The sequence below is a fragment of the Gymnodraco acuticeps genome, unplaced genomic scaffold (assembly GCF_902827175.1).
Source record: "Gymnodraco acuticeps unplaced genomic scaffold, fGymAcu1.1, whole genome shotgun sequence".
Lineage (NCBI taxonomy): Eukaryota > Metazoa > Chordata > Actinopteri > Perciformes > Bathydraconidae > Gymnodraco > Gymnodraco acuticeps.
This window is the reverse complement of record NW_022989985.1, coordinates 4,245,473-4,317,561: the sequence shown is the minus strand read 5'-3', so window position 1 is coordinate 4,317,561 and position 72,089 is coordinate 4,245,473. Positions and strand designations below refer to the sequence as shown.

At 42.2% G+C, this 72,089-nt stretch overlaps 2 protein-coding genes across 4 annotated transcripts in view; one reads left to right on the top strand and one right to left on the bottom strand.

The window, feature by feature from the left end:
* ggt1a (gamma-glutamyltransferase 1a) overlaps window positions 1-2,057 on the top strand; it is a 5,653-nt gene extending 3,596 nt beyond the window's left edge. Inside the window, exons 10-12 of the mRNA XM_034212684.1 lie at window positions 907-1,019; window positions 1,100-1,213; window positions 1,911-2,057. Of these exons, the coding sequence (XP_034068575.1) occupies window positions 907-1,019; window positions 1,100-1,213; window positions 1,911-2,057 (374 nt within the window). The remainder of the gene's footprint in view (window positions 1-906; window positions 1,020-1,099; window positions 1,214-1,910) is intronic.
* A 31,941-nt stretch (window positions 2,058-33,998) lies between these two features.
* On the bottom strand, window positions 33,999-54,809 carry anapc5 (anaphase promoting complex subunit 5). Of its 3 annotated transcripts, none has more exons than XM_034212741.1 (18): window positions 54,320-54,809; window positions 53,910-53,989; window positions 53,527-53,636; window positions 52,992-53,235; window positions 52,763-52,829; window positions 52,486-52,587; window positions 52,198-52,388; window positions 51,921-52,002; window positions 51,597-51,689; window positions 50,950-51,131; window positions 50,589-50,724; window positions 50,358-50,432; window positions 49,620-49,741; window positions 49,426-49,533; window positions 49,071-49,218; window positions 48,255-48,417; window positions 40,343-40,381; window positions 33,999-36,537 (listed from the first exon to the last, which is right to left on the bottom strand). In XM_034212741.1, exons 1-18 carry the CDS (start codon window positions 54,515-54,517, stop codon window positions 36,317-36,319), a joined length of 2,361 nt encoding a protein of 786 aa, XP_034068632.1. In that variant the 5' UTR covers window positions 54,518-54,809; the 3' UTR covers window positions 33,999-36,316. The 3 variants fall into 3 exon arrangements, with proteins under 3 accessions (XP_034068632.1, XP_034068633.1, XP_034068634.1); XM_034212742.1 differs by having other exon boundaries at window positions 40,343-40,378; XM_034212743.1 differs by lacking the exon at window positions 40,343-40,381.
* Between the last annotated feature and the right edge of the window lie 17,280 nt (window positions 54,810-72,089).

Here is a 72,089-nt window from a genome sequence, read left to right as displayed (position 1 = left end):
TGTTTTACACCAATCAATGGTTTAGGCTAAAAATTCTACACCATCTTCGTTGGTGGATAGCAGTGTTAAAAACAAAAACATGTTTTCACAACCACAAAAGGTTGACTCTTTCTCTGTTGGGGATGATGCAGAGTTGATGCTTTCACCAGCCTTTTTATTGTTCCTGGATTTGTCAGTGTCACGAACACTGATATCTTAAGCTCACTATCAGCCTCCTCTTCTTACACTTTAAAGCATAAGCCGATTCCAACTGTGTAACCCTGCTGATAGAACATTTGTCTTTTTTTGTCAAATTCTTGTGGCTGTTTTAAGCTTTCAAAATTGACTTTATTAATTATTAAATATATTAATAATTCAATCAATGGTAAATCCAAGGTAAAAGTTCAAATGTAATGGTGTAAAATGGTCTAATTGGGCGAAAACTATATAATAACCTTTTAGCATTGAGAGGTTTGAAAGAAAAGTAGCCTGCTGCATCTCCTTTTGGATCTGTTTTCAGGCTTAGAAAATCTCGCCTTTGAGGGTAACTTTTACCAATCACAGGTCACTTTTGAAATACAATAAACTCAATAAAACTTGTGTCAACATCGGCAAAGCATGTTATAGATTGAGAGAAAATGTTAGTTATAGTTTTTACTTCTGTTAATTGTTAACCAAATGCTCCAGGCTGCGGCTATGTGGCTAGCTTGAGCCTCAAATTACAACATGTCATTGTAAAAGGCTTCAGACCCATTTGTTTGCAATGAAACAAATAACTAGTACTTTCACATTTGACAGTGCTTGTCTGGGAGGGGCTTAGGACAGAGAAGAAAGGGCTGTATTTTGTGTGTGTTTGTTTTGCATTTCCCCCAAAACTTCCAACCCCAGCTTTAAGCAGTTGTAGCCCTATTTTTCTATCTGTTGCAGGCAAAAGGCCGCTGTCTTCCATGTGTCCTACTATCATCTTCGACAAAGAAAACAAAGTCAAAATGGTTGTAGGAGCGTCTGGTGGTACAAAAATCACCACAGCCACTGCATTAGTAAGTCTGATTCATTCACACGCCATCCAGCAGACACAGTCAGTTATTTAACATTTTAAAATGTTTTCTGACTGAAACAGGTCATCCTGAATTCCTTGTTCTTCAACTATGACCTAAAGAAAGCTGTGAACGAACCGCGTGTTCACAATCAGCTCAACCCAAATATGACAGTCGTGGAGCAGGGCTTTGAAAAGGTGGGTTATGCGTGGAGACATTTAATGCAAAATAACATCTGGAAAACTGCTAAAAGGGCCAGGAGCCCTTGGAGCCCCAGGAGCCCCAGGAGCTCAGTTGAAATGTGCAGTATTTTATTTAGCATACCACTGTTTTTTTGGAGTGATTTATTAACGTTCAGGCAAACTTGAAAGCTACATAAAACATGACTTATTAAGTAGTGATTTAGCTTTAGTTTCTGAAATTGTATTCAAACATTGCAATGCAAAAACAATCCGTTCACCCATCAGTATTTGCTAACAATTGCTAATAAACACTAGAAAACAAAGCAGGGGAAGTTAGCAATGTATTGCTTCTGCAGGTATTTGACCTATTGATGGTGCTGGATGAATTAAATATATCCTCTGATAACCATGTCTGTCAATTCTAAGCCATGTTGCTAACATCCTTCTGGGGGTAAGACGTTTGTCAGTTGTAGTTTGATAAAAACAAAATAATAAAACAAGGACTGTGGGTAATCTCAGGTAGCCAGGTCGAGATTTCTTGAAAGAGACCATACGGCCAATATCTTAAACACTCTGCAACTCACACCAAAACAATCTGGATTGATAAATAGCATAACAAGAAAGAGTTGGTATCTTTGATTTTGGCATGAGCCATCTCTTTAACCCTCTGCATTGTACTCTATATGTTTGTGTGATGATGATACCATGGCAGAGTGTTCTGGAAGGTCTGGTCCAGAAGAACCACATCACGCAGCTGCTGCCGACTCCAGACTCTGTGGTCCAGGCGGTGGTGCGGCAGGGGGAGCGTCTCTGTGCGGAGTCCGACCCCAGGAAAGGAGGCTATCCAGCGGGATACTGAGCGTGACTTCAGGACCTTCTGTTCTCCTCAAAGACACTCGGACAGAGCTTCAACACAAACAGGTGCCTGCACTGGAGACTCAAGCAGTATTTAAGCCATGGAGACACAGCCACCACTTACTCAAACATGGAAAATGACTCCAATTCAAAACCTTTTTTACTCGAACTCAGTAATTCAGCATTTATATTCTTCCTTTTTGGCATCATTCTTTGAGGTTTTAAGTAAAATAACTGGTAGTTTGACTCTTGGATCACCACTACTGGGAACTGGTGATTTTTTCAACACATTCTACTTTATAAAGTGAACCTTTTTTAAGTATGTCACAGTATTGGACATATTGAAAAAACAACCGAATAAGTATGAATAATTACAAAAATAAAATAAATGTTTTTTAGGTAAGAATCTGAGTGGATGTAGGTTGTCAATGTAGTACCTTCATTTTATTGTCTTGGGAAAAAAGCTGTTGTCAATAATTGGACAATTTGTCTGAGAAAGAGGGGAGTTTGGTATCAACCATCAATTACAAGCTAGAGCTTTACCAAATAAATAAAAACACCTCAGGTTGTTTGCCTGTTTTATCAAAATGTCTACCTAAACTTTTCTTCTGGTGTACAGTAAGTTGATCCTGAAAACAAAGAGTATAGAAGAAACTGAACGTGTTGTTTTCTACCGTGACTCTCTAATGAAACTATTACTTTTTGAATTGTAAATGTTTAATATCGAGTAGAGGTTAAGTGAACGTATAGTATATTCTGAAAAATACATTTGCAGATATATTTTTCTAAACATGCATTGTTCTTATGCCATGTGTGTTGCCATGCTTGTTATTAAACATTTTGAACAAAGATGTTTTATTTTACCACACGGACCCTCTGGGTATTTCTGTGCTCACTGCTACATTTTCTTTTAGTCAGATTTTGTTCTTCTGTATTTTTAATGAATCTCATACGAGGATGATTAGAGACACATGTGAAAAATGTATTTGAAGTATACGTTTAGTGGCAATCCAGAATAGTTTTGCTTAGATAAATGTCAATTGAGTTGCTCTCAATCCTCAAAGGAGGTAACACATATGTTTAAGCATGTGAGGCACTGATGAAAGTATTACAATTTCTATATATTTGCACTTTTAAAACAGGGTGCTTGTGATTTCAATTATATATATTTACAGCAAGACTGGTAAATCATTGTCTTCACTCAAATAGAAATTCTAAGCAACCAGGACTGAAATCTTAAGGGTTGGCAAAATGTAGTGCGGTAAATACATTTAGTCCAGGGCACAAGCAGTAAAAACATAAAAGCAGCAGGCTTAATAAATGTTTCGCTTGATGAATTAAAGGTCACATGTCATGGCCGTTTCCACTGATCATAATTCCATTGTTGAGGTCTACTAGAATGGATTTATACTGTGCAATTTTCCAAACTCACATTGTTTCACATACAGCATCTCTGTAAACTACGTGTATTCACTCTCTCCACTAAACGGCTTGTTGCAGCTCTTGCCCCCCCCTCCCTGTGAGCCCAGTGTGCTCCGATTGGTCGGGACCAGTCGGGACCTTGTGAATCGCGCTGAGCTCCGTGGAGGTGTGATTTCCTTGTTTAGCGATACACAGCAAAACACAGCCAAACTCACCCTGAGCACACACAAAGTCACAGCCGAAGTAAAAACAATAAGTGTGGCTTGATATTGAGTAAGAAAAAGGTTGATAAACGCTGTGAGAATGGGTCTGCAGAGAGAATTTCGCCGCGATCCCAACTGTCTGTTATCTACGGAGCCCCTAAAGGGACATGGTAAAAAAACAAAAAAACAGAGAGAAAACAAATAAAGTCAGGAAAACGGATTTGTTTCTTGTGCGCACGAGAAACAAATCCGTTTTCCTGACTTTATTATTTTTTTTAGAAACTTACCGATGCACCAAGGAGGAAGTGGAACACGAGACAACCCATTTCATTGCAGACTGTTATGTTTACGTGGGGAAATGACAGTGCATACATTATTTGAGATATATTTTGAAGTCAGACTTAATTTTTTTTCACACACACACACACACACACACACACACACACACACACACACACACACACACACACACACACACACACACACACACACACACACACACAGAGCCAGTGGCGGACTGGCCATCGGGACGTTCGGGACGAATCCCATTGGGCCGATACCAAAGTGGGCCGCCCGTCACTAGCCGTCTAAGTACGATATATATCTCAAATAATGTATGCACTGTCATTTCCCCACGTAAACAACAGTCTGCAATGAAATGGTTGTCTCCTGTGCGCTTCACTTCCTCCTTGGTGCACCGGTAACTTTCTCAACAAAAAAAAGTGCGCACGAGTTAGTAAAAAAAAAGTCAGGATAACGAGTTAGTATCTCGTGCGCACGAGATACTAACTCGTTATCCTGACTTTTTTTTTCTCTCTGCTTTTTTTTTTTTTTTACATGACGCAGGGGTGGCCAACCCGCGGCTCTCGAGCCGCATGCGGCTCTTTGCCTAGTTTCATGCGGCTCTTCAGTTCATATCGAATTTTATATGTGTGAGTTTGGGGGAGAGACACTGACTCCTTACTAGTGTTGCACGGTGTACCGATACTTGAAAGGTACCGCGATACCCTGCCGTTAAAAACGTTACGATTCCTCCGTTTCATTAGTATCGGTACTTTAAGAATGACGGAGAAAAGTACTCCGGTGAGAAAGCGCCGTTTTAATAAGAGCCGTGTGTGTTCAGCGCTCTGCTTCCACTCCCTGCACTGCAGCCGTGCCTGCAGTCCCTCCCCTCTCAAGCACGCTCTAACTCCCTCCCCTCTCAAGCACGCTCTAAGTCCCTCCCCTCTCAAGCACGCTCTAAGTGCCTCCCCTCTCTCGTGCACGCGCTAGCTGCCAGAGCATCTGAGAAAACGAGAAGTATGGCTGCAAGTGGGAGTGCAACTGCCGCTGCGCCTCGGCTTGTTGACAAAAAAGACGCCAGGAGCGAAATTTGGAAGTATTTGAGCCATATCTCTGACAGTGAGGGCAAGCCTACGGACACCACGAGGCCTGTCTGTAAGACATTTATTAATTGTATTTAATACGAATTCTTGTCATTTATTTTATTTATTGTTCTCATTGTTTAAACGTTTGTGTTATGGTTATGGTTCTGGTGTGAAATAAAGCACAATAATTACATTTAAGACCGTTTCCCTTTTTTTAAAAAAATATCGAAAAAGAATCGGAATCGCAATTCTTGACTTGGTATCAAAACCAAAATGTTGGTATCGTGACAACACTAGCTACTCCTGACAGTTAAACCTGATATTTAGTAGGTCTGTTAAGTATTGAATGCTGATAATTCTGACGTAATTTGGCCGGTCAAAGTTGTTTGGGCTCGGATAAAATCGCTCCGTTACTTTCGTCCCGTGTTATGTATGTTGTGTATGTGTGGTGTCAGTGTGAGAGGATGACAGCGCGTATAATTTTGATGTGGCCCAAGAGCCAATCACAATAATACCTGCGATGCAGTGAACCAATCACCTTTGAGGGGGGGGGAAACCTATCGTTGATGAAACATTATCCAGTATTTCCCCTGCCATTGTCTTGGAGGGGCGCTGCGCCCCGCCAACGGAGCCCTGCGCCCTCCTGAAATTCAAGGTGTTTAAAAAAAATATATATATACTTTTTAAAAAATATATATATATAGCACCAAATTGCAAATAATCTATAACTACTGTCACTTTTCACATTGAACATGTGCTCTTTTATTAAATAAACTAAACGCTTTCATTTTAAGTTGTGAGTTTAGTGTTTTTGACCCTAAGAAACACTGATGCATTAATCAATAACAATAATCCACAGCTCCTCTCTCTGCTCCAGAGGATTTAAAAAAAAAAATATCCCAATGCCACAAAAATGCATCAGTGACGTGGTTGAAATCTTGTCTCCAGAAAACAAAAAACTGAAACAAGCGGTATCAGTGACTGTGTGTTTGATGTGGCTCTTTGCAGTAACATAGAAAAAATGTGGCTCTTAACCTCTGACTGGTTGGCCACCCCTGCTTTAGGGGCTCCGTAGTTATCAGCCTGCAGCCAGGGAGGAGAAATCAGCTGAGCTGCCTGCAGCACTGAGTGTGTGAGGAAGTCCGTGGATTGGTCAATTTGGACCAATCAGCGGGGGCTTAACGTAGCGGCTCCGCGGACGCATCGTAACGGCTCCACGGATTGGTCCATTTCGTTCCGGGGACGACATGACATCATGATGTACCCGGAAGAATCAAATGGACAGTGACGTATCTCCAACGAGGCGTTTTGGGGAGGTATTTTCTGTGTTAGAGTTTACTCGCTACATGGTGTACTTTGAGGTTGTATGGAGTCAAATTTGGGTCAATATTCTAGCATGTAAAACAAGCATAAAATGACCCTCGCGCGCAGATTAAACCCCCGCGAGCGGCTCTGCGCCCGCGAGTATGGAAAGCCATTTGCGTCACAATTCGCGCGTTTATTCGCGCGGATTAACGGGGAGGTCCGTTTTATAAACGGGGAGGTCCGTTTAAATTCAAAGTCTCAGTAACCAATCAGTGAAGAGCAAAACCAGACCAAAGCAATCTGTAGATGAAAAGTTCCTGACAGTGTAAGGCTGTAAATTGTACGTTATTCCAGATTCAGGGGACTATGTATTAATTTGGCTTTCAATATAATAAATATATCAATCAATATAACCTGCCTTCATTGTCTTTTAAAATAAAATCGCCTTGGGTAAAATGTGGGTACCCTGTGACCTTCGACAAGGTCAAAACTGAGGTCAGAGGTCAAATTTTCATGCCGCACGGTGCCCTTTACGGCACAAAGGAAGGTCCGACAGCTTTGAGCTTGGTCTTGTTGGAACCGTCTCGGAGAGCAGATGCAGATTGATGCCTCTGGTTCAACGAAATGTCAAAGGTTACGCCTTAAAATGTAACAAAACCTTCCCTTAAGGCCTTTTGAGATGCAACTGCTGCATGAGTTTTTAAAGGACTTTGGAAAGGGCTAAAGAGATACTTTTTCACAGGGCATTGTTTTTGCCTTAATGATGGACAAAACACAACAATAGACGTGAATAGGGGGACACAATCATGTTTGGACCTCATACTTGTGACGGATAGTTTAGTTAAATCGTGTGAATGGTATGTAAAAAGTGACTGTACCATAGGAAGTGATCATTACCCAGTAACATCACACTTGTGTAAATGGATGGAGAAGATGATAGTGTATAGACTATAACATGTCTTAGAACAAAGAGGGTTACTGAGTGGAACGAGTGGTGTCATAAATGTTGCATTTAATATGTTAATATATTGTTTAATGTTACACTTCACACAAGTCACGACTGTTTGCAGTTAATGTCGTTGCCGTGTGTAACGTTAGTTTATATAATGTGCAGCGCTTCAAACAGTGTGCTGCCTTAACCCTCTGGAGTCTAAGGGTATTTTCTCGATTTTTAGATGTTTTCTTAAATCACCTTTTAAATATATTTCTTCTAAAATGGCACCCATGTGTTACATATCAAAATGTTCAGGACAATCTCTAGTATTGCTATATATGCAAATTACTCACCTTAGAGCACTATTTGATGAGATAAGTAGCTCAAAAGCTTAAAATTTGACATCCGATTTTCGGAAAATCTTCAAAACTCTTGTGAAAACACAAATTTACTCATGTGATCAAATTGTTTTGGTGTTTTAGATTTGGTTACCAAAGTCTTAGGATTACAAAAGTAGTGAAATATTTGAATTACACTGTATATAAATGTGTTATTCATGTCTAAAATGAAATTTTATAAATTCGCATTCTGAGTAAAACAGCTGTCAATCACTCTACTTTCACCACAGCAGGGACTGAGATATATCAGGACTGAATAATGACTTCATCTTACATAACAAGGTTCATGTGATGTATAAAAAAAAAAAAAGAATTGAGCATTAGAACTTTTTTTTTCAACCAACAATTTATTATAATACCAACAATGTATATAAATATAACTGCAAAATCTCACTATTTACAATATTGAACATCAGAACTTTTTTTCCTTCAACCAACTATTCATTATACACTGACAAAATGATCCTTCCTCCAGTAGTCCAATACATTGTCCAGTTTCAGCAGCCCCATGTATTTATAGAAATCCTCTACAGTCAAGTCAGTCCATTTGTAGGTTTTACCCTTTCCCCATCTCCTGTGCAGCCCGCTTGTTTGTGTTGGTACAGAGTGTCTGTACTGTTAGTGCACTGAAGAACAGCTTGAACAGGTCAAGGGGTTTGTTTGATACTGTTGAGCTGAGCTGTGGCCCGGATGTGCGAGCAGGTTGAAACCTGGAGACAGGGGGAGCAGTGTCAGGGTCTTCGCCTGTCTTCCAAGACAGTGGAGCTGGCTGCTGTGCAGGTGGGGGTGATGGTGCATGGGCAGCTGGTGGCTGTGTGGGAGGTACGTGTGCTCTACGAGACCTCTTTGCTGTCCGGGTTGATGGTGATGGCTGTGGTGGAGCTGAGGTGTATCTTGACCTCGTCGCAGGCAGAGATGGAGGCAGCTGTCGTGATGCTGGTCCGCTAGTGCTTGGTGGGGATGGCAGTGGTGAAGGCCCTTGATCCACGGTAGATCTCAACATGGTGGCAGGCACAGCTGGAGGCTCCTGGATAAATGTCATCTGTGGGCAGCTAGGCCCAGGCAGCTGTGAAACCTCTCTGTAAAACAAATAAAAATTGACACACACACACACACACACCTCCGTTGTGGGACAAATAAAGGAATATCTCATGCATCTACACATGTAACCTTACTTATACACACCAAAATAACGTTTACACATAAAGTTTATCACAGACACACATGTAAATAAGTCTATGACAAAGTCTCATCTGTACAGAACAGTATGATCAAATAAAATACATGTCTATAAATGTCTCCGTTGTGGGACGAATAAAGGATTCTTTTTATTCATCTACACATGTAACCTTACTTATACATGCCAAAATAACGTTTACACATAAATAACATTTACACAGAGTAAACGTTTACTAATCAAGAGTCTATTTTGTCCCGAGAAAAAGTTCATGAGGGGAAAATAAAAATGTTGATAAATCCATTGTTCATTTTCACGGTACTCCTCACAAAATGGCAAATTACATTACATTGCATTTAGCTGACGCTTTTATCCAAAGCGACTTACAATAAGTACATTCGACCAGGAAGACACAACCTTGAAGAAAACAGAATCATATAAGTACATCAGGTTTCATAGAGCCAAACATTTCAAGTGCTACTCAACTGGCTTTAGGTAAGCCAGTCCTTTATTAGTATAAAAGTGCTTCGTTAATAGTTCTAACGCTCGAAGTGGAGTCGAAAGAGATGAGTTTTCAGTTTGCGCCGGAAGATGTGCAAGCTTTCTGCTGTCCTGATGTCAATGAGGAGCTCATTCCACCATCTTGGAGCCAGGACAGCAAACCCACGTGTTTTCGCCGATGGGAACTTGGGTCCCCCTCGCAGCGAGGGCGCAACGAGTCGTTTGGCTGATGCAGAGCGTAGTGCACGCGCTGGGGTGTACGGTTTAACCATGTCCTGGATGTAGGAAGGGCCAGATCCATTCGCAGCATGGTAAGCAAGTACCAGTGTCTTGAAGTGGATTCTAGCAGTTACCGGAAGCCAGTGAAGGGAGCGGAGGAGCGGAGTAGTGTGGGAGAATTTAGGAAGGTTGAAGACCAGACGAGCCGCTGCATTCTGGATGAGCTGCAGAGGTCGGATGGCACATGCAGGTAGACCAGCCAGGAGGGAGTTGCAGTAGTCTAGGCGTGAGATGACGAGAGCCTGGACCAGAACCTGAGTCGCTTTCTGAGTCAGCTGGGGACGTATCTTCCTGATGTTGTAAAGCGTGTATCTGCAGCAACGGGTTGTAGCAGCGATGTTTGCAGTGAAGGACAGGTTGTTATCTAGGGTCACACCCAGATTCCTTGCAGTCTGAGTCGGGGAAACAACTGAGGTGCCGATGTTGATTGTTAGGTCAAGAGTGGGACAATCTTTTCCCGGGAGGAAGAGCAGCTCAGTCTTGTCAAGGTTGAGCTTGAGGTGGTGAGCAGACATCCACTGAGAGATGTCAGCTAGACAAGCAGAGATGCGTGCAACGACCTGGGTCTCTGAGCGGGGAAAGGACAGAATTAATTGGGTGTCATCAGCGTAGCAGTGGTAAGAAAAACCATGCGGGCTAATGACTGATCCAAGCGAGTTTGTGTACAGGGAGTAGAGGAGGGGACCAAGAACAGAGCCCTGAGGGACCCCCGTAGTTAATTGACAAGGGTCGGACTCAGACCCTCTCCAAGTCACCCTGTAGGTACGGTCTTTCAGGTATGAGGTGAGGAGGGAAAGTGCAGAGCCTGAAACTCCAAGTTTTTGGAGAGTGCGAAGGAGGATCTGATGATTCACCGTGTTGAATGCAGCAGACGGGTCCAATAGGATGATGACAGAGGAGAGGGAGGCTGCTTTAGCAGTGTGCAGTTCCTCAGAGACAGCAATGAGAGCAGTTTCTGTGGAGTGACCTGCCTTGAAACCAGACTGGTGCGGATCCAGAAGGTTGTTCTGATTGAGATAACATGAGTTGTTTAAAGACAGCGCGTTTAAGTGATTTAGACAGGAACGGGAGGAGAGAGACAGGCCTGTAGTTTATAACATCAGACGGGTTGAGAGTGGGTTTCTTTAGGAGAGGGCTTACTCTTGCCTCCTTGAGACTGTTTGGAAAGTGACCAGAAGTTAGAGAAGTGTTGATGAAATGGGTGAGAAACGGTAGAATATCAGGAGCGATAGTCTGAAGGAGGTTTGAAGGGATAGGGTCCAGAGGACAGGTGGTAGGGCGGGCAGAGGTAATGAGGGTAAGAACCTCACTTGGAGAGAGAGGGGAAAAGGAGGTAAGTGTGATGGTGGAAGGAGGGTCTGGTGACCCAGCGGTGAGTAAAGGTGAGTCAGAAAAAGAAGAGCGAATATCATCAACCTTTTTTTCAAAGTGGGTAACAAAGTCGCTTGACAGAAGTGAGGAGGGGGGAGGAGCTTTTGGAGGGTCCAAGAGGGTGGAGAAGATGGAAAATAGTTTTTTAGGATTGGAATAGGAAGATTGGATCTTATCTTGAAAGAAAGTGCTTTTTGCCTGAGAGATCGAAGCAGAGAAAGAGGAGAGGAGAGCCTGATAGGTTAGGAGGTCGTCACGGTGTTTAGATTTCCACCATTTCCGCTCTGCTGCCCTAAGGACGGTTCTATTAGCACGCAGTGCATCATTTAGCCAGGGAGAAGGAGGGGACTGACGAGCCTGCCGAGATGTGAGAGGACAGAGCGAGTCCAGAGTGGATGAGAGAGTAGAGAGGAGAGTTTCTGCAGCAGAGTTTGGAGGCAGGAGATGGAACGAATCAGAGGAAGGGAGGGCTGAGAGCACCGACGAGGCAAAGGTAGAGGGAGCGAAGGTTACGGCGGACAGGTGCAGGATGAGAAGAGATTAGTTTGTTATGTTTGGAAAGGGATAGAGAGAATGAAATGAAGAAGTGATCGGATGTGTGGAGCGGGTTTACAGAGAGGTTAGAAGTAGCGCAGTTCCTTGAGAATATGAGATCAAGGACATTGCCAGCTTTATGAGTCGGTGGGGACGGAGACAGTGAGAAAGCAAATGCGGTTAACAGAGATGTTAGTTCGTCTATCTTCCCCGTCTGGAGGTTGAAGTCTCCGAGAAGTACAGCGGGAGGGCCAGTTTCAGGGATGAGTGAGAGAAGATTATCTAATTCCTCCAAGAAGTCCCCCAAGGCGCCTGGTGGACGGTAGAGAACAACAATGGTTAACTGTATAGGATGGGTTACTGTGACGGCATGGAATTCAAAGGTGGAAGGAGTGAAGTTAGGTAGCTTGAAGAGGGAAAAGCTCCATTTGGGAGAGAGCAGGAGACCAGTGCCACCTCCTCTGCCAGTGGGTCTGGGTGTATGGGAGAAGGAATATGCAGTGGAGAGAGCTGCTGGGGTGGATGTGTTGGATGGAGTAATCCAGGTCTCAGTGAGAGCAAGGAAATCCAGAGACTGCAGGGAGGCGTAGCCAGAGATGAAGTCAGCTGACTGACAATTCCACAGGCCACCAGAAACTAGATGTTGGATCTCAGTGGAGCACGTGGGATAGACGAGAGCAGGCCGGTTATAGCGATTAGGAGATACACGGGGCCAGTGATAATTGCGAGAAGACACATGAACAGGAATAGAGAAAATACACATGATTATAGCATGCGGGGCTAGAAAACTAAAGAAAAGAGAAATAAGACACCAGCTCGATCAGAGTAGGATTTGCCTCCTCTTTGCCTCCCTCGTGACTCCAATGTCTTTGTCAGTCTTACTCCCGCAGGACTCCAATGTCTTTGTCAGTCTTCGGCTGTCTGACGCTGAAGCTGAGGCTCCAGGAAAGAGCTACCCGAAATGGACGCCTGATTGCTCAGTTCTCACAGCTGTAGGGCCACGGCCCTCTAATTAGTTAACTATCTACAGCTGATGGGCGACAATGCAGGCTTGAGTGCTGAGACCTGTAAAGCAGGTTTCGCCTGAGCAGATCTGAGATTTAAAATCTCTCAAACGCGATTTACACTACAATAACAATTTATACAGAGTCGAATAAATGAAACAGAGAAGTCTAATTGAACAAGAATATAACTTACAGTGGTTGCTGCGTCAATAGGTAATGTCGTCACCGGGTCAAGATGCACACTGAGTTCATCAGATTTTAAATGCGGTATTTAAATGCTTTTTAAGGTACAAAATGACTGAGTCACGCGGTTGTACTTCACGCTATCAATAGACTGGCCGTGCCTATATTAATGCAGGCTTGAGTGCTGAGACCTGTAAAGCAGGTTTCGCCTGAGCAGATCTGAGATTTAAAATCTCTCAAACGCGATTTAGCCGTTTACGCTACAATAACAATTTATACAGAGTCGAATAAATGAAACAGAGAAGTCTAATTAAACAAGAATATAACTTACAGTGGTTGCTGCGTCAATAGGTAATGTCGTCACCGGGTCCAGATGCACACAAGATGAAATGCACTACAAGTTATATTTACACTTACCCATCCTCAAATGGATCCCTGCTGTCCCTGTATTCTTCTTCTTCAGAAGAGTCGAAGCCTTCAGTGTTACGGTGTGCAGGAAGCAGGACCCAAATGCAGATTTAAGTGACAAAATAATTCCTTTATTTCAAGGCTACAAATCTCCAGACAGAACAGAACAGAACACTCACCGCAGTTTACTCACAACACAAGACAACCCGACAAAGAGAGACAGAAAACCCAGAACTTAAATACACCCAGGACTAATCACATAAACACGAGACAGGTGAGGAGGGAGGAGAAAACACAGAGGTACCAGGTGAACACAATCGGGGAGGGAAACAGACAGAAAGCAAACAGGCAGGAAACGGGGGTGAACACTTTACAAAATAAAACAGGAAACCCAAAGATAGAAAAAGACAAGAAAAACACCAACACAGACAGATCCTAACATTCAGGTTCTGATGAACCATCTTCTTCACTGCCGCTTGCGAAAATAAAATCCAGCGCGTCCGCAACGGAAGTTCCTTCGAGCCATTTTCTCTATCTTCTTCACAGACTAATGCCCCGGCCACACGAGGACGAAAACGGCCGTTTGCGTTACTGTTTAGTGTCATATAGACCATTCGGCCATACGAGGACGACCGAATACGGCACTAAACGACTGAGGAAACAATAACGGGTCCCAAGGTGGATAGAACGCCATACGCAACGCTCTGGGGGGTCAAACGGCTCCGTGTGTGTGCCCTATACGAACATTTTCTGATAGTGATTGCGCAATAGCAATAGCCCCGCCTCTCCCCACCTCTTCTGCTCACCTCCGCTTACCCCGCGCCATTGCTGATGTGTTTCGCCACCAACAACAACAACAACAATGGCGGATCGCAGAGTTGCTATCGTGCTCCGGACGCTACTGACCATGCTACAGTTCTTTGTGCAACATCTACAGCAGACTTACACATCCGGGGGAGATCTTACTCGCTGCTTTTGTGGATATGTACTGCAGCTTCAGCGATCATTTTCTGATAATGATTGCGCAATAGCCCCGCCTCTCCCCACCTCTGCTGCTCACCCCTGCGTCAAAGTAAACTGCACACTGAATTCAGATTATTTATCTTTCTCTCGATATGGACATAAACGCGAGTGAAGTCTAATCTGACAGGACGGAGACACCTCTCAAACTACCTAAACTAGTTATAAATATGTTTATTTTGACTGTCGGCCGGGTCACTCATTACTGGATCAGCTGCTGCATGAGACAGACACTGACGCTGTCCAAAGAGAAGGTGGAAAAAGAAAGGCTCCGTGTATTTTTATTATTATATTATATAGAGTCGTTATTCATTTGTTTTAAAGCTCAATAAATAACAAAGACCTTTGACCGGCACTTTTATAATTTTGTCGGAAGGTTTAAACTTTAATACACGTTGACTGGCGAAAAACTCTGCCCGGTTCCCTCGGCCCCCACCGCGGAGAATAAACAGAAGGGCAACCATGACAACCATGCTTCTTCGCTGCTTTTGTGGAGGAAGTTACAGCGCCACGTACAGGCTCCTGCATATGTACTGCAGCTTCTCCAGCGGTTGGAGCTAAACGGAGCGGTCTCGTGTGGGCAGACACTATCCGGATAACTATTGCGTGTGGACGGAAGCTTGTTTGCGATTGCGTTTGCGTTAATCCTATGCGTTTAGCCGTTTTCGTCCTCGTGTGGCCGGGGTCTAAAAGACTGAAACTGATGGGAGACACCTGTTATATGTTTTTTTATTGGTGGGTAGGTCCTTAGATTTCTAGAGTGTCCATTGGTCATTTCAGACCCATGCTGCCGGCCGGCCGAGATGTCCTTGACTGACACACAAATCCACCAATCACACACAGTGTAACGCCGAATCAAGCTGCTTTGAGCGGCAATATTGGCTGCTGTGCCCTGGGTACAGTCTCACAGGAGATACTCTTGAAAAGCTACGATTCTTGCGATTCCGCAGATATCTGAATCATATTTATACTCCTTACAAGCGAAAATCTATGATTAAATACGTAAATAAGCATTTTATGTTATAATTTGTTTGCAGTTCATAAAGTCACAACTAGGAGTGCTAATGGTATTGTTATCTTTAAGTTCGCCGTTCTTAGCCTCACTTCCGGTTTAGCGTTAGAGAAACCATATAGGCCTGTGACAAACAGCCAAAAAGGGCTTTAGTTTTTGAGATACCCCTCCCGGAGTTAGGACAAAACACAACTTACTTTTTACTCATCTCTAAGGCCTCCCATAAATGAAATGGATTGTTGTATAAAAATATTTTACTGCAAAAGTGGTGAAATTGATATATAAAGTTATACACCCCAAACTAAAAATAAAGCCTGGCCGTCTGGGGGTTGAGGCATATAAACTCATGTAGATTCACAATGGAAGGTCTGATAGGTTTAAAACTTGGCATACCTGAGGTTAGAACATCCTTCTGCATTATAGAAAAGACTGAATGTCAATATCTTACTGTAAATTGGAGATACAGTCATTTGAACACATACCTACAATAGATGGAAATGTAAATCTATGTAGAATGTTCTCTTTACTTTGTAGTGACTCTAACATAGATTGCCATAGCAACACATATGAGGGCTTGTTGGAAAGGTATGGTTCTACTGAATCCAGCAATAATACATGTGTAAAGGTAGCTTACATACTCATGGAGTTATGTCACTAAACGTATAAGGTGTCCCAAATGGGGAAAATATGAAATAGTCCTAATTAAATCTATAGTATCACCAATTAGTTTTATTTTGACTTCACTCATCAGGGGTGGAAAATATTAACAAATTATTTTGAGTAGAAGTCCCTAAAAGGTATGACAACTTGAGAATTGTTATTTTTTTAAGTAAAATATTGCAATTTCAACATTAGTGCAGAGAAAATGCAGGCCTAAAATGCAATAGAACTACTAACGAAGTAGTAGTTGGACATCAGCTCGTCGCGGGCGATGTTGTTGGTCAGAAACTGATCCACTAAGAACTGCAACACCTTGATTTTACTCTCAAGAGGACCATAAGGATACTCATTCACTTCCTGATAGGGCAGAACGTGATGGTACTCCCGGTCGCTCTCGCAGTACGCGCGCAAAACCTCCGGCCACGTCATGCCGTCGATAAAATACAGAGTGGAGTTGACGCTGTCTTTGAGGTCGGTGGGGGCAAACGTGGTGTTGGAGGTGTCTTCTTCACGTAGGATGACCTTCAAGAGGGCAATATGTGTCTCTGCTCACATTGTTTATCGACGGCCCAGCAACTCAAGCTTATGCTCCTCATAACAGCAAGTCATTCAGCTCTGTAGAGAATCAAGAAGCTACAGTATTTGACTCCACCTGCTTTATCTGCATCTCATTGCCCAGGTGGGTTTCTTCACAAACTGACAGGTAAATCATTGCAAATATTTTTGGACTGTGAAAAGATGGGACCTTGTCAAATAAAATGGCTAATTAGCTAACTGGAAAGTGACCTAGCTTAATGTTTCATTAATGTAACAGAGCCTGTCCAGTAGCCTATATTCACAATAGACTCTGTTTCTGCTGGCTTAATTAGTATCACTGGTAACAATACTGTAAATAGAGCCTAACAAAAACAGTTTAAGTACAACATAGATACTGTACAAATTCTGAAGTGTATCTTTTTTCTTTTTTTTCAATTTTACCAGAATGGAGAGTGATGTACAAACAGTGGATCCAAATCGTTGTATCATCTGTGGTAAACATTTTGAAAAAGGGAAGAAACAAGATCCATATGTCAAAAATCCAACAGCAGAAGGCCTCCAACGTATACTAAATGTTGCTCAACAGAGAGATGATGATCTTCATACAACTCTCTCTCCATATACAGATGATATACTTTCGTTTAAAATAAAGGTATCATATCATCGATCATGTAGAGCAGTGTTTCCCAACCGGGGGTACGCGTACCCCTAGTGGTACGTGGGTGGTCCCCAGGGGGTACGTGAAAAGATTTTGAAAAGTAAAAAATTTGATTTTAGATTTTTTTTTATTAAATATTTTACAGGAAAACTGTACACAAATAATGAATAATGCATAATCTGTAATAATGTAACCAAAATTGGGAGCATTCAAATTAAGTAATAATTTGCTGGCTATATATTATTATTGGCGCGGCGTTCAGCTTCCCGCCGGACTGTCAGGTGTTACATCATCATCATCATTGTAGTGGCGCGCTGGTTTTCTTGCTAGCTAGCAAAATATCAACATCCTATCAAGTGAATGCGCTGGTGTTTATTGAGATCAAAATTTCTGTTAACATAATCATTATGGATCAATGGCTGAGTCGAGCTGGTTCATCCAGAAACAACAGCACAGGTGATACTGCTGAATCAGGAGAACCCGTTCTCAAGAAAATGAAAACAGAGAAGGTGAAGAATCGTCAGTTTGGTGAACATTATGTGCTCTCCGGGTTTACGGTCACAACTACAGAGCCACCGCAGCCAATGTGTTTCATCTGTGGCGACGTGCTTTCTAATAATAGCATGAAACCATTCCATTTACATCGGCACCTTAGTACTAGACATCCCGCCTGTGTGGGTAAGTCTGCAGAGTTTTTCCACCAAAAGCTGGCTGAATTTAAGGGAAGCCAAGAAAAACTAAAGAAAGCGACATCGGTCTCAACCAAGGCCTTGGAGGCATCTTATGCCGTGTTGCTACTCGTTGCTAAATCGAAAAAGCCATTTACCATAGCCGAAGAGCTAATCTTGCCTGCTGCTATATTTCTCGCAGAAACTATGCTCGATAAGAAAGCAGCTGATGTCCTGAAGAAAGTGTCGTTGTCAAATAATACTGTGTGCCATCGGATCGACGACATGGGAATTGACATCATTGACCAAGTGGTGGAAAAATGTAAAGTGTCTGGTACGTTCGCTTTGCAGTTGGACGAATCAACGGATGTCAGTGGGGAAGCACAACTGATTGCGTTTGTGCGTTACAAAGACACTTTGGAGATAAACGAGCACATTCTGTTTTGCAAGAAACTCACGGGGAGAACTACCGGACAGGACGTTTTTAACGTTATTGACAATTTTTTCTCTCAACACAAGCTGGATTGGAAATCCTGCTCTCATGTGTACACAGACGGCGCTGCGGCGATGACCGGCAGAGTAAATGGATTAATGGCCCACATAAAAAAGGTAAATCCTGACGTTACATGGACGCACTGCATGGTTCACCGAGAAGCATTAGCTAGCAAGAGAATGAGTCCAGAGTTAAACGATGTTTTGAATGATGCCGTAAAAGTGATCAACTTCATACAGTCCAGGCCTTTGAATCATAGACTGTTTCAGTCACTTTGTGAAGACGGTGGGTCAGAACATAAACAGCTCCTGCTTCACACTGACGTCCGCATGGTTATCCCGAGGGAAGACGTTACAGCGGCTGTTCGAGCTACGCAATGAAGTGAGGGCATTTCTGTCGGAGCACACACACCCACGTGGCTATGTTCGACGACGCTGACTGGGTAGCTCGGCTGGGATACCTCTCTGATATTTTCAGCAAACTCAACCAGCTGAATCTCTCTCTTCAAGGTAAAGACACACATGTTCTTAGCTTGTATGACAAAGTGTGTGGATTCATGGAGAAGATCAAGCTCTGGCAGAGCAAATGTGAAAAAAGGGATACAAGTTGTTTCCTGCAGCTGAACGCATACATTGCTACTGGTGAATGTGACAGAGCTCCAATTGTGAAAATAGTACACACACATTTGTCCAAGCTCAAGAATGAGTTCAACTCCTACTTCCCTGATATTGACAACAAGTCATCCACACTGGACTGGGTGCGTAATCCATTTGTGACGTGCATTAAAGCAGCATTCCCGCCAGACTGCAAGAAGACCTCATAGATGTGTCCTCAGATAGGAGCCTGAAGATGAGGTACTCAAGCACACCACTGACACAGTTCTGGTGTGGTGTGGAGAAGGAGTATCCTGAATTGGGGAAACATGCCCTGAATGAACTGTTGCCTTTTGGGTCCACATACCTGTGTGAGGTGACATTCTCCGCCATGACCCACATCAAGACTAAACACAGGAACAGACTCAACTTGGAGAATAACCTGGTCACAGCTGTTGCAACAATCTCCCCCAGACTCACAAAACTGATGAGGGAGAAACAGGCTCAAGTGTCACATTAATTGGTGAGTTACCTTACTTTTTGTTTTAAGTCTTTAAACAATGGCTATTATAATGTATGATTAGTTATGATTGAATATGATTTAAGTGTCACATTAATTGTCGCATTGGGTCACACAGACACAAATATCCTCCTCTTCTCTATCTCTCCTCGTCACTTCTCTCCTTCTTCCACTCCCAGGTTTCACCTTAGCTACACACAGGGCCGTATCCAGGCCCCGCCCCCCGGCCCGGGTCTGATATGTGCTGCCACTGCACACACACACACACACACACAAACACACACACACACACACACACACACACACACACACACACACACACACACACACACACACACACACACACACAGCCGGTCTGCCACAATATATAGACTATTAATATATCCTGGGGATCACCACAATTGATTGCGTAGTAGGGGGTACTTTAGGTTGGCTTGAAATGCTTTGGGGGTACAGTACTCAAAAAAGGTTGGGAACCACTGATGTAGAGCAAACTACTCCAGTAAGACCAATATCAGTGAGCAACAAGTTGCAAATGTTGAAAGTGAGAGCATACCTGCATCAGTCTCTTCAAGAAGACTGAGTAGGGTTGATACATTATCGTTTGACATATGAAGAGATTGTTTCATTTGTGGGAGGGCCAGATCAAGACCAGAAGCTCTGACAGCCATTATGACTGGTACAGGTAAGAGTACCCGAGACAAGGTCCTTCATGCAGCATCAGAAAGGCTTGATGAAGTTGTACATCTTCGGCTGCTCTCATATCCGGATCTCTTTGCATATGATGCCAAATATCATAGAAGCTGCCTTATACACTATATCTCTAAACTAAATATAGCAGCTGCCAGACGAAAAAAATAATCAGAACAGCAGACCAGTATCTATGACAAAGCTTTTATTAAGCTCACTGAAGTCATTGACAAAACTGTTTTCTCAAAATAAATGAAAGTGACGACCCTCAACTCCTTGGCTGGGAGGTTTGATGACATACTGAAGACACTGAGGTCTGGGGAAGAAGATGAGACGGTCCAACACACTAAATACAGCTCCTGGAAACTGAAGGAAAAGCTCTTACTGCATTACAAGCACAGGCTGATATTTGTAGAACGAGCAGGAAAGTCTGATTTGGTATGCTCTGAAAGTGTGCCCATGGGATTGGCAATGAGAGCTGTACAACTCGAAGACAAGCCAGAAGAGACAACAGCTTCTACAGCAGACTGTGAGACACAACAGCAAAGTCAAGGTCTCTCTGACAGGCAAATACTACATAGAGCTGCAGACATATTGAGAAAGAGCATGGAGCAGGTTGACCATGACCATAAATCATATGACAGCAGTGATCGACTATCACGTCTACATTGCAGCAACTATGTACCAAACAATGTTTATGACTTTGTGAACTGGTGTGTTGATTCAAATGCTCACAGAAATTGCGAGACCTGTGATGAGGAACCAGCTTTGAAGGACAATCTGCGTGTCATTGCAATCTGCCATGATCTCATTGCACAGTGCCGTCACATCCATACGCCAATCACACTGGGACTTGCCATTTTGATTCATCATCAATTTGGCAGTAAGTCACTCATCAATGAGCTCAGTGCAATGGGGCACTGTGTTTCCTATACAGAGGTTCGGCAGTTCCTCACATCTGTGGCAGCAGACCAGATATCAAGGACAGAGAGTGGTGTCTACATCCCAACTGGCCTCACTGGAGTCAGTGCACATGGAATTGTTGATGCAGCCATCGATAACTTTGATCAGAATGAGGATACTCTGGACGGGAAGAAAACAACTCATGCTATGGCATCTGTTGTGTACCGTAGAGGCTATGTCTCCACTGCATATGAATGTCTAGCACGAGTCCCAGAGAGGTCTCTCTCAACCTTGAACACAGTTGACTTGAATGGAGAGAAACTTCACAGGTATGTTTGGATTATTTGAATTTGTATTCATTCCGTTTTCATGTGTATAGTCACAGTACAAATTAATTGGTGGGGGTGTTCAATATGAATACTTGGTGAGGTTTAGTGTTCTGAGTTGATATTTAATGCATATGATAACAAGCTTATCTTATTATTTCTGATTACAGATATATCAAACCTCCAAAGCGACCAGAACCGCCCGAACTTCCCAAACCTGAGATACTACACATAAACTCAGCAGTCTCCAAAGCAGCAGAAGGCAGAGACCTGGTATGGAAGCTGGCCCGAAACCAGAGTGAGAATCAACAGCATATTCCTGCGTGGTCTGCATTCATTGCCTTCACATCAGACACACCTTGTCCAGTCGCCAGTGTACTATACATGCCCTTCATAAGAGAATCGCCCTCAGATTTGACCACCATCTATACAGCTATGATAGAGCTTGTACAGCTAGCTGAAGAACTGGGACAACACCATGTGCTTGTGACTGCAGACCTTGCAATTTATAGCAAAGCGCAACAGATATTGTGGAACAAACCAGAGCTCTTAAAAGGGAAGATCACAATGAGACTAGGAGGTATGCATATCACAATGGCTTACCTTGCAAGCATTGGAAAGCTCTATGGTGATGGCGGACTGTTTGACATACTCACTGAGTCAGACGTGTATGCAGAGGGCACAGCCCGACAGTTGCTTCAGGGGAAGCAGCTGGCAAGAAGAATAAGGAGCATAAAGCTAGGCTCTGTTCAGGCTCTTCTGGAAATCCATGCAATCATGGCTTGAAAAGAAAGGCAAATGTGCAATAACTGGAGCACAAGAGCAACTCCTACGAGATGTACAGCATGCATTTCATGGTAATGACAAGGCCACTGCTCAACAGCTTATCGGTGAGGTGGAGACGAAACTTAATGGGATCCAGAACATTATCAAGACTTTCATAGTTGAAGGGGCTAAGCAATCAGCAACTTTTGGATATTGGTTAATGTTCCTCAAGGGTGCTGATCTGTTGCTAAGGATCCTTCGTTCAGAACGTGAAGCAGACTTTCAACTTCACCTGAATAGTATGTGTGAAGTCATCCCTTGGTTCAGAGCTGCTGGAAGAACCAATTATGCCAAGTACATGCCGGTCTACGTTGCAGAAATGAAAGCTCTTGAACATGAACAACCAGAAGCATACACATTCATGCAAGAAGGCGGATTTGTTGTCCACCGGTCAGAGGATCACAGCTTCAACTGTGTGGCGACTGATCAGGCACTGGAGCAAACCATTAACTGAGAAGGCAAGAGTCAGGGTGGAGTTGTTGGCTTCACATTGCGAAAGGCAGCTCTCACAAGATGGTTGATGACAAGGCATGTGACCACAGCATACGTGGATGCCATGAAAGACCTTTGTGACACTGATGCAAAGGGCCCAAAAGCACACAAAGAACATGGAGCCTCTAGAATGGACAGAGATGAGGGAGACATACAAAAGATAATGGAAGCTGTGGAGCAGAAGCAGAACCCCTTTGACCTTGATAGTATCCCTGAGGAACTGATCGATATTGTAAGTGGTCAGGTTGCATCTGAGAAAGTTGCAAAAGAGCTGTCAAGTTTCCTCCAAGATGGTGCTGAGCAGAATGCCATCTTTATTGAACAACGCCTGGCAAAGAGCTTCTGGGATCCTGAGAAAAGAAAACAGTGTGCAACCTTCAAAGACATGAAAACATCAGGTGGAGTCAGTACTAGAAAGGTTCACTAGTGCGGCTTTCACACCAGCGCTTTTCCCTTTCTAGCTCCGAGCGGGAGCTTTTCTGGTTCAGCTCCGGTTTCCCTTTTCTGCTCCCGCTTTGTTCACACCGCCCAGCACCCAACTGGTGCTGCCGCTGCTGCGTCATGACGTCATCGTTTACATCGCTGATTTGCTCCCCAACGGCATTACGGCGCTCACAACAACAACGGGGAACTGCGTCGGGTCGATGATCGTGTTGCTTTTAATCACACGAAGCCAGATTAAATTGAATAACGACTTCTCCAACCTTATACTTTGCTCCAGAGTGCCGTGGTTCATTGTTTATTAATGTGTTTCTGCAACATTTACCGACCGCTGCAGTGTTGGCTGCTCTTCCACGGGTGTTTATTCTCCTCCGTTAGCTCCCGGTTAGCTCACAATGCTGCGGCCGCTCTAAAGTATGCACTGTCCGACTCACACAAGCAGCTGATATATATCCCCACTTCCCCTTAGCCTAAGTGAATGTGTGTCAGTCTGAATTGACGCTGTTTGGTATCACAACGCTGTTATGAAAGTTTCTCTGGTATACAATGGGTGATGTTAGCATAGCAACCAAAGCTAAACTGACTACTTGCTATTGCTATCCTATTGTGGCATAAACCGTTTTCTACAGGCACATTTTACCGGCGTATTTTTATTATGATTCTACTTGTGATAGTCGGACACGACAACCTGTGCAGCCCATGTATTGATTCCATCCGATAGCTGCTATAATACAAAACAAAACGTCTGCCTCTCTCCACAATGATCAATAACAGTGAACGGATGGTCAAAGTAAGGTACACATAAACAGAATCACACGAAGCCTGGTTAGTGTTGCCTGACTTTATAAAGTGTGTTTATAAGCACTACTGCTTGTAGGCAGGCATGACAGTCGACCCATGTTCAGGGGAGGAGGGTTTAGTTTCCTGCACGCCTCGACGTAAGAGAGACGTAAGCGACGCCACCTCTTAGCTCCGAAGCTCTTGCCTCTAGACTGACAATTTTTTGGAGCTGGAAGTGAACCCGATTCCGGAGCTAAGAGCCGGCGCCGCTGCGGTGTGAACAGGAAAAACCGGCGCTTTTCAGGCTCCAGCTCCGAGCCGGAGCTGAAAAAGCGCTGGTGTGAAAGGGGCAATGGACTCAGATGTGCTCTTTCGAAGATTACTTGCTGTATCCAAGCAAAGAGAGGTATCCATGGAGACTGTGATGTCTCATGAACTTGCTGCTGTCCCCCCCTCTTTGTTTTATGATGATGGAAGCATGAGAAAGACAACAAAAGCCGACCTTGCTAAAAAATTGGAGTCAGTAGTTGAAGAGACACAGCAGTTGCCTAATGTTGCTGAACCATCTGCATACATCATCGATGGCATGGCTCTTCTACAGAGTCTCCCTGACTCAGGCTTTCAGACATTCAATGACCTGGGTGAGTGTGTCTGGAAAAAGATCACAACACTAATGGAAAAGGAAAACAACAACTGTGTTGCTCTAGTGTTTGATAGGTATGATCATCCACACTCAATCAAAGACCTGGAAAGGCAAAGAAGAGGCACCATCCAAGCAAGCAGATCTACACATGTCATCACAGGCAAAGCCAAAGTTCCTAACTACAGGAAATACCTCAAGGTCAGTGGTAACAAGGCTGCTTTATGCAGCTTTGTAAGCAACTACATAGCCAATACCCAAGAGAATCTCCTCAGAGAACACAGTCATTTTGGCAGGTGGCTTTGAAAATGGTGAGGAGGTCAAAGTGGTCAGCAAGTCAGGTGTTGACAACTTGACAGATCTGTATATAGTGACCAGGAGGAGGCTGACACCAGATTGGTATTACATGCAATACATCTAGCAGAGTCTCATTCTCGGGTCGTCATCAGATGGGATGATACCGACGTACTGGTTTTGCTTGTGTATTATTCCAGCAAAGGAATGTATGGATCCTCAACGGTGTACATGCACTCTGGACATGGCACAAGGGAGAGGTTTGTCCCAGTCTGTCCCATCGCAAAGAAGCTTGGTGCAGCATTGTGTGCATGTCTACCTGCATGCCACGCCCTCACAGGTTGTGATACCACAAGCAGCTTGTACAGAATTGGGAAGGCTACTGTGTTTACAAGACTTAAGACCCATCTGAGTGACTTAAATGAGATGCACCACCTTGGATGAGCTGAAGTACACACTACTATCTACAACAGATTCATCAGCTGAAAATCTACCCACAACAGAAGATGCCTTCCAGCAACATGTATTAAGAGCCATGTACCAGACTGCAGTGTGGTGTCACAGCCATGTGGCCAAGCCTCATCTCTGGAACCCAGTTGGTAGAGGGTCGAGGCTCAGAGAAGATGGGTCTATTGAACCAGTGATGTTCGTCAAAGAACCTGCACCTAAAGAAGTCAGAGACATCACCCACCTATACTGTAAGGACGGAAAGTGCAATGATAGCAGCAAATGCCAATGTCTTTCAGTAGGCTTGACCTGCACAGATTTTGCTCTTGCTCTGACTGCCCAAATGTGAGCCATGTTGTTTTTGATGACAATGTGGATGAGCGATAGAGATGTGTTTATATGCATGTATCCCCCGGCTCCCACTAGCTTAGGTTTACTTAAGTTTAGATAAGAACATTTAATTTGAATACTAAAGTTTGTTAATCCAAAAACCTGTTTCCTTGTCTCCGTGTCTCACCTTCTAGTCCCTGCCAAATTTTGTCTGCATTTGGGCATAACAGGGTATAAAGACACCATAAACGTTTAGTGACATAACTCGATGAGTATGTAAGCTACCTTTACACAATTGGTATTGCTGGATTGAGTAGAACCACACCTTTTCAACAAGCCCTTGTGTGTGTTGCTATGGCAATCCATGTCAGGGTCACTACAAAGTAAAGAGATCATTCTACATAGATACATTTCCGCCTATTGTAGGTATGTGTTCAAATGACTGTATCTCCAATTTAAAGTAAGATATTGACATTCAGTCTTTTCTATAATGCAGAGGGATGTCCTGACCTCAGGTATGCCAAGTTTTAAACCTATCAGACCTTCCATTGTGAATCTACATGAGTTGTTATGCCTCAACCCCCAGACGGCCAGCCTTTATTTTTAGTGTGGGGTGTCTAACTTTATATATCAATTTCACCACTTTTGCAGTAAAATATTTGTATACAACAATCCATTTCATGTATGGGAGGCCTTAGAGATGAGGAAAAGTAAGTTGTGTTTTGTCCTAACTCCGGGAGGGGTATCTCAAAAATGTTGGGGCCGTTGTCACTAGCCTAATAGATATATATAAACAAATAAAAGTTTATATATATCTATGAGAGAAACGGCATGGTCCGAGAGAAGAAGAAGAAGAAGAAGAAGAAGAAGAAGAAGAAGAAGAAGAAGAAGAAGAAGAAGAAGAAGAAGAAGAAGAAGAAGAAGAAGAAGAAGAAGAAGAAGAAGAAGAAAAGAAGAAGAAGAAGAAGAAGAAGAAGAAGAAGAAGAAGAAGAAGAAGAAGAAGAAGAAGAAGAAGAAGAAGAAGAAGAAGGAGAAGGAGAAGGAGAAGGAGAAGAAGGAGAAGGAGAAGAAGAAGAAGGAGAAGAAGGACAGACGGCAGGAACTTTCCCTCTGCTTCATTCATTTCTCCTGTTCAACAGGTTAGTAGTGTGTACACAGATTATGTCATATTTCGATCTAAGAAGTGTGTTTGAAACTGTTTTATGTGTAGTTAACTTTAATGTCATTCTGTGAGCTACGCCACTAGCGTGTGGCTAATGGCGTCCGCTAGCTTCTTTAACACAGGCTGTTGCTCCCTGAATAATGTAGCGCTCTACTATGTTACTTTGTGTAATGAGTCCCGTGCACTAGTCTGGCTTACATTTCAAGTTTATTCTGTTTGTATACATATGTGAAATGCTGGCCTGAGGTCATAATTGTTCATATTATTTAAATGCTAAAGCGCTAATGCTATGCTAATATTGTGCCTATACAACAGCCATGTTAAAGTGAGTACAGTCGGGTTGTGTGTGTTATCTGTTATCACTGTATTATACTGTAAATGAAAAAGGCTTTAATCCTTCATGAAAGTCATAATATGGCATGTGTATGGAAGCAAACAAGAGACAGAAGTATTTGAATTTTATCAGACACCGAATTTATAGCATTGAAAATAATTACTTTGAAAATCATGTATCTGAATTTTTTTTGCTCCGAATTTACCTATGTGAAATAAAAATGTAAAAATTCAAGTTAAAAAAATCCGAATGTTCAAATTCAGATCCCAAAAATTAAAGTGAAAAAAATTCGACGTCAAATATTTCGGTGTTTAAAATTCGATGTCAAAAAATTCGGTGTATAAAATTCGACGTCAAAAATTGCGATGCAGCCTCATCCGGGCTACTCAGACAGGATAAGCAATCGAGTCCGAATGCAATCAAACCGACTTCTGGCCTATCAGAGCCAAGCTGCAAACCCCGGGACAGTGCGGTGAAGCCCAATGCTGCAAACTGTAGGCGATGGATGCAGATGGGTGCAATTCCCGTAGATCCTATGTTAAAATGTCCAACTTAATAGCAGAAAATGAACATGTTTCTAGCCTGGATCCACAAAAACATATTCTGTATAAAGTTAGATTCCCCCTTCATGACAACGGGACTGCTGCTCCTAGCTCCTCTCTGCTAGCTCCGTTAGTTCCATTGGCTCCGTGATGCTACAGCGGCTCAGCTCATGAGGAGAACACTACTTGAACTCGGAACGTGTTTGTAGTGTTGGTTCCTGGTGGACTATTCGTCATGCAAACATAGGATTTATCTGCGGTTAAAACAGACCGTCCATGAATGCAGTTTATTCGGTAAGTGTAGCCTGCGTACCTTATGTTATGTTACTGGTGTTTTTATTAAGCTAACGTTAATGAATGTTTAGAGTTGGGTTAGCATTTGAGCAATCGTAGTTCCATCTGTGCTAACGATGCTATGCGTAGCATCCAAGAGTGTACAACATTAAGTGGGATGCTACTGTATACCAAAAAACTTCTGTGCGAGGTTGCTAAAATAAGGTCATCCTTGTACGTTAGATAGTTAGGTTACTGTATGCATTGTTAAGGTTCATTTAAATTCGCTATGCTCTACTATAGCATAAAATAGACTAGCTAACGTCAACGTATTGTTGAAGAGAGGCTTAGTGTATATTAAATCAACCTCACAATGAAATGTGTGTATCTTTAAAATATGAACGTCACATTTCAAGATAATAACGCTCCCTTAGATATTGTAATATGGTTTGATGAACTGGAGTTATTTATTGCAGCTAACCGTCTATCCGACGAACGACCCAAACATTGTTGTTTTTAATATTATTACCAATGCCTCTTTTAATTATATTATCCTCACACTTGAGAAACAGCCTCATCGTGGCTGTAGAACAGAACATGTAACTTAATGCCTGCATTTAAGGACGATGAATAGCGTAGTCAATGCTTTAGTGACAAGGAAATTATTTGTTTAAATATTAGATGCAGTATGACGTTATCTGTGACTTCAGTCAGAATGAAGCTTATCCATTGCATTGCATTTGTTAAATAGGTTTGTGTCTTACCCTTACGTGTGTGATACATATGAATATGGCATGAAAACAAATTAATTTGACTGACTCATGAAAAACTCATCCAAAATAAAAAGGACCTACACAATAATACTCAATCAAACTGATACAGTATAAGGACTGTGATATCCAGCAATTTCTTAAGTATAACAATACGATTATGACCTGTTTTTAAAAGAAGATAACAAGTTGTTTGCATGTAAAGAAGTCTGTAACCCATGCATGTAACTTTACATCTGTTTGTTCAAAGTCTCCTTAAGGTGATCCAGACAGGCTGGACCAGAGGAGGAGAGACAGATCTGGACTCCTACCAGCAGAGAACTTCAGCACGGATTCCAAGGTACATATACCTTTTTCATACTTTACAAAGAATGCATAAAGTAATGACTCTAATACACTGATAGACATGCCATTAAACATGACTGAATACTAGATCACCCACACATCAGTGATGTTGAGTGGACTTTCTTAGCAAAACGTTACATTTACATTTTTACCAAGCAACATCACTTTTTTGTTCAACTTTCACATTTCAATGTATTTAAGGCAAATATTATTGAACATAGTGAGAGCTGCGACCCTTTGTCTTTCAGTGAGACAACCGGACAGAGCAAGCTTCCACAGTTGCACTAAGTTTTGATAACCGTTAAATATTATTTTAATAATACATTTATTTCAATGTTGATGAATTTAGAACGGTTTATTCATAATCTGATTATCTTTGTAGTACACTGTTGGATTTAAAAAACACATTCAAATAAAAAAAAAAATCATTATATTTATAGCCCCTGAAGAAACAAACACACCTCTTTCTTAAATAACACACTTGCTCTGCAATAATATGTTTTTTGATATTTCTGTTAGGAAAGGACACGCCTGAGAGACAGGACTGCTTCACCATGTTCTCTTTCTCTGAGGGTCCAGAAGAACATCCAAGAGGGAAAGGAGAAGCTGATGTTATGAGATATAAGAGCAGTACAGGACATTCACTAAGAGACACTTATATTGTAACACAAAGACCTGCACACTGAATAGTTTTGTAGTCTAACAGGAACTTCATTTGTGTTGTTTTACGTTGCACCTCAGAGACAGTGTGATTATTGTCAGGCCTATAAAGTTTGGCAAAAAAAAAAAGTCAGCTGATCAAATGCATTTGCCTAACTTTATGAGCTTCACAATACTTGTGCCTTGTACCGCCGAGTTTGGAACGTCATAAATAAATGGTACCAATCTTCAGTCAGATGTGAATGTGTAATCTAACATTTTCAGTAAGAATAACGGACAAAAGGAGTGCAAATACAATTTATTGAAATGTGAACTAAAAGTTATCAAGCATGAACCATCACCATTTTTTTTTTAAATAAAAACGAAATAATATACATCAGTTACACTAAATGTTAATCTGTTAATTGACAGGCTAGGCCTGTGCAGGTGGTAACAGCTATGCCCAGTATGGGCTAAGTTCTGTAGGTGCAGCTGGTGCAGGTCCTCCTCCATCAGGCCTGGTCCTTCTCCCTCAGGCCTGGTCCTCCTCCCTCAGGCCTGCAGGGTCTTTCCCTGCGAGGAGGACTCCTCGCAGGGAAAGACCCTCAGCCCTCTCCGGCCAAACCAACAGACAGGACGTTCATAAAGCTGAGGTTTCCCCCAAAGTCTCTAATCATCCATCCTGTGAATATGAGAGGGGAACAAAATTGTGTAATAGTCTTTGAGTTTCATGAAAAGCTATATAAAAGTCCCATGTATTATTATTATTATTATTATTATTAGATGCTTTGGACAATAAGAAATATAAAGTGAACTGTTGAGTTGCTCAGTTTTTTAGATTGAAAGGGTTTAATAATACAAACAAAAGGAGAGGCACCGTAAAATAAAGATTGGTTTTTCAATAAATTGTGTCTTTTGAATTGTTTGTCTGAAGTCAAGTAGCTAGAACTGTTACTTATAGTTTGAATGATACAGTCTCGTTATAATGTTTGGAGGAGGCATCACAGGTAAGAGCACCATTTGTTGTGTTCCATCCACAACAGATTGATGTTTGTGTATTTATTTATTTACTATTTCTTGAATCATTACTGTCAGTCCAAAACAAGAGATTTTGTTTTAGTAACATTTAAAAAAAAAACATTATCTCTTTTTCACTACACTAACTTGAATACTTTAGTTTTTACGTCACTACATTTATCTAACAGCTTTAACATTGTAAAGGTGTCACTTCGGACTCTGGGTAATTATGACAGCATGTCCTACTCAGGGCTCTGGTCCTACTATTTTGAGACTTTGAACACACCAGACCTTCATCTATTAATGTAGAAAATAGTCAGCACATTAAACCATTATGAAAGTAATAATTAGTTAGCTCATTGTTCAAAATGAGCTCCAACTACAACAGTTAAGTCAACTCGTGCATCGGTAATAACAATAAATCAAATGATATAATATAATAGTATAACTTGTGTCTACTTTAAATACTTTAACAACACTTTCCTAATTATACTAGCATACTTTTACTAAAGTAACATGTTTAAATGCAGGGCTTTTGTAAGAGAGTATTTCGTATAGTGTAGCATGGTCTACTTGACTTATCTAACCGAAGTGATAGTTACGTTACTTTGCAAACCGTCACTTTAACAACACTTTCCTAATTATACTAGCATACTTTTACTAAAGTAACATGTTTAAATGCAGGGCTTTTGTAAGAGAGTATTTCGTATAGTGTAGCATGGTCTACTTGACTTATCTAACCGAAGTGATAGTTACGTTATAGAAGTGATAGTAACTATCCCCCCCCCCCCCTCCCTCCCCCCTCACACACACAAAAGGACACGGTAACGTTGTGATTCACTTCAATTAATGATAACTACGGAGCTTGCTAACAGCAAGGCACAAGGCTACTTCACTCATTTACCTAGCTAATGTAAGATACAAATGCTGTCGAGCCCTCACTGCTTGTAAAATAAAGAGCACAAACTGACAACTTACCCGAGCGGCGAACCCCGCTGTTCTCCGTCATTTTTCTCCCGGGTTGTTGTGATCACATGACTGGCAAAGCCGTGCTCTGATAGGCCAAGTCAGTTTGATTGCATTAGGGCTCGATTGCTTATCCTGTCTGAGTAGCCCGGATGATGCTGCATCGCAATTTTGGACATCGAATTGTATACACCGAATTTTTTGACGTCGAATTTTTGGGATCTGAATTTGAACATTCGAATTTTTTTCACTTGAATTTTTACATTTTTATTTCACTAAGGTAAATTCGGAGCAAAAACATTCAGATACATGATTTTCAAAGTAATTATTTTCAATGCTATAAATTCGGTGTCTAATCAAATTCAAATACTTCTGTCTCTTGTTTGCTTCCATACCTGTGCATTTATGTCCATTTTTGATTAGAAAACGAAATATGTCAGACATAGTTATTTTGATTGGCTAAATGTATTTTTACATTCTCAGTTAGCTTCAGGCCTCACTGAGGAGAAGTATTGAGGTAGAAAGCTGGTGAAGCCATTTTATTATATTCTGTTTGCACAGATAATAAACCTGGTTGGCAAGAAGGAAGCCATATTCATTCGACCACACAACGCAGAGATACATGTGGCGTCAAACCAGAGAATGATTAGATAAATAGAGAAAACGGATATAATTTGTAAGTGAATTTATTAATGTGTTTAATAAATTCTGGCTAGGACAACCACACAAACGGCAGCAACTTTCCCTCTGCTTCATTCTTTTCTCCTGTTCAACAGGCTTATTATCTGATTACCAGCACAGCGGACTTGTAGCAGCAGTGGAGATGGAGCATCAGAACCTGGAGAATACAGCAACAACAACAAGGATCCATTTGAAGATAGGTAAATATTACAGTAATAGTGTACTTTCATTGTGTGGGTGTAACATAGTTAAATAGAGAGAGAGAGAGGGGAGAAACATTCCACTTGAACTTTATATTTTAATGAACTTAGTAGTAATTATTGTCCTGTATTTCTTTCCGATTTCACAGCTGCAAGAACCTCCATCTGTGCCTGCACCCAGGTCAAGATCTACCGTGGCTCAAGGGCCTTCACCAGAGCCACCACCACCAAGGACCAGAGGACCAGCATCACTACAGCAGCCTCCACCTCCATCTGGTGCCTGCCACAAGATTAAGATACACCTCGGTACAAAGGCCTCCACCACAGCCATCACAATCAACCCAGCCAGCAAAGAAGTCTCGCCTAGCACACCTCCCTCCCGCCGACACAGCCACCAGCAGCCCATGCACCATCACCCCCACACCATCACCCCCACCTACACAGCAGCCAGACCCACTGTCTTGGAAGACAGACAAAGACCATGGCACTGCTCCCCCTGTCTTTACATTTATAATGAATAGTTGGTTGAGAAAGTTCTGATATTGTCAGGGTTCGTACAGTCATTAAAAACCTGGAAAAGTCATGGAATGCAATATCTTTCCCAAAGTTTTGGAAAAGTCATGGAAATATAACTAAAGTTGCATCAAATATAATTTATATGTTATCTAATCGCCGAAATAGTAATACTATAATGATAATAAATACTGTATCGTATAATGAAACGTAAAATGGCAACTGTGGCAGTATTTCGCTGGTGAGAGATGTTTACAATCATGCCCTCTAGTCTACAGGAGCTACTATTTGATATAAAGATGCCAGGGAAGTGCAGTTTCAACAATGTATGGCTTCTAAAGAATAAGTACCAATTGTGGTTATCAAAAGACATTGACCCAAGACGTGCTAAATGCAAACTGTGTTGTAACATATTCAATATTTCGAATATGGGCGAGGCAGCGCATGCTAGCCACATGAAAGAGTCATTTAAAATCATTGGTGAAAAAGTGTATGAACCCTGTATTGTAAATATTGAGATTTTACAGTTTCTTATGTTAACATAAATAGTTGGTTGAAAAAAAAAGTTGTAATGCTCAATTTGTATTTGTACACATCACATGAACCTCAGTATGGAATATGAAGTCATGAATCAGTCCTGATGTAACTTTTCTGTGGTGAAAGTAGAGTGATAGAACTATTTTACTCCAAATTCTAATTTACACATTTTCATTTTAGACATGAACAACACATGTATATAGGCCTATAGTGTAATTCATATATTTCACTACTTTTGTGAACCAAAAACGTTGGTAAACCACATCTGAAACACCAAAAAAAAATGGATGACATGAGTACATCTGTGTTTTCACAAGAGTTTTTAAGTTTTCCAAAAATCTGATTTCTAAGCTAAGTATCTCATAAGACAGTGCTCTAAGGTGAGTGACATTGCATTTCTAGCAAGACCAGAGACTGAACATTTTGATATGTTACACCATGCCATGTTATAAGAAGTACATTTAAAAGGTGATTTAAGGAGACATCAATACCCTTCACTTCAGTAAGATAAGGTAAGGCGATTTTATTTTTAAAAGACAATGAAGGCAGGTTATATTGATTGATATATTTATTATATTGAAAGCCAAATTAATACATAGTCCCCTGAATCTGGAATAACGTACAATTTACAGCCTCACAATGTCAGGAACTTTTCATCTACAGATTGCTTTGGTCTGGTTTTGCTCTTCACTGATTGGTTACTGAGACTTTGAACTTAAACGGACCTCCCCGTTAATCCGCGCGAATAAACGTGCGAATTGTGATGCAAATGGCTTTCCATAGAGGGCTGTCTCTCGCGAGCGAGCGAAGAGCCGCTCGCGGGGGTTTAATCTGCGCGCAAGGGTCATTTTATGCATGTGTAAAAGCACATTTTCCGCACGTGAGTAGCTTGTTTTACGCGCTAGAATATTGACCCAAATCTGACTCCATAGTTTTGACTCTGCACACCATTTACATGCATAAAAACCTTCATAACACACAAGGGGACGGGTAATAACCGGAAAAGCATGGCATGTCACCTTTAAGATTCACTGGTTATACGACTTGCTGTCAATTAACTTTGTCTATTGACTAACTTAATTAACTCACCGTTTCAGCACTTGAACATATACATTGAATGAATTGTTTTCCTCATTGGACTGTAAACAAAACGTGTGCAGCACTCAGAACCCCCGAAGAGACTGACCCTGTTTTACTTTCACTGTGTGGTGACAACATGCTGCCAATGGGTACAAAGCTCACTCTCAAGTCAGATTTGTATAATTCATAAGTTTTTCTAAACTCAAAAATATTTTAAGCTGCTTTAAAAAAAAGAAATCGGGTTGTTTTTGAAAGGAAACGCAATATGTCTAAGTAGATCTTTTCTTTCTCATGTAAATTCCTCTGCTGCAATGAAAATCACTCAAATAGCAAGCTTTCGGCTGTAAATGGTTTTGTGCAAATTGATGAATAAGAATAGGTGGTTTGAATCTCACTTCAGCAAACTATACAACGAACATAAAGACTCTTGCACATATGCATAAACTGAATGCAATACACTCTGCACTTTTGTTAACACACACATTCCTTTGGTAGTGTGTTATAACAAACATTAGTTAATCCTAAACTTTGATCTGGCCCACGTACTGTACACACTGTTATTTGTAATCTAGACAATCATTTAAATACAGGCCCCATTTGGCCCCGGGGACTGAAGCCAGAATACAACAAGCAACAGTGACAAGATTTGACTGGTGAGAGTGTGGAGAATCACATGACGAGTGATATTTACATAGAAAGCAGGCCTGCTTTTATTATGCACCACTGTTATCTATCTGTTTGTCCAGTGAATGACACGAGACCAAACATGGCAGTTTCAGGGAGCATGCACAGATGATAAAAGAGACAGAAGAGACATTTCCTGTCGAGGGCTCTACTTTCCTTAAAGATGCTTGAGCAGCAACTATTTCCACTCGCACAGAAACCTATATCATACACTACAAGAAAGAGAAAGCCCCAAAAAGCAGAATAGGGCTCCTTTAAAAAAACAAAACTGTTACTACACTCTCACAGAGAGATGTTCTCAGATACATTACCCTTCACAATTATTCCTACATGAGCCAGATGAACTGAGAACCAAATAAGAGAAAACAAGTCGTTTATTTTCCTGAAAGACGAGCAGCGTGTAATGGATTACAGGCCCGTCAGGCCACCTAAATGTAATGTCACCATACAAAAAGTCGTTATCTCAAATAGTGACAGATGTAAGTGGAAAACGGATAGTATCTGGTGTTATGTCATCGAAGGGCTATTGCATTATAGATGTGGTCACGATTTTCTCCTTCGGATTCCAGCTTCATCTGTATTCTTCAGCCGGAATATGAATCATCCTGGCCACAGAAACACATTCATCTTGTGGCTAACTGTGATATTACCCTCATTCATCATGAAGCGGCAGGTAAATCAGCACAGCCTTGACAGCACCTGATAAACTTTCAACCTTTCTACCATGCCGTGGGGAGGCATGTTATGTCTGTCTGACAATCCTGGAGTGTTGCTGAGGTTGAAGTGTTATTAAAACACGCTATGTTTATCATCAGGCCACCATTCAAATCGGTACCCGGACACGAGTGCAGAGACGAGGATTCTATTTAGGGTCTGCCGGTAACCCAGCCTTGTATATGAATACTGACATTGTCTTCTCTAATTATTACCCAGGCATTGCGTGCTAAGAGTTCCACAATTGCCTAAATATTTGCAAATGAAATGTTTTAGTGCCGACAGAGAAGGACAGATATTTGTCACCATCTAGCGAGCGCAGTAGGTACTCAACTCAGGAGTGTCCTTTTCAGCCAGAATGACTCCTGTTGGTTGTTGGACAGGAAGAAGTTACAGTCGCATGGAGACTGGAGGCGCTGGGGATTGCAGCTCCTGGTCCAGCAGCCGGAAGAGCATTGCACTTTTGTGGCAGTGCGAGGTTTGTCCCAGGGAGCGGTGGAGCAGGGCCTGCAGGTAGTGGACGTCCCGCAGCCGCTCCTTACAGTTCAGCTTGGAGAAATAGCCTGCTGCCTCATTTAGTGTGTCAACGGCCAAACCCGCCAAGTGAAAATCTGCAAGGAGACAACAAGAAGAGTTTATAAAGAAGCTGCACAGCTACACAGACCTGTGATATAGATGAGTCATAATAGAATAATAATAATAATAATAATTCATTACATTTTTATTAGAGCGCTTTTCCAGGTGCTCAAAGCGCTCTATACCAGGGGTTCCAATAGCTACTCCAAAAGTAAAAGGCTAGAGGGAAAGCTAATGACTGGGCCTGAAACTCTGATTGTGGGTAACTCTGCTGTAAGAGATGTAAAAGGTCTGTGTAATAAGAACAACACCAAAGTACTCTGTTTTCCCAAGGATGTGGTCTCTGACTTGGCTGAGAAGATCCTGCATATTGGAGCTGAACATCCGACTGTGAAGAATGTGGTACTGCACATTGGAACACATGATGTTGTGAAACAACAGTCAGAAGTGCTGAAAAAAAACTTTAAATGTCTGTTGGAAACTATCAGCTCTCTAAATGCAGAGGTGTTCATCAGTGGCCCTCTACCGCCAGTCAGAAGAGGAGTGGAGAGATTCAGCAGATTATTTGCACTGAACACCTGGCTTTCAACGGCCTGTACTGACCATTCTGTTCATTTTATTGACAATTTTAACTTTTTCTGGGACCGCAGACATCTTTTCAAGGCAAATGGAGTTTGCCTGAACAAGTCAGGAGTGAAATTGTTTATCTCTAACATATTCAACTGCCTGCGTCATCAATCTGTTCCCTCTGCCAAGGACAAGCAACAAGAGGAATCAAAACAGGAGAGAGACACAACACATCGCGCAGAAAACCCTGAAGAAGTATCACTGCATCCGCCTGAGGAATGTTCTGATTATGGGAGACCTATGACACAAATGGAGGAGTCTCCACTGCCCGTCACCCTCCCTGTCAACGCCTTTGAGGATACTCTTCATTCATCCCCCAGCTCTCTCTACTCTCCGCTCACCCTTTCACCCTCGCCCACCATCCTGGAGTTCGATGACCGCATGAAGGCGACACGCAGGGTTGGCAGCATGTCCTTTACCCCCGCCCCTCAACGACGCCCACCAAAATCACCGAAGCAGAGATGCGCACCATCTCCCCCGGCTTCATCACCATGCCTACCACAATCATCCAAACCACAACAATACAAGGAAGATGGAAGCAGATTTCCAAACCCCCCTTTCTACAGTGTAGCCCTCACCCTGCCCGCCTACGATGAGAGGAGCAGGGTGGTGGGTCCTCCCTCCCATTCAAAGCCTGATAGGGATGTGTGTGTACAAAACGCTGCAAACTGATATGTGCTGGGTCCAGGCTCAAGGGCGTATGGCACTCTCAACTCTTTCCAGGACATGCCAGGGCCCTGCCTGCCTGTAGCTTTGCCGATATCTGTGTTGATAGGTAATAGATTAAGAGCGGTGAATCATCTTAGATACAGGAAGCGCTCAAACGTTTGTGTGAGTTTATCTAATTTAGCAGTGATTCCATGTCAGCCACAGCTTGTTACAAAAAACCTGACTGATAGTGTGTTTAACAAACTTAAACTAGCTTTATTAAATGTCAGGTCTTTGGCAGGAAAAACATTTTTAATCAATGATTTTATCACTGAGCACAATCTTGATTTTATGTTTTTAACAGAAACTTGGATTGAACAAAATAACAGTGCAGCTGTTCTTATCGAATCAAACCCTCCCAACTTTAGTTTTATGAGTCAGGAAAGAATGCATAAGAAAGGGGGTGGAGTTGCTATTCTGTTCAATGATTCCCTTCAATGCAGGAAGACATCTTATGGAAACTTTGATTCTTTTGAATATGTGGCCCTTCAGCTGAAATGCTCCTCTCGAGCTCTGTTCCTAAATATCTATAGACCACCCAAATACTGTGCAAGCTTTTTTGATGACTTTACTGAACTGCTGTCTATAGTGTGTATTGACTTTGACCGTCTAGTCATTGTTGGTGATTTTAACATCCATGTTGACAACCCCCAGGACAGAGGGGCAAAATAACTGTTTTGTGTTCTTGATAGCTATGGACTGACTCAGCATGTGACGGAGCCCACGCAAAATAAGGGGCACACTCTGGACTTAATTATCTCAAAGGGTCTGAATATCTCTAAGGTTGTGGTGACTGATGTTGCACTCTCTGACCATTTGTGTGTTTTCTTTGAGAGCTCTATTTCTGTTCACAAAAATGTTCAAAAAGAGGTAACCACAAAGCGATATTTAACTGAAAATACTAGGGAAATGTTTACTCAGAATTTTTCTTCCACACTTGCCCCTGCTAACATCTCAGTAAATGAGCTAGTAGATCATTTTAATTCAAAAATTAAAATGTTATAGATGCCATTGCTCCAACTAAGGTAAAGGAAGTGTCTGGCAAGAAAATATCTCCATGGAGAAAGGCCATGACCGTGAGAGCAGAAAAAAAAGAATGTCGAAAAGCTGAACGTAGGTGGCGAAAAACAAATCTCCAGGTTCACTTTGAAATCTATAAAGAGAGACTTGGCCTTTATAATTTGGAATTGAAAAACGCACGACAGTCTTTCTTCTCTGACATCATTACCAAAAACAAAAACAAAGCACGTGCCTTGTTTGCTACCGTCGACAGACTAACTAACTCCCCAGTGTCAGTAGCCTCTGAATTTCTATCCACCAGGGCGTGCAATGATTTTGCCTCCTTCTTCACTGACAACATTCAGAAAATCAGACAAGCAGTCAGTGCCTCTGCATCAGGAACAGCTAATGTGTTGTCTCTGTGTCCACTTAACATCAATTGAAACACCATGACACAATTCCATCAGATTAATGATAAAAACCTAGAGGACATTATTCAACTTCTGAAATCCTCCTCCTGTTGCCTTGATATTATTCCAACAGGATTTTTCAAAGATGTTTTTCGTTGCATGGCCTCAGATCTACTTCATATAGTAAACAAATCTCTTCACTCAGGTATTTTTCCACAGGCCCTGAAAACTGCAGTCATTAAACTGCTCTTAAAAAAGAATAATCTAGATGCTTCAGTAATGAACAATTACAGGCCCATATCAAACCTGCCATTTCTAGGTAAAATCATTGAAAAAGTTGTTTTTCAACAGTTGAGTAATTTCTTGCATTTAAATAACTGTTTTGATGTGTTTCAGTCAGGCTTTCGTCCAAACCACAGCACTGAGACTGCTCTTGTAAAGGTCTTTAATGACATCCACTTAAACACAGACAGTGGCAGAACTTCAGTGTTAGTATTATTAGATCTCAATGCTGCGTTTGACACAGTTGACCACAACATATTACTAGACCGACTGGAGAACTGGGTGGGACTTTCGGAAACAGTTCTAAATTGGTTTGAATCCTACTTAAAGGACAGAAACAACTTTGTTTTTATAGGTAAATACACATCTGAGTTGACAAATATGACATGTGGGGTAGCTCAAGGCTCCATCTTGGGGCCTCTTCTCTTTAACGTCTACATCAGGGGTGCCCAACCTTTTTTGAACCGAGAGCTACTTTTAAAGTTGCTAGTCTGCCGAGATCTACCAGTCCAAATAGAGAGGCGTAGCCATTACTGACCAGGTAAATACACACTTCTACTTGTATAAAACTGACCTTTGTACGATGAATACTTCATAAAACACTGCAGATCCTTTATCTTACCTCTTTCTAATCTACACACATACAAGTATTGAACTGAAGTTACACAACAGTGTTGTTATAAGTGGGTAATGTATTCAAGAAACATTGAACAGTGCTGCCACATATGACACAGGAAAAAAAGAAAATACTCTGAACCCTTTCTTTGCCATTATATAAAAATAGTGTTGCTACAAAAGTATAAATGAGTCTTACCAATAAGACAACTCAGATCTGAAGCTACACAGGAATCTGCTGCAACAGTGCAATACAAAAGACAACATTAATAGAATCAAACCATTTTTTGTTGCATTTTAGTAGATTATAAAAATAAATGCCTTTTTAAAATAGGATGCAAGCAACACTAGTTTCTTAACCTGAATTGATAATAGACTATAATCAATTTAAGTTTGCATTATTATACCATTTTGTACAATAATTATAATGAATAAGTTCAAACAAACTCAAACTTACAGCTGATTAATAACGGTATCTAACTTGAGTTTTTATCATATCAAAAACCTGTTGAAATGCTTCTGTTATTTTTATTACGCATCGGCAGCCTCCAGGAATGCTTCTTTCACAACTTCGCCGTCTTTGAAAGACTTCATGTGTTTCGCAAGAACGTGACTGACACGATAAGATGCTATGGTAGCAGCCTTGCTCTTGTTGTTGGGCCTGGTGAAAATGGACTGCTGTGCATTTAGCTGTCCTCTCAGGCCCCTCCCCTTTTGGAGCGTAGGGCAGAATTAGGAGGGAATTCCGTCTCGTAGCGTTTGTGCACTGTTTTGAAATGCCGCTCCTAAATAACCCTTCTTCGATAAAGCCACGCTCGCATTGCAGATGAGACAGATGGACTTTGAATTGGAATAGATACAAAAATAATCATCCTCCCACTCGGAGTGAAAATTATATATGTTTTGCTTCTGCCATAATTGCGGTCTTGTGTGTGTGCGGACTGTCTCTCCTGTTGACACGGACAACGTTAGCGAACTAGTGCACTGCCCACTGCTCACCAGCCACGCCCCGACACATGGGGTCACGCCGGCCAATCACAAAGCTTTGATGCGTTCAAGTGCATTATTCTGGTACAGGAAGATTATGTTGCAGGACATTAACGATAAAACAGAATATTGTTGTTCTATTTTTAGACACATCTCGCGATCGACTGGGAATCTCCCCGCGATCGACCGGTCGATCGCGATCGACTGGTTGGGCACCCCTGGTCTACATGCTACCACTGGCTCAGATAATGAAGAACAACAAAATAAGTTACCATAGCTATGCAGATGACACACAAATGTACGTAACAATTTCACCAGGAGACTATGCTCCAATTCAAACACTGAGTAAGTGCATTGAACAAATCAATGACTGGATGTGTCAGAACTTTCTCCAATTAAAAAAAGATAAAACTGAGGTAATGGTTTTTGGAGCCAAGGCAGAACGTATAAAAGTTAGCGCTGAGCTTCAGTCTGCAATGTTCAAAGCAACAGATAAAGCCAGAAATCTAGGTGTAGTCATGGACTCTGACCTGAGTTTCAACAGTCACATTAAAACAGTTACTAAATCAGCCTACTATCACCTAAAGAACATATCTAGGATTAAAAGACTAATGCAGGGTTCTTACACCTTTTCCAAAGTCAAATTCAAGCACTTTTCAAGCATTTTCAAGGTGCATTTTCCAGCTTTTCAAGCATCTTACAGCTGTTGTAAATTACATATTTATATACACATACTCAAATGATTATTTCCCTACCTCACATTAAATCAGATGTTCTTTATGCTATAAACAACCAAATGTGTGTTTCATAATAGCCTTCTACACGAGGATGACAAATTAAAGAAAAGAAAACTAAGTTTAATATTTCAAAATGAGTGACCCATCTGTATGTCCCATATAACCTGTCTGAGCCAATATAAAACAATCAGCCAAATAACTTTTCAATACATTATTTATTACTATTTTTGAGGTACTTTTAGGTTGGCAGTAAACACAAGTCAGAGGTACATGGTGTACTTCTACTCCTCTACAGTTCAGAGGTACATGGTGTACTTCTACTCCACAACAGTTCAGAGGTACATGGTGTACTTCTACTCCACTACAGTTCAGAGGTACATGGTGTACTTCTACTCCACTACAGTTCAGAGGTACATGGTGGACTTCTACTCCACTACAGTTCAGAGGTACATGGTGTACTTCTACTCCACTACAGTTCAGAGGTACATGGTGTACTTCTACTCCTCTACAGTTCAGAGGTACATGGTGTACTTCTACTCCATTACAGTTCAGAGGTACATGGTGTACTTCTACTCCTCTACAGTTCAGAGGTACATGGTGTACTTCTACTCCTCTACAGTTCAGAGGTACATGGTGTACTTCTACTCCACTACATGTATTTAATACCTTTAGTTACTTTACAGACCTGGATGAATGATGTGAAATATAATCAAGTGTTGAATCTTTAGTTCCACCTGGAGTAAATTCACAAGCTACCCTGCAGTATACAAAGTCATTCAAACTAGCTGCACCTTTACCAGCTTTGAGAACATTTTCATGATCAATCATTATAAAACATATCATATATATTATTCTGAAATGGACCAATCTGCACAATGACTACTTTTACTGTCGCTACTTTAACTATATTTGGATGAGAATACTTTTCTACTTTCACTTGAGGAATATTTTGAATGCAGGACTTTTACTGTGACAGAGTATTCCTACACTCTGGTACTTCTACTTTTGCTAAGTACAAGATCTGAGTACTTATAATTTCACTACAAGATCTGAGTACTTATACTCAAGTACAATACCTGAGTACTTATTCCACCTCTGGTAGCGTATTAGTCTGAATTGTAGTCACAAAATCACGCAGAGCTGCATAAAAATAGACTCACAATGGTAACAAGTGGAAAATAATATTTACAAATGTGTACAATGATTTGTAGGTAATGCTGACTACTCAAGACACCTGACTTATACATCTTCAAAGGAAGACTGTGTTCATTCTACAATTACATGGGATTAAAGCAACATGTAGTTTTACTTGTATAATACTTACATTTTATATAAAGACAGTTTGTTTTCAAATAAACAATTCTTGGCTTTCAGAATATTAAACTTGTTTCGGCAAATTCAGATGATAAATACAACTTTGAAGCTTCGGCATAATTACAAGCGGAGAACGGACTAATGTAACATCACAGCAAGCATAACAACAGCCGGTGTTTCTTGTGAGTGTTTCCCCGGGAAACAAACGCAAAAATACACAAACACACTCGCGAGCTTCCCCCAGACCAGTAATACAAACGAAAATGTGTCTTCGGGTCAATGTGACTGATTTCGAGAGAGCAAGTCACATTTGGTTTAGGCACGAAACATACTACCAGTAGAAATACATTGCTTTCAAAATCGCTCTGTGTCGAATCAATAGATTATATTTCGTGACTATAACACGAAATGCCGTGAGTGCTTCATCCTCTGAACACCACAGGATGGCGACTGTAACGCACATAACATAGGTACGCTCATCTGAAATGATTGTCCCCTGCAATTATTATTATCCGTCAATCGAGTTCGCTATTCAGCTAGCTAACGTTAGCTTAAACAAACATAACATGCAACGTTAGCCTAATCTAAAATGCTCTACTACGGCGTACCTTTCATGTGGCTCGTCAGCTCAGACTCTCGTATCGTTATTTTTGCAAACTTTGCAGGAGGCTACTCGTAGGCTTGACCCTCGTCTTAGCCATGGCTTGTATTTGTCTTCTGCTAGCCAACGCTCGTTGAAACTGCAACCTCCTGGCACACAGTCATCTATCACTCTCATCAGAATGCCCAGGTCACACGTAACACAAACACTTGCAGGTCGCGCGCATAGCGCGGGAAGGCCGCAGCGGAGCTGTTTTATGTAAAAGCAAAGCAATTATTTTCTTTTAATCTAAAAAGCGAACTATTCAGTCAGACAGCAATTTATTGTAAAAGTAAAGCATTTACATTTTCAAGCACTTTATCTCAATTTCAAGCACCATTCCCAAAATTCAAGCACTTTCCCAACCTTGAAAACACCACGTCAAATTTCAAGCATTTTCAAGGATTTCAAGCACCCGTACGAACCCTGCTAATGTCACAGCAGGATTTGGAAAAACTTGTCCATGCTTTTATCTTCAGTAGACTGGACTACTGTAATGGTGTCTTCACAGGTCTCACTAAAAAATCTATTAGAAAGCTGCAGCTGATTCAGAACGCCGCTGCTCGAGTCCTCACTAACACTAAGAAAGTGGATCACATCACTCCTGTTCTGAAGTCTTTACACTGGCTTCCTGTGTGTCAAAGAATAGATTTCAAAATACTGCTGCTGGTTTATAAAGCACTGAATGGTTTAGGCCCAAAATACATTTCTGACCTCCTGCTAAATTATGAACCATCCAGATCTCTCAGGTCTTCAGGGACTGGTCAGCTTTCTGTCCCCAGAGTCAGAACTAAACATGGTAAAGCAGCGTTCAGTTATTATGCTCCAAATATCTGGAACAAACTCCCAGAAACCTGCAGGTCCGCTGCAACTCTTACTACTTTTAAATCCAGGCTGAAGACTTTTCATTTTGTCGCTGCTTTTAATTGAACTATTCATATCTTAGACTGCACTGTAACTTTATCCATGTATTTTTTCTTTTAATGTTTATTTTATTAGCTTTTCTTTTTATTTCTTAATGTCTTTCATTTTTTGTAAAGCACTTTGAATTGCCTTGTGTTGAAAAGTGCTATATACAGGGTTCTTACACCTTTTCCAAAGTAAAATTCAAGCACTTTTCAAGCATTTTCAAGGTGCATTTTCCAGCTTTTCAAGCATCTTACAGCTGTTGTAAATTACATATTTATATACACATACTCAAATGATTATTTCCCTACCTCACATTAAATCAGATGTTCTTTATGCTATAAACAACCAAATGTGTGTTTCGTGATAGCATTCTACACGAGGATGACAAATTAAAGAAAAGAAAACTAAGTTTAATATTTCAAAATGAGTGACCCATCTGTATGTCCCATATAACCTGTCTGAGCCAATATAAAACAATCAGCCAAATAACTTTTCAATACATTATTGATTACTATTTTTCAGGTACTTTTAGGTTGGCAGTAAACACAAGTCAGAGGTACATGGTGTACTTCTACTCCTCTACAGTTCAGAGGTACATGGTGTACTTCTACTCCACAACAGTTCAGAGGTACATGGTGTACTTCTACTCCACTACAGTTCAGAGGTACATGGTGTACTTCTACTCCACTACAGTTCAGAGGTACATGGTGTACTTCTACTCCACTACAGTTCAGAGGTACATGGTGTACTTCTACTCCACTACAGTTCAGAGGTACATGGTGTACTTCTACTCCACTACATGTATTTAATACCTTTAGTTACTTTACAGACCTGGATGAATGATGTGAAATCTAATCAAGTGTTGAATCAGACTTTAGTTCCACCTGGAGTAAATCCACAAGCTACCCTGCAGTATACAAAGTCATTCAAACTAGCTGCACCTTTACCAGCTTTGAGAACACTTTCATGATCAATCATTATAAAACATATCATATATATTATTCTGAAATGGACCAATCTGCACAGTGACTACTTTTACTGTCGGTACTTTAACTAGATTTGGATGATAATACTTTTCTACTTTCACTTGAGGAACATTTTGAATGCAGGACTTTTACTGTGACAGAGTATTCCTACACTCTGGTACTTCTACTTTTACTCAAGTACAAGATCGAGTACTTATTCCACCTCTGGTAGCGTATTAGTCTGAATTGTAGCCACAAAATCACGCAGAGCTGCATAAAAATAGACTCACAATGGTAACAAGTGGAAAATAATATTTACAAATGTGTACAATGATTTGTAGGTAATGCTGACTACTCAAGACACCTGACTTATACATCTTCAAAGGAAGACTGTGTTCATTCTACAATTACATGGGATTAAAGCTAAATGTAGTTTTACTTGTATAATACTTCAATTTTATATAAAAGACAGTTTATTTTCATCTGTTTTCAAATAAACAATTCTTGGCTTTCAGAATATTAAACTTGTTTCGGCAAATTCAGATGATAAATACAACTTTGAAGCTTGTGACGGCATAATTACAAGCAGAGAACGGACTAATGTAACGTCACAGCAGGCATAACAACAGCCGGTGTTTCTTGTGAGTGTTTCCCCGGTACACAAACGCAAAAATACACAAACACACTCGCGAGCTTCCCCCAGACCAGTAATACAAACAAAAATGTGTCTTCGGGTCAATGTGACTGATTTCGAGAGAGCAAGTCACATTTGGTTTAGGCACGAAACATACTACCAGTAGAAATACATTGCTTTCAAAATCGCTCTGTGTCGAATCAATAGATTATATTTCGTGTCTATAACACGAAATGCCGTGAGTGCTTCATCCTCTGAACACCACAGGATGGCGACTGTAACGCACATAACATAGGTACGCTCCTCTGAAATGATTGTCCCCTGCAATTATTATTATCCCTCAATCGAGTTCGCTTTTCAGCTAGCTAACGTTAGCTTAAACAAACGTAACATGCAACGTTAGCCTAATCTAAAATGCTCTACTCCGGCGTACCTTTCATGTGGCTCGTCAGCGCAGACTCTCGCATCATTATTTTTGCAAACTTTGCAGGAGGCTACTCGTGGGCTTGACCCTCGTCTTAGCCATGGCTTGTATTTGTCTTCTGCTAGCCAACGCTCGTTGAAACTGCAACCTCCTGGCACACAGTCATCTATCACTCTCATCAGAATGCCCAGGTCACACGTAAAACAAACACTTGCAGGTCGCGCGCATAGCGCGGGAAGGTGCAGCGGAGCTGTTTTAGAAGCGAAGCAATTATTTTCTTTTAATCTAAAAAGCGAACTATTCAGTCAGACAGCAATTTATTGTAAAAGTAAAGCATTTACATTTTCAAGCACTTTATCTCAATTTCAAGCACCATTCCCAAAATTCAAGCACTTTCCCAACCTTGAAAACACCACGTCAAATTTCAAGCATTTTCAAGGATTTCAAGCACCCGTACGAACCCTGTATATAAATAAACTTGCCTTGCCTTGGACATCTCCTTCATAAAACGAATAAAAGGGGGAGTAATCGGGCAGTTCGATGTGTGTAGAGATGTGTGTAGAGATGTGTGTAGAGATGTGTGTAGAGGTGTGTGTGGTTAACACGTAGCAGCCTGCAGTCACTCTTAAGCTGTTCTGATGAAGGTAAACACAGCGAAGGCGGTGAGTAAAAAGGCACATCTTTACCCGCTGGTGCTGCACTTCTCAGAGGCGGGGTATACTGCCTCCTGATGCTGCCTGCAGCCATTTCATGAAGTGAAGGAGGTTTTCCTTCTATAACAGCTGCGGGCAGCCGATACCGTGAGAGTCCCGGACATGAATTCATAGATCAAGGCAGACTGGTTTACTCTCCTGTTTTGCCAGCTTAAACAAATAGCTCTACACCCCTGGCCGACATGTCGTTAAAATGAGGTCAGAGTTTGAAATATATCTCAAATAATGTATGCACTGCCATTTCCCCACATTAACATAACAGTCTGCAATTAAACGGTTGTCTCCTGTACGCTCCTCTTCCTACTTGGCGCACCGGTAACTTTCTCGTGCGCACGAGAGGCTGAGACCCTGAGCCGCCGAATCCCTCGGAACATCATAAAAGCCATTTTCAACGGTTTTCTGGTGAAAGATTAACTAGGCTACTGGATGAAATAATATGACTGGTATAGGTGCGAAAATTAAACACTTTTTGAAAAAAATATTATGATGAAATATTTTTATATATTTATAATTCTGCAAATATTACGATAAACTCACAGCTATTTCGCGGCCCAGCAGTAACACCTCCGCGGCCCGGTACCGGTCCGCGGACCGGGGGTTGGGAACCCCTGCACTAGCCCACTGTGCCAAGACCGCAGTCCAGACATTGTTCATTGTGGTCATTTGGTTCAAAAGAAAGTGACCCTCAGCAGCAGAGTGCATGCTGCTCTGTTTCTTTGAATGGTAATATCTGTTCTACATTAATGTAATGTCTATGAGATCAGATGTACTGCGAAGTGGTCAGTTACCTGCTTGCCCTTGTCCGTTTGGCCTGAACCCAGCCACAGCCATCTGACAGCGTGCGGTCAGCAGCAGGGCTCTGCCCTTGTCCATGACCGATCCGTGGGCCAGAACAGGCTCGATGGCTTCATGCAGAACACTCAGAGCGTGCTCAGGAACTCCCAACATCAGCTGCAGACAGAAAACAGAGACAATTAGAACGGCACTCTGAGCATAGACATCTGCCAAGGGCAATGGTGCATTCACATGCTCCTGGGCTGGTCACATCTTTCCAGTTGAAAGGTTATTTCCTGACTGATGTATCCATGAGCTTTGAGTATTTACTTTGGAACATTGAGATTTTATTGCTCAAAACATTTAAAAATCAACTTGATAGCTGTGTTAATGTGAATATTCACATATAGGAACTATTATTTTTTTTATTATAAAATGCAGCACTTATGCCATTCTTGCCATGTTATTGTAAGTGAAAAATAATTTGTGTATCTTCCCCGTGATTTGGATCCGCTCAAAAATGTAATGTGTTCTTACTTGGCCTATGCCTCACCCTATGAAAACATTGAATTGAAATTGGTTTTAGTTTTTCTGTAATCCTGCTGAAAAAACAGAGCAGTCAAATGTAAGAAGCTTCAACAAGTTTAGTATAATTATATGCTCCTGTAAAGCAATTACCTTGATGCTCTACAAATAAAATAGCGTTGCACCACCTAAAGAAAGCAAGTGTTGTATTTATTTTAATTTTATACACCAGCCGTAATGCAATGCTTTGTAATGCTTTTGTGATTTGTATGTGGGAACATTTTGATGTGTTTCTTGTGAATGACCTGAGTGAAGGCCAGGTGCAGGATGGTCTCTGAGGCCAGGGACTGGAGGTGGTGCTGCCTGGCCAGAGCCAAGGCCTGCAGGAGGAGAGGGAGAGCTGTGGAGAAGCCACACGACTCCCAGTGGAGCTCAGCGGTGGAAAGCATAACTCTGTATGAGACAGAAAAGGGCATGACGCACACAAGAAGAAAATGCAGCTCATACCGAAGCTTGAACGTCATACATTAAATATTTATGGTAGCCCTAAAATAAGTGAGTCAATTCAATTCCATAAATAAAAAGAGAATGTAGGCTAAGTTGAAGTAAGTTCACTGTCCTCTACACTCCAGGACACACCAGAATGGATAAAGTGTCTACCTGATGACCACCTCTGTGCATTTAGTCCTCTCACAGTGCACCTGCAGCCGCTGCAAGACGCTGTACGCCTCAGTGCTGCGGTTCAGAGCCTTCAAAACTTGAGCTTTCCTGTCAGAAAACACACTGTTACAGCTCCGACACAAAATACACACGTTAGCGATAGCCATTGTTAGAATAATGCGTAAGGCTGTTACCTGTAGAGACCTTCTGTTTTGTTTAAGGCAGAGATGGCTGTGACTAGTGGCTCTGCCAAATGGTATTTCCCTTCGTTCATGTGTCTGTCAAACTGGATTTTCAGATCGCACAGCATCCAGAGCTGAATTAAAGATTGAGGTAAAAATAACAAAAATATCATTATTTAGTATATTTCTTATCATGGATTATGCAAGCATTCAAGAATAAAGCAACGTCTCCCACATGCCTTAAGACCCAAATAATGAAATCTGACTTTTGACACCTGTTTTAAAATACACAAATTATAACGCTGTAAAATAGCGTAGATCCCTAAATCCCTAGAAAGCTTCGGACTTATGGAGATTCTTGTTATCTAGTGTGCTTTAACCTTTTTTAAATCACATATTTAAATATAGTACATTAAATCATTATATTCATTTTAATATAAATGTTAATAGTAGACAGTTAGACAACTTCAAAACTGAAAAACATTCAATCCCCATGAACCATTTAGTGTAAACAAACTAGGTCAAATGGAAAAAATATGTGCATTTCCCCCTGTGTTCATTAAACATTATCTAAATAAGGCAAGAAGCAAACATTTTGTTGGTTTAAAAATAAGCCTCACAAATTCATTTAATAGAAGCATTACAACTTTGTGTTTGTTACAGTTTGCTGGCCAGCCTTAACACTTTTTCTCAACGTCTTCAGTTACTAATGTCTGTCCTGAATATTACAGTAGGGTTAAGAGAGCGCACCTTTGCATGCTGGGAGTGAGGAGGAAACTGTTCTTTCAGATGCTGGAGAATGTCTGAAACGGCACAGTACAGGCCCTGCAACAGAAGCAAACAGACATGTTGAAGTCAGGGAGCTGTAAGGAAGACCTGATCCATGTTTATCACCTTTGCCTCAATGCCGGGTCACCTGACTAATGGATGTGCTAGAGCGGGGCAGAAAGCAGACGGACGAGATCGAATTAAATGTGTTACCTGCTCAGCGTGCAGCTCGGCCAGGTGGCACAGAGCCACAGCGAACGCCTCTGTGTTGTTCTGCTGGACCCCGAAGTTGACTTGCTCCAGACTGCTCATGTTGAGAAGCAGCTGGGCCTGCTGCAGAGCCATGGTGCTGCACGAGACACAAGAAAAGGGCTGCTCCTGAATCATGTATTTGTACACCTTAACTTGTAATATGTATTTTTATACTCAAGACAAAACATGAGACATTTCAGGCGTGTTTCACAGAGATGATTTGTTGTGAGTGAAGGGACGGTTGCCTGCGAGCATGCAGTTCACTGTAAGTGAACACAACTGACAAATGGGTGTCAGGGGGGAGCGAGTTGAAGAGCCTGACCTCTTGCCGTACATCCTCCATATGGACGTAGTCTGGGCCAGGCTGATCTCGATCAGCTCCGACAGGCTGTGCTTCCAGTGCAGGATGTCAGTGTCCTTCAGAGCGTCCATCAGTTTGTGGGCTGTCTTCCCCTGCGTCGCCCCCTGCTGGACCAGAGACTGAATGCCCAGAGAGGCCAGGTACTACAGCAGAGAGGGTTATCATCAGTGTGGTGGACAACACGTCAAAATAAAACCTATGCAAAGCTCTGGTTAAGATGTGTACAATCAATGATGAAGGATGCATTCTGTGCTGCTTTTTTTGTTATGTGTGGCAAGCTCTGTTTTAACTCGCTGTTTTTTTTATTTAAAAGCTTCCTATATATTCCTTTATTAAATAAAACTAAGGATTTAATCAGAATTATTTAATAATAACCTTTCATAAAAAAAATAAAAAAATGTAAACTCAAAGCAGCATTAACAAAGCAGTTTAGTACAGATTTTTATATTTGTTTCTTATGTTATGCCCACATTTAAGATGACAGCATTTTGTGATCAGGATTTGGCTGAACGGTTTTCAAAGTGAGCCAAGGCAATTAAAACATAATGAATTAACTGCCAGCCACTTTAATAAAGGCATTCTTATTAAAGCGCTTATGTGGCACTCACTGGTAGGCAGAAATGGGCAGCCATTTTCACGGAGTCCTCCGTCAGCACCGTGCTGTCAGATCCCTTCATCTGCTCCAGGGTGTACAGCCAACTCTGACACACAGACAGACAGGAGTAAAATAAGGTACACTCATATTAAATTCAGACATAATTAACCATTTAATTCATCAGTCTTTATCAATCTTTATGCACTAGGCATTTCTGAAGTTAAATAGATATTTTTCCAGATCAAATCTGCATTAAAATCGTGATGCAAAAAAAAAAATCTGACTTTATCTCACAATGAAGTATTATCGTATAGTTGTGTAGAATAACATATTTTACCAGACAGTGCTGCAAGCACACGTGATCGTTGGACTCCTGGGCAATACGGACGGCTTCCTGTAGAGCCAGATCAGCCTGCTGACTAATGGAGAGCAGATATTTTAATAATAATAATAAAGCTTTATTTATATAGCACTTTTCATACAGCATGGACTGTACAAAATGGCACACATCACAAGTAAAAAATACGCCACAAGCCACATTTTAGCCATGTTTTACAGATACTCTGTTTTTGGAACATGTTCATTGTTAAGACTCCACCAGTTCTTGTACTCACTAGTGGCCGAAGCGACAATGCAGGCTAGCCAGGTTGAGAGCTGCGTAGCGGAGACTTCGGCCGTAGCCCTCGTCCCCGTTGCTCTTTCCTTCATTACCAGACAGGATGAGGCGGTCAAAATAATGTAAGAGACAGTGGGCGGAGAGGAAGATGTCCTGGACTCTCATGCTGTTCAGGTAGTTTAAATAATGCTGAGGAGAGAGTGAAAATCACAGAGTTGATACAAAAGATATTCCCGCTATGGAAGACTTTTGACATAGTAGAATAAAATGAGAGGACGGAGCTCACAGCCTCAGCAAAGTCCGGGTTAAACTTCAGCATGTTGTTGAGCTCTTCCTGCAGTGCAGCAGGCTTTAGAGCTTTGTTCTCATCGTTCTTCAGAAGATAAGCCTGCAGAAAGATGTTTTAAAACACTGTAAGAACCCTAAGGTGCTATATGACCATATCTAGGTTAAACAAAGGATGCTGATGCCTGGTTCATTTATTATCTATTGTGGCAAATCTACAAATTAAAACAAGAATTCATTAATACAGTCAGATAAAGTTTCTTGATTTAACATCTCACCTGTCTTGCAAGAAAGTACTCAGCTTGTTTCTGTGACAGAGGGCCACTGCTTGGAGTATTGTCATTCCTACAGTGGGGAAAAAATAACACAAGGTCAGCTTTTTAAAATCCCTCTGATCAGAAGTTTGACCAGTTAGTAATCTGAACACATTGCGCAGACACACAGTGAATACATTTATAGTAGTAGGTGCCAATGATTAGAACAAAATCCAATTTATAATCCACTCACCGAAGCTCTGACTCATGCAGTGTGGTGTCCAGCTCCTCTCTGTCTATCCGGTCTCCCACAGTATCCTCAGTGCTGGTGAGGTCCATGTCGGAGTCGTCAGCGACCAGCGCCGGCAAACTGAGCCGCCCGTCAGCAGGCTTGGCGTAGTGACTGTGGTAGTAGAGCTGCAGGGACTTGTACAGCTTGTAGACCTGACTGAAAGACAGCTTGTTGTAGGCCAGAAGCATGTGTCTCATAAAAAGACCTAAAAAATAGGAGGGAAACAAATGAATGCAAAACCTCTTAGTGAGAATAACACAGACAATTCAGAATGTAAAGGGACAATCAAAATGTTATGAATGTTGTATGCGATCCATGGAGAAACAGAAGATATTTTAAATAAAGCATGCACTTAAAATATACTCCGGCCTGATTCTCCATTACATCTAAAACAAGTTAGACTGTCACTACAATAAAATGTTTTACCTTATACAACCCCATTTCAATAAAACCAAAGTATCCCTTAAAAAGCTGAGAAATCCTGTGTACTACTCACCTACAACACTGGTTTTATAAGCCTCAGAATCAAAAGCAGTGAATGGAGTGGGAAGAGTGGAAAAGAAGTACTCCATGTCTTTCAGCTCTCCATCTGCCATTTCCTGCAGCCTTTGAAGGAAAAAGACAATGGCCCCTCAGCATCTACACAGGTCCAAACTTTAACATTATTGTGATATTGTATTATCTAACAGATTGGTTATCATTCCACTAGATGCCATACCAAATGCTACATCAAAATTATGTGCTACAATTTCTTAAACTTAAGAGACAATGAAAGCACCAGTAACTAGTAGCCTGGTGACCCTTTCTACCAGAGTTACAGCGTTGCCTGTTATGAAGTAATTCAATAAAGTCCCGGTGTTTCAGACGGAAGCAGCATACCGTTGTTTGACAGCATAAGCAGTCTGAGGGCAACACTCCTCCACAGTCTTCAGGAATTGGCCAAGAGTCAGGTCTGGACCCTGATAACAAACAAGGTACAGAATCAGCATTCCTTAATTAGAGACAGTACTGATAGAGACAAATACAAAACTGTATAAAAACGATATTTAGTAAAGCGTAAAATAATTACACATTTCAAGTATAAAAAGGCAAGTGGCAGCATTATACAAAAACAAGTGAAACAAGTAGAAGTAATGAAGTAGCTGCAGAATGACAGTTGTAAACACTACATTTCCTAGTTTATAACACATTGCACAATGCACATATGTAACATTTTTGTTACAGGTGTTGGGTGATACAGCTGCTCAACAACACACAGGTATGCAAGATAATATATTGATAAAACCAACCTGCTGCAAGGGTAGGATGAGTTTGTTAAGCCTCCTTCTCTCGGGCAGAGTGGTTTTAGACGCAGTCATGTCGTACAGCAGCGCCAGGACGGATATTTTATACGGAGTCACCCAGTCTTTGATCCCAAACACGTTAGCGTGGACCACTCCGTTCGTCATCATAGGGTTGAAATACAAACTCTCATGCACGCTCGCCATGTTGCCAGGTCGTGTTAAAATGCTGTCAAGAAATAACCTTTTGTGGCAGAGTGGGTCACCATTTAGCGGAAAGAATAGTCCAAGAAGCTACACAGAGAGCAGCAGCTAGCTAACAGTAAGCTAGCATCTCAAGTTTGTTTACCTTCAGATTAAAAGTCTCAAGAAGGAAATAATGTATCAACATTAGTATCATCTAATTTGGAAGATAAGGCATTTTACTGACTCAGGTACGTCGTTTTATTTAAAACATGTTGACAGAAGTTGCCTCTTTGCTTTCAAACAACCCTCCCTCTGTCCCCTTAATAATACGTCACTAACCGACTGTTTTTCATAAAACGTAATGTGCAGGTATCAAGCAATGCTGCGATAACAACAGCAAGAAGAACAAATAAATAATAATGACATGTAGGTGATATACTTTCAAAGGCCGATACTGAAGGATTAGTATGATTTAAGATGACTTTTCCCCTGGCTTGTCACAGTAAGTACATCTTTATTTTGAAGGTATTAGCCGGAAGTGGTTAATACAATCTTGTGCAGAAGTGGCGCGCAATATACTATCATCATATTGACGATTATTGCCGCTAGATGGCAGAAAGTCATTATTATTTAAACGAAACTTCAGCGTCAAGGTGGACATAATATCACAAGTGACAGGCATACTTCCGGTGAATATGTGCACATAATAATAATAATAATAATAATAATAATAATAATAATAATAATAATAATAATAATAATAATAATAATAATAATAATAATAATAATAATAATAATACATGAGACTTGTATAGCGCTTTTCAGGAAACTCAAAGACGCTTTGACAGAGAATTAAAAAACAAAACAAAGAAAAATACAAAAAGAGATAAACAAAACAGAAAATAGGGGGGGGGGGGGGTGGTCAGTGGTTGAATGCAGTGTTGAACAGGTGGGTTTTGAGGGATGTTTTGAATGCTGTGAGGGAGGAAGAATCTCTGATGGATTGGGGTAGTGAGTTCCAGAGGGTGGGTGCAAGAACGGAGAAGGCTCTGTCGCCCCAGGACTTCAGGTTGGTCGGGGTGGGGCAGGGGACAGGAGGTTGGCAGTAGCAGAGCGGAGGGAGCGAGTGGGAGTGTGTCAGCGGAGGAGGTCAGTTAGGTAGGATGGGGCCAGGTTATGGAGGGCTTTGTATGTCATTAGGAGGATTCTGTACTGAATTATCTGGGGGATGGGGAGCCAGTGGAGCTTGATGAGGACGGGTGTAATGTGTTCACGGATTCGGGTGTGTGGGTGAGTAGACGACAGTACATGAACATTTACAACAGCTCTGTCTGACTATTCAACAAGCTTTTTGCAGCTGCTAAATACTTTAGTATATCCTGAATAAAAGCTTAAAATATTAAGATATCCCATCCATAGCTGTTTGGCAATAGCTGATACGTTTCCAAGTTACCTTTTGCCATATTTATTTGTTCACCAAATGTCTGCATACTTTTCATCGAGAAATAGGGTGTGGATTTACAAGTATCATACATTCACTGATCTTTTGATTATGTTTCCCAGTATGTTTTATGAAGGAAAACAACCTTTCAGAATGCAGAGGAAACACTTCTGCTATTTCAATAAGATATATTGTATGGTTTGGATATGATACACTACATACAAACAAAGCCTTTTTTGAGAAGTTCAGTGTTGCTCACTCATGTGGAAACTGATGCAACTTTTGTGAAGACACTTTACGATTTCTAACATAATATTCAAATGCACAGTGTCTCCATCCGCAGCTGAAACAAAACCTTACTAATTGGAGGGTTAATTGGATTTGAGTTTAACAGGGATTCAATAAATTAGATAATCCTTACCTGTAGTCCAGAATACAAAACGTTTGTCTATGAATAGTATCCACAATGTGTTTGTTATTGGTTTAGGGTTCGGGACCGGAAACATCATTATTGGATGGACAAGGAATGTTAAACAGGTTGTGAGGAAGGAGGTAAAGGAAGGACCCCTTGCATGGTACAATAAACAACTTAATCCAGAAGATGGCAGTATTGAACCTGCAGCTCATGGAGTCTGGTTTAAAATGTGCTGTTATCAGGAACAGGTTTGAGAGGCTCAGGAGACAAACAATGAGCCCCTCTGCCCACACCACCGTCCCTCTCACTCTATTGCTTGGTGATGTGAATTCGGTAGATGGTGCACAATGACACCTGTCAGAGTTGATATTTTTGAAAAGCTTGAATAAATTGACTGTAAATGCCTCTGTCAATGCATGAGTCACTGCAGGCTAACATTACCAACTGCATGACTGCACTGTTTGTTGATAATTAAATAATCAGGACAAACTTTTTTTGTTTTGTGTCTTTCATCTGATGCGCCTGTCGTTATTTTCTAGTTTACGTGAGCAATGGCTATCGAAGAGTTTGCATTTGATGTAAATCATCCCCTCCAAACCTTTATTCACAACATTGCACACATGATTGACTCTCAACAACAATAATACATGGCTGAAAATGTATTGTCATATTATAGCTACAATATAGGAACAAGTATTTATTCAAAAACAGATTTAAATGCCCCAAGTACAATAGATTGACCCCCCCTCATATATTTGTATTACCTGCTATCATTTCAGTAGGTGCCACATCCCTAATGGAGGATATTGCATTTTAGAATCAGCTCTTTTCTACCTGGAACTTCATAAAAAAATGTTGAGTATACAATAATTGCTTTGCTTACAAGCTGGCTCATCTTCAGCCCCAAATACTTAACATGATTGATTTATCAGTATTTTCTTTTAGAAAATGGTTTCGACCTTTTGAAAGAAATACGCTTTTCTTGCAGAGAGTAAGATGGGAATATTGATACCACTCTGTATGATAAATAGGAAACTACAACCAGCAGCCGGCTATCTTAGCTAAGCATAAAGACTAGAAACCGCTGTGTATCTATTAGCTAATATAAGATAAGATAAGATAGAGCTTTATTGTCTCCCTTAGGAGAAATTTGTCTTGGGCATCGAGATAATAAACATAAAACATTCAGGTCAATCAGTCATAGATACAGAACAGAGATCACATATCACATGGCAAAGAAACAAACAAGAAACATACAGGTACAGCACTTTCCCTATTGCACATATCCCTATTGCATTCATACATAATCAAATATTGCACTTTCCCTATTGTATTTATACATAAATCAAATATTGCACCTTCCCTACTGTATTCATACACAAATCAATATTGCACTTTCCTTATTGCACCTACTGTATGCATAGTGTCCGTCAAATTGCACATATCCCTATTGTGTCCATACCTATTTACACATAATGCACTTCCCCTATTTAACCTTCTCGATTGCACAAACTACACTGTAAACATTTCACCTCCCAACAACTCCTAACACAGCATAATCACAATTATTTCTGACTGTTCAGCAGCTTGATTGACAGCGGAACAAAGGAAAACTTATACCTGTTCAATTTACAGTTTGGTAATCTATACCTTCTGCTAAATATGGAAGGTATAGATTACTCAAACTCTCAAACTCAAACTCTCAAACTCTCTCAAACTCTCTATACAGGATGTGTTTGGGGTCGCATGTGATTTTACGGCCTTGCTTTCTCACCATCTCCTCAAATATCTCCTGAAGAGAGGATGGTGGAAGCATGCCAATTATTTTTCCAGCCCTTTTTATCAAGCTCTGGAGTTGTGATTTAGATTTAACTGACAAGTTACCAAACCATGTTGTGATGTCATAACGAATAATAGACTCAATTGCTGCCCCGTAGAACATTAACATGATACATTTATCCACTCCATGAACCCTGAGCCTACCCTGAGCCGACAGCATATCATCGGTTTTATTTTCTGATGGCTGGAAATGTATTGTGAAACTCAATCATAACACCTTTCTTACACTACACGTTACAAGCCTCTCCATCACTTTCTTCTCAGTTAACGTTGTCTGTCTTTCAAGAATCCCACAACGTTTTTGTTATGTAAGCCACCAAACTCGGTCTATATTCCATTTTTATTTTCAATAATTTTGCTGCAGGTACTAATAGGAAAGTCTGTGAGACCGCTTTGCCCCCAGCCAATCTTGCTCTACCTTGAATCATGGCCTTATTAATTAACATATTGAACTGCCCCATTTTCAAAAGGTCACATTCAGCACCCTTCGCAATTCAAGGATATTGCCTAACATATGCTCACACCAGACAATGATGTTCTTGCAGTCTTTTTTTCTTCCTATTAGAAAATGCTAGAATATACAGCACAGGTTTTCTTTTTTGAAGTACTTGTGTAGCTGCTATCTGATTAGGCTTTAATGATGTGACACCTTTTAATCATCATGATATCACAAGTGGATGATTGCATTTTTATCCTGCCTCTCTGCTGTTTCGGTCTGACTTCTTAAGCTTTCTGAATAGATTACCAGAGATAAACCTATTGTGCCGCGTGTGAGAAATGACAGACCTCTGTGTACACTGACCCTGACTCAGCTTCCTGCTGCTTACTCAATGTCCCTAAATGGATTAAGTTGTCAGTTGGACAGCCCATCTGAGATTTTTAATATCCAGCCTGAGGTATATCAAGCAACCGTCTGCCAAATGGTATCAGAGGGATTAGCCTCGGTTTTATTGCAACTTTCTCTCTCTCTCTGCTCCTTTTCTCATTTAAGATATGGTCATGCCCTCTATGATTCCTTGAGGGTTTTTCACTTTTACATTAATAACACATTGAGGAGACGAATACAAATACATTCCTTGAACTCCAAAACAAATATTATGTTTTATAGCTTAAATGTATTGCATATGTGTGGTAGAGAAATCCAGACTGCTCCTACGCCATGGTTCAGACATGGCACTAACATGCGTCTTTTGTGCTCCACGTTGCTTAAGTTACCACTTGATCGAATCTCACTTCCCCGCTCTATGTAAATAAACATGAACATTGTTTTGGTTTGCATATAAAACACATATTGAAAAGTAGTTCTGGTATTGGTTTGTTGTGTGTATGTATACACTTTAGTTCTTACACTCACATAAAAAATGAATTATTATGGAAATATGTGATGACTAATGAAAAAAGAGCCACAGTGTTTACCAGGATTTCTCCGCTCGGCGGCAATAGGCTATTGTGTAATATGTATGGTTTTTCTGATAATTTTTATAAACTCTAAAATCTGTGAACATTGTCTATTGACAGTTCCCAAGAACCGAGACCATCTCGTTTTCCTGGCAACATAAGTGCAAAGACCTCCAATAAGATGGGGCTAAGAGCATTCGGGCGGGTGTCAAATCTGTAGAACACCACCCTAAATTACCATCAGTGTGATTATACTATCAAAGACAAGAGAATTACTCTCTATAGTTTCTGTGACATGAAAAATACTTTCAAAAGAGATGGCCAAAAGCCAAAGAGTCATGGGTTATTGCGAATCCAATCTTCAGACACATTAAAGGTGCTTCTCCGTATACTCTGAAAAAAAGCCATTTTATGATGTCATAGCGATGTTTTGGCTTGTGTAACCATTAGCCAATCACCAACCAAGGTAACCCCCCCACACCTTATCACCTGAATCTTCTCCTAGAGCACCATTGTGTTCTTTTTAACCAAATATCTCAGAGGGGCGTGGGAGTGGCTCCTTATTATCTAAAGCAGGGGTGGGGAACCTCCGGCCCCCGGGCCCTATACGGCCCGCGAGACCATTTGGTACGGCCCCTCGAGGTAATTTATAAAACACACGCAAAAAAGTTAAAGAAATCTAGACCGCAAACAAATTAAACAAAGCGAGTACCTGTTTTTCCTGGCCAAGGTCAGGGTCCTTGAACACAACACGAGCCTACGTGTCATCACGTGGTACATGTCTCGTCTGACAGGGGTGCAGTTCTGACGGAGAGCACCAGAACGTCGCTCCGGCACTTCCAAGCTGTACCCATAAGGAGCCGTACACATGCCGCAGTTTTTGCGTGGCTGTGTCTTTAGTTGAAAGCCCAGTGGCGATCTGTTCATCTGTCATAGTGATCATTACAGTCAATAACTTTGTTGTTATTAGCATCTGGTTAGCTAGCTATGCTAACGAATATAAGAAGCTTTTTCTCCAACCAGTGAGGTAAAGGCACATCTTTATATGATCATTATAGTTATAAAAAAATAAGAGAATAAAATAAACGGGTATAAAATACTATATAGTAAAAAAAAGTTGTTATTAATAAACAAGAATACAGTTTGAAAGGAGAGTGATTTGTAAAATATCCATAAAGAAAAAGTAAATCTGCTTCCAGTTTTGTTTCATATGGGTGTTGAGAGATGTTTCCATAGATCTCCTAATGTTGCTCTCAACGTGCACCAGATTGATGCTTTTAACTTCAACATTTAAAAAAAAATCTTCCCGGGGGAGCATGCCCCCCGGACCCCCATAGAGGAGGTTAGGTACCTCCCCCACTTAAATCATGTCCACATGGATAGGAAACTAAATACACTGAACAAAAATATAAACGCAACACTTTTGTTTTTGCTCCCATTGTTCATGAGATGAACTCAAAGATCTAAAACATTTTCTATATACACAAAATAACCATTTATCTCAAATATTGTTCACAAATCTGAACAAATCTGTGATAGTGAGCACTTTTCCTTTGCCGAGATAATCCATCCCACCTCACAGGTGTGGCATATCAAGATGCTGATTAGACAGCATGATTATTGCACAGGTGTGCCTTAGGCTGGCCACAATAAAAGGCCACTCTGAAACGTGCAGTTTTGCTTTATTGGGGGGGTCCGAAAACCAGTCAGTATCTGGTGTGAGGGGTAGGATTAGGGTTAGGGGTAGGGTTAGGGTTAGGGTAATGTTGTGAATCGAGTGGCCTGTGTTCGTCGTCCATAACATACGCCTGCCCATACCATAACCCCACCACCACCATGGGCCACTCAATTCACAACATTACCCTAACCTTACCCCTAACCCTAACCCTGCCCCTCACACCAGATACTGACTGGTTTTCGGACCCCCCCAGACCCCCCCCAATAAAGCAAAAATGCACGTTTCAGAGTGGCCTTTTATTGTGGCCAGCCTAAGGCACACCTGTGCAATAATCATACTGTCTAATCAGCATCTTGATATGCCACACCTGTGAGGTGGGATGGATTATCTCGGCAAAGGAGAAGTGCTCACTATCACAGATTTTTTCAGATTTGTGAACAATATTTGAGATAAATGGTTATTTTGTGTATATAGAAAATGTTTTAGATCTTTGAGTTCATCTCATGAAAAATGGGAGCAAAAACAAAAGTGTTGCGTTTATATTTTTGTTCAGTGTACATTTGCACACATCTTTTGTCCATATCTTTCTGTTTTGGTGGTCATGCCACACCGTGCACGTGCATGCATGCGCGAGTCATGGTAAAATATCTGGATTAAGAGGTTGCTTTTTCTTTGCACAGCCTGAAAGAAAGGCAAAATGAATGGGCTGTGATTTTAGTATTTTTAAGCAGGGGTCAATAATTTGTACGGCCCTCGGAGGATGTTGAAAGGAAAAAGGTTCCCCACCCCTGATCTAAAGTAACAGACCCAGAATCAGCACTTTTGAAACAGGGCTGAAACAGAGGGGTTTATGGGATGCTAAAATGCATGATCTGTTAGGTATTTGGAGCCAAACACTTCAGAGACATGTTTTGTATATATCTGAGACCTATTATATATTGATGAAAAACAGTAGGAGGGGACCTTTAATAGATTTGTGAAGAGACACGAAACTGACCAGCAGCTTATTGACCTTAAGCGAGAGGACACAGAGATCATTGGAGCGTAAATGACACCCACCTCTAAAAGTATGCAATAAATGTCCATTTCAGCCTCTTTGCAGGGATCCAATCACTTTGAATAGACCCCGACTTCCCCTATCCATGGTGCTGAAGTACTGTCCATAGTGTTGACATTGTAAACACTTTAGTATAGAATGAAGTCTGACAGTGCGTTTGGACCGATTTCATCACATTAAGTATCCACGGAGAGAAACATGTCAGTTGTCTATGTGTATTCATGGATTTCCTTCCCTTGGAAAAGTGTTTGGTTTACTGAGCCTGTTTACTTGAGCTTGTTTGTGTATCTGTGCATGTGCGTATGAGTGTGAGGGTGTTTTTATACCACAAAAATAACTTGAAACTGTAGCTTTGGGTCATGACAGAGTCACATATCAAACTGCCTTCGATACAATACTTTGAAAAGTTTTCAACTTTAAGTATAGACTTTAAAGTTAGACAACTATAGACATTTTTATCAGGTTTCAAGCTGTTCAAAAGGTTTGCTAAGTCTGAAGCATTAACGCCTTAACATCCAAAAAGGAAATGCACACATCCTTAAACACTATTTTGTACAGTTTTAATCCCCACATAGAGGATATGAGAAGCCTTTTAAAGTAATAATACCAAATATTTTATTATTTAAATAATTTTCTTTTAAGGTTGTTTGTTTCATCACAGAGCGAATGGAGACTTGTCTTAAATATGCTTTAGTGTGAAGCGACGTAACGTTTTAAAAACATATATAACTGAACTAACTATAGGAAAGAGCACAGAATATCAAAGAAGCTTCAGAAACAAGGGAAAGTTAAAGCGAGATCCAAAAATGTACCTGGAATCTCTGTTTATAAGTACAACCAACAGATGTTTTGTTGATGATTATTTTTCTCACATTGTAAACTTACTGTCAAAGGTTTTATGTTCTAGGATGAGAACACAAAAAGCAATCAAACCAGACATAACCATGGACAATTCAAAGGTTCTATTTCGTCCCTACTGACCGCCAGAGGCGGTGCTTTCAGCACTGGATATGTCCATCGCGCGCATGCGCAGCTCGAGTACCAATACCAACAAAGTCACCTGTGACCCACGTGACACCGGCTATATCAGCCGGTGTCGTCAGAGGATCTGTTCCTTTCATCTGCTCGCTGCGCGAGGGTACCGCGGCTACATTTTTGTAGCCTACAGCGTTCAGGTTTGAACGTTTGATCTGAGGGATTTCTCTGCAAGCAGCTGGCCGCGTGCAGCTTCGTGACTGACAGTCGGAGCTACGGGTCGTTAACGCGTCCTCCAGGAGCTGTGGCCGGCTGTGCGCTGTGCAGAGCCTCGACAGACAGGTTGGTGTCAGCTTGTTGCTGGTGATGGCTGTGTCCCCGCACCCTCTCCCAGCCAAGTTGTCCTGATTGCTGTCTTATTTTTTGTTTGGCTTAGACTTTCTGGTGACGACAGTGTTCCCGCTTCCTCTCCCATAAAGTTGCCCTTATGCTCTTTTGAAAGTTCTGCTTGTGGCGTTGTGCCCGAGCTATCATTAGCATTTGAGTCCCAGCTTTGGCTGTGTCCCTCATTCAATTTAACCCATTTTTCGTTTAGATGCAGAGAGTAAGGTAAGTACTTTCTATTTCTTAGAAGCTATTATCTGGTCTTAACATTTGTGTTCTGACTTGGTCGCTTGATTGTTAGCAGCAGCCGCTTGGCTAACACCTTGCTGTTAAGCTTAACTATTAACTCAGCCGGTGAGGGCAGTGCTCCCGCTCCCGGTAACATAGGGTTTGATTGCAGTAGCGCTAGATCGTTGTATTACTGCTCCTAGTACTAGACTCCTAGCACTAGGACGATATGCAGAGAACAATCTTCACTGTGTGCTGTGTGCTCTGCATGTGTGGCCATTAAGGAGGATTTCATCCTCCCAATATTATATTCTCTAGTGGGCAGCCGTTTGGCTGACACTTTTAGGCACCGACCACAGTTACTACTGTAACTAAGGTTCTAAGCCATAAGTACTGGCCATAATTACTACTGTAACTACGGTTCCAAGCCGTGTAAGTACTGGCCATAGTCAATACCGTAACTACGGCTCTATGCTGTGTAAGTACTGGCCATAGTTACTACTGTAACTACGGTTTTAAGCCGTAAGTCCTAGCCATAGTTACTACTGTAACTACGGTTCCAAGCCGTGCAAGTACTGGCCATTGTCAATACCGTAAACGGCTCTATGCTGTGTAAGTACTGGTCATAGTTACTACTGTAACTACGGTTCCAAGCCATGTAAGTACTGGCCATAGTTACTACTGTAACTACGGTTCCAAGCTGTGCAAGTACTGGCCAGAGTTACTACTGTAACTACGGCTCTATGCTGTGTAAGTTCTGGCCATAGTTACGACTGTAACTACGGTTCTAAGCCGTGTAAGTACTGGCCATAGTTACTACTGTAACTACGGTTATATGCCGTGTGAGCACTGGCCATGGTTACTGCTGTAACTACAGCTCTGTGCTGTTCTCTTCTTTCGAAGCTAGTTATCTGGTCTTAAACATGTGTGTTATTTGACTTGATATCGCTTGATCGTTAGCAGCAGCTGCTCGGCTAACGTCTTGCGTGTACTGTTAAGCTTCTTTATTTTACCCAGCTAGGTGAAGGCAGTGCTCTCGCTCCCGCTCCCTCTACCGGTAATGCGGATGTAGCTACATCCCTTTTTCTGTTCGGTGAGTAGTAGCACCGCTCTACTCTTCCCGTTCAGCAGGTAGCTGGTGAAGGCTGTGTTCCCGCACCCGCTCCCGGTTACGCTGCATCTGGCATTCGTCTCTAACTCAACCAGTGAAGGCAGTGTTCTCGCCCCCGCTCCTGGTAGACGCTGAACTGCCTCGCTTTTCCGTTAAGCAGGTAGTCGGTGAAGGCTGTGTTCCCGCACCCGCTCCCGGTTACGCTGCATCTGGCATTCGTCTCTAACTCAACCAGTGAAGGCAGTGTTCTCGCCCCCGCTCCTGGTAGACGCTGAACTGCCTCGTTTTTCCGTTAAGCAGGTAGCTGGTGAAGGCTGTGTTCCCGCACCCGCTCCCGGTTACGCTGCATCTGGCATTCGTCTCTAACTCAACCAGTGAAGGCAGTTCTCGCCCCCGCTCCTGGTAGACGCCAAACTGCCTCGTTTTTCCGTTAAGCAGGTAGTCGGTGAAGGCTGTGTTCCCGCACCCGCTCCCGGTTACGCTGCGTCTGGCAGTCGTCTCTAACTCAACCAGTGAAGGCAGTTCTCGCCCCCCGCTCCTGGTAGACGCCAAACTGCCTCGTTTTTCCGTTAAGCAGCCGGTGAAGGCTGTGTTCCCGCACCCGCTCCCGGTTACGCTGCATCTGGCATTCGTCTCTAACTCAACCAGTGAAGGCAGTGTTCTCGCCCCCGCTCCTGGTAGACGCTGAACTGCCTCGTTTTTTCCGTTAAGCAGGTAGCTGGTGAAGGCTGTGTTCCCGCACCCGCTCCCGGTTACGCTGCATCTGGCATTCGTCTCTAACTCAACCAGTGAAGGCAGTTCTCGCCCCCGCTCCTGGTAGACGCCAAACTGCCTCGTTTTTCCGTTAAGCAGCCGGTGAAGGCTGTGTTCCCGCACCCGCTCCCGGTTACGCTGCATCTGGCATTCGTCTCTAACTCAACCAGTGAAGGTAGTGTTCTCGCCCCCGCTCCTGGTAGACGCGGAACTGCCCTGTTTTTCAGTTAAGCAGGTAGCTGGTGAAGGTTATGTTCCCGCACCCGCTCCCGGTTATGCTGCATCTGGCATTCGTCTCTAACTCAGCCGGCAGTGTTCTCGCCCCCGCTCCTGGTAGACGCTGAACTGCCGTGTTTATTAATCCAGCCAGGTGAAGGCAGTGCTCTCGCTCCCGCTCACTCTGCCGGTAACGTGGGTGTAATTACATCCCTCTTTCTGTTCGGCGAGTAGCAGCAACGCTCTACTCTTTCCATTAAGCAGGTAGCTGGTGAAGGCTGTGTTCCCGCACCCGCTCCCGGCTACGCTGCATCTGGTTACCTACGGAGTGGCTCATTCATGTAGCGCCTGTATGGCTTCTTTTGAGCCATTGAGAAATGTGAGCATCTGAGGGAGGTTCTCACGGTAAACGCCTGCATGAGCTGTAGCTGCATGCCTCGGGCGCTCAGAGTGGCTAGAATCACTGAGGTGGAACGTCTGGCAGCAGCCAACAGACACCTCTCCTTGTCACATCCTCCTCCAGATAAATTCGGCCGTTCCCGGCGACTTGAGGGAGCGATGGCTATGTGTGCTCCCCCCAATAGAAGGACTAGAAAAGCTGTCCTCTAAAGTGGATCGGCTAGCTGCCGATAGGGGCATGATGAAGTCGCCTCTTGGTCCTTCAGCCTGGGCCCGGTGTAGGGGCCTTCGGTTGACGCCCCTCCTTCGGTTGGCGCACCTCCTTCGGTTGGCGCACCTCCTTCGGTTGGCGCACCTCCTTCGGTTGGCGCACCTCCTTCGGCTGGTGCACCTCCTTCGGTTGGCGCACCTCCTTCGGCTGATGCACCTCCTTCGGTTGATGCACCTCTGTATGAGGAGGCCTTGTCGCTGGTACAGACTCGTCGCCAGGTTTCGCTGGCCCAGTCACCACTAACGGAGGCATGTAGGAGAGTCCTCCGTAGCGTACCAGTCGAGCCAGGGGAGCTGTTTAGGTCAGCTGCCCTGGAGGCACTGGAGCGTGCCGCCCAAGCTAAGCAGACCAGGCAGCAGCTCTCGGATCTTCGCAGACCTGTGCCCACTCCCAGCAGGCCCAGGGGCCGCTCTAGCAGCCGCACTCAGCCGCCGCACTCAGCCGCCGGATTACAGGGGTGGTCTGCAGAGGTCTTAGCAGCGCGACCCAATGACTTTCGTGCCCCAGGTCGCCCGCCTTCCAGACGGCCTCGTGCCCCAGTGCCCCCCCGGTCGTCGGCTGCTTTCCCAGCAGCAGCTCAGTTACTGGGCGGTCTGTACTTCTGTCCCTTGGGTGGTTTTCACCTTAACCCAGGGGTACGGACCGCAGCTCCGGCCCCTAGCCTTCGGCTGGGTCTAATTGACAGTCGTCAGCGATCCGGCAGGGGCCCTAGCTCTGGCCCAAGAGTTGTCCGTCCTTCTGTCCAAGGACGCAATCAAGCCAGTAAGACCCTCTGCTTAGCCCAGGGGGTTCTACTCGGCGTACTTTCTCGTGAGCAAGAAAGTCGGCGGATTTCGCCCGATCTTGGACCTCAGAGGAATCAACAGATTCCCGAAGGTGCTGCCATTCTATATGCTGACCACTGCATATGCACAGGTGGAGTGGTTCTCAACCGTGGACTTGAGGGATGCCTACTTCCACGTGGGCCGGGCAAGATGGTGCCTTATATTCAGTTCCTCCGGCCCTTGGGCAGACTGGCAGCTGCCTCGGCCGCTGGGCCCTTAGGCCCGCTGTCGTTGCGCCCCATGCAGATGTGGCTGAACAGCCTTCACTTGGACGCCAAGTGGCACAGGCACAGGGAAGTCAGGGTGTCGCAGCATTGCCTCCACTCTCTGTCACACTGGAGGGGCAGGGCTTATCTCCTAGTTGGCGTGCCCATGGGCGCCATCCCATCCCGCCAGGAGACCATCACCATAGGTGCATGTCTCTCAGGGTGGGGTGCAGTGCGGCAGGGCAGGACCGTTCAGGGTCAGCGGTCTGCCCAGGAGAGTGCGCGCCAGGTCAACGTGCTAGAGCTTCGGGCTGTGCAGCTTGCACTCACGCACTTCCTACCCCAACTGGGGGGCAAGAATGTGTGTGTTCCTTGGGGACAGCATGTACGTTGTTGCTTAGACAACAGTCCCTTCTAGATGGTGGACGTTCTCACTCCACTCTGAATTTATGTGGCTGCGATTTCTGCCCGACATGTTCGGGTCGACGGCGCCACGGCGGGGTGCCACAGGTCGGTGTCCCTCTTTATGAGATGGGCTTTACGGCAGCGTCCCCCTAGCACCCCGAGGGCTCCGGCTTGGGACCTGCCTCTGCTGCCGGATGCCCTATCATCTCCTCCCTTCAAGACCCTGGCCCAGGTGGGGCTTAGGTGGCTGCCCACGAAGGCAGCATTTCTGCTTGCCATAGCCTCAGGGAAGCGAGTCGGGGAGTTGCATGTCCTCTCCATAAACAATACATGCCCGAGGTGGGACTCTCAGGCGTTGCCCTTTGGGCAAATGTGGCATTCCGGCCCGGGGTCCTTCCACAAACCCACTTCAATCAGCCTGCCCAGCTGGCACGCTTTGACATTCAGGAGTACGGCACGTCGAAGTTGCTGTGCCCTGGGGGTGCCCAAAGGGCGTATATCAAGGCTACTGCCTGTATACGGTAGTAGGAGCAACTCTTGATTTTGCCCTTGCGGCACTAAAGGAGGTTATGCCCTCTAACCAGTGGCTGCCCCACTGGGTTGTCGATACCATCTCACAGGCTTACGGGGCCAGTGGCCGCCCCCTGCCATCAGGCTGAGATGCCACTCTACAAGGAGCATCTCAACATCTTGGGCTGCCCTGAGGGTGGTGCCCCTGGAGACCATCTACGCCGCGGCGTCGTGGGTGTCTTCTGGCACATTCTCCAGTTGTCATCAGGTCAATGTCGCCACTCCCCATTCTTTGGGCGTGGTCCTTTTGCCGAGCTCCGCTGTTTCCAGTGGTGAGCAAGGGCTTGGATTCTTCTTCGGCTGATATAGCCGGTGTCACGTGGATCACAGGTGACTTTGTTGGTATTGGTACTCGAGCTGCGCATGCGCGCGATGGACATATCCAGTGCTGAAAGCACCGCCTCTGGCGTTCATCCGGGACTCATAGAACCGTAGTTACAGCCGTAACTATCGTTTTATTGTCATATGTTTGCAATGAAAAATCCCAAGGACCTCCAACAATGGGACATATGGGTATTGTTAAAAGAAATAAAGAAATAAAATAGTGTAAATGTAAATCAGTGTAAATGAAATTGTAAGTGAAAGTGTGTTCAGTGTAAATGAAATGTTAAGTGGAATACTGTACTGGATAAAAAAAACGGTATATTGTAATAAAAAAAGTGCATTGGGACTATAAAACAGATATGTTTGCTATATGCAAGTGAAGACACTAAGCAGATAATGACTTGTCAATTGTCTATTTTATCTCTTAATGGGACCATAATTTATAAAATGATCATAAATTCATTCATTAGTGAAATGATTATTAATACCTGGGGGTTTCCATTTGGAACCAAGCTTGTTATCTCCACAATGGCTGACTTGAATTCTCCCCTCTATTAAAGACACACATGTCTGCAATGCTCATAGGGGAGATATGGGTCTCATAAAGTAAGAGTAAGAGTGTTATAGTTATTAAAAGACATATTTTGTAGACGTGGCAAACAATATACTGCAGGCAAATCATGGGCAGCATTTTCAGCATCACAGAACAGAGCTACCCTTCTTTTTTTAGTCCACTCACTGTGAATTTTTCTTGCATGAAATATCTCAAGGACACCTTTATCAGCTCCTACCTACAGATCTGAACTCTCCTTGTCTTGTAGCGCTCAAGGTAATTTATTTAACACATCGCAAAATCATTAATCATTTTTAAAGAGTGACAAGAACAAGGCAGCAGCAGCAAAGACTGCATGATTCTTCACGGTAATAAAGTAACTGAGTATGATTAGTATCTCCTGTCTTGCCGTTTTTCAAAGCAATGAGGGAAAATAAATACCAGAGATGCTATGCAGCCATGGCAACGCAGACATTGACCGCCATCTCTCTCAGGAATGTGTATGACTGTTTTCAAAGTGAGTGAGGCTTTGTCATGCTTCTCACCGTTAGAGGTTGGCTCCTTTTTTTCTTTAGAACAGCCTCACTTTATTACATGTAGTATTACTCTTGTACAGTATTATATTTAAAGTTTAAACACCAAGGTTCTTCTATGTGAACATTTTACCAAATATTTCTCCCATAATAGTATCTGAGACACAAAAAACGTAGATGATATTTAATCCCTTGAAGCTTGTTTTTACAAAAATCAATTCTTTCTGAAATATCCCTTCAGTGGAAATATGTAAGGATGTTCAGGCAAAATGCCCCGAAATCAATTTGTTCTGGCTATCAACGTTCATGCTGCTCCCATTGTCCTTATGTCAAGATGACATACCGTCTCACCTGTCCAATTTCAAGCTGACCCATCGGATATCATTATGGGTGGCCCCGCAACCGTGACACTGTCAACGAGAAATTGATGCCATGGGATAGGTTTCACTGAAGCTATACATCATTTGACCTCTACCAACTTACCTTTTTTTCTTTAATAATGTTACATTACAGGATATAAATTAAGCATCAGCATCCAACGTCAGCTTGTTGGTAGAAATGCCTGCTGTTATTGTGAATCCTGCTGTTAAATATAGATTAAATGTAAGGGTGATTTAGCATGGCATGTTAACATATTTCCCATGAATAAATTAGCCAATCACACTCCTTCGTTTAAGTGTTCTCACACCAATTTGTAGTAAGTGCAGCAGCTCTTCAGGTAAATTGCCTACACAATCACAACTTAAAGTAGCTGTTTATGGTTCTAAATGTCATCCACTGTTGCGGTCCTCTTGAACAGGGTCTTGTTCTGCTGTGCCAGCATCCCTGGGACTGCTATTAAATGGAGCTGAGCCATTAGAAATGATCTCCTCTTTCTGCTGATGAACTAATTGTACTCGTATGCTTAAATAACACCATTAAAATGTAATACACTTGGGATCATTACTTCACATTTGATATATTTTGTGTGTTGCAGAACAGAGAACAAAAAGAAGTGCTTCCGTTATAACAATGTTTACGCTCAAGCTGAAATCCACTTTTCAAATCAGGAAAACTATCTCTCAGAGGAATAGGGAAGGTGTGATTTTCTTCAGATTAAAAAGAGGGAGAAAACTCAAGTATTATATTGTAGAACTATACTGTACAGATAAGCATTAATCCGAGGTTCGTGCGGGAAAAAAACACAGCTGCTCAAAGTGAATGATACAGTGCTGTCATCTCAGGCTTTGATGAAAGATCTTTCATTTTCTTGGCCACTAATGGGAATTCTCAAAGGGGCAGTGAAGTCCTCATTTCAATTCCCCTTTTTTAATTCATTCATCATATAATTTCTGCAGGGATAATGACATATTGCCACAATATTCATCATTTTTTAGGGATCTTGGCTTATTAGGGCAGATGAAACTGACCTGATATTAGAACACAAAGGCTAACATCGCACACCTATTTATCCCCAACACACGTGCACTGCACACCGACTGCCACGCACAAATAAGTAATATGACTTCAGAATCAGAATACCTTTATTCGTCCCACAGAGGGGACATTTACATTTTGTCACAGCAGAAAAGAGCCAAAGACAGCTTAATGTTTAACAAGAAGTATGCATAAAAAACTATTAAAGATAGAAAATGTTTTTTTTTTAAAGAATTACACAATTTACAAAATACACAGCCTGTAACAGTTCTGAAGATGTAGCAGCCATATTGCACAGTTCAGTCAGACAACTCACGTGTTCCTTTAACACAGTGGTTCTCAAAGTGGGGGGCGCAGAGGCATGCCAGGGGGGGCGCAAGAGACCAGGAGGAAAAATGGTTAAAAAAAAAAAAGATTAAAAAAAAAAAAAATCGTAATTTTAAAAATTATTGATTCAAAAATAATATGATGCAGTACAATACTATTACGTGTTGAGAGATGTATCCATAGATCTCTTCATTTTGCTCTCAAAGTGCACCAGATTGATGCATTTAACTTCAATATTTAAAAATGAAATCTTCCCAGGGGAGCTTGCCC

Excerpts from the sequence above, each read along its gene's own strand:
- anapc5 (XM_034212741.1), bottom strand. The coding sequence starts at position 54,517 with ATGGCGAGCGTGCATGAGAGTTTGTATTTCAACCCTATGATGACGAAC. Across the intron at positions 52,588-52,762 it reads AGTACTTTCTTGCAAGACAG|GCTTATCTTCTGAAGAACGA; the intron begins GTGAGATGTTAA and ends ATCTTTCTGCAG. Across the intron at positions 52,003-52,197 it reads CATTGTCGCTTCGGCCACTA|TCAGCAGGCTGATCTGGCTC; the intron begins GTGAGTACAAGA and ends GCTCTCCATTAG.